Here is a 72,089-nt window from a genome sequence, read left to right as displayed (position 1 = left end):
GCTAAGGAGGTTGAGATAGAGAAGGGACTTGGAGATTATCTGAAAAGAACACCAAATCTTCCAGGTGGAAAAAAGTATAAAGTAAGTTCAAATATCATTGCTGAAATGCCAAATTCATTTATTTAATTCATGTAGGCCTAAAACAATGTCTAGGGATTATAATATAAGCACTCATTCTAGACACCACCTTGTCCTCTATTTGTAAACACGTTTAAATGCTAAACATGTTTGGGAATTAATATGTCTTAATGTGTTTAGATATTAAACATATGATGTTTTGAAATTTGACATTGGTGTTTAGGTTTTAAACGTATTTACAAATTGAGGACAAAAAAAAAGTGTTCAATCTCTAGACACTGTTTTTGCAGTGTATTACTATGTTTCTGTATCTGAATATCAAAAGTGCATAAATATTGTTCGTTGAATGTAAAATGAAAAAAATATCGCATATCGCACAGCTCATTTTCTTTTAAAAATAATGTTTAAAAAAATAATAAAGCATAGCACAAAGCTATTTTACCAAATGTATCTGAGACATACTTTTTTGTCCTTACATTTCACACACCTACGTGATGTTTCTTTCTCTATGGAGCATTTTTGTTTATTTTCACTTCTCTTAGGTTCAGTAGGGGCACCATGCCCCCTCCCCACACACACACCCACGCGCGCATTATGATTTCGTTATGGTTTATACAGACCTTGAAAATTACTCAGAATTAATGATACTGATAATATAAATAAGTTGTCTGGATATCTAAGGGTGACCATAACCTGATAGTATTTTTTTATTCATAGAATTTCTTATGCCTATTTATATATATTTTGTCATGGCTGCTATTTTAGTGAGCTGATAGATTTAAGGGGAATCGGGTTTCAGTTCAATTTAAAAATGATGTTTCCCAAAATGATGATCATGCTTATAAATAGATTGTTTTCCATTTTATTATCTATAGAAAGCTGGGAATGTGGATGCAGCGGTACCTGTAGGGGAATTGGAGGATGATGAGCGCGGCGAAAATGAACGTGGCTCCCAACAGGAAGAGGAAGAACAAGACTAGGGGACACATTGAAACTGAAGACCACAGGCACTGTACTGGTAAACATGCTAGTTTTACAACATTGTCGGACAAGGTGCTCACTGTCTATTCGATAAATATAAGGTTTAAGTTTAAAATAGCTGTGATTATATATCAGACTTTTATTTTAAAACATTTCTCATAAGCATGTTAAGATGTTTTTGTTTCTGGCGAAGTGACGTCCTAATCGGATTAACTACCATAGCAATAGATTAATACAATTTTTGAATAGATCGCTCTGCACTACAGCAGGTTACACTCATCACCTGTCTTCAATCATATAATAGATTGAATACAATACCGCTCTTTTCAAACAGGCTAATCTTACAGGTGCAAGTGATTAGCATTTCTTTGACATAAAATATATGGTTCAATGCATCGGTACCGCATGGACGTTGTAGGCATACGGGGGATACAGTCAAAATTTTATTCATCTATTGCTATGGTAGTTAATCCGACTAACTACGTCACTTCACCAGTGTATTTAATAGCTCCATGATAATCACACTAGTATTCGCTGAGTGCGTTTCCACAATCGCTGATTTATATTAAGCCTTTTTGAAGTATGGCGGGCACAAAGAGGAGTACTTTGATTTGGGTAATCTTTTGTATGCTGAAAGAAAGCATACACAAGATTACCCAAATAAAAGTACACCATCTCCATTTGTGCCCGTCATACTTCAAAAAGCCTTATTGTTGCAGCGTCGAGGTCCGTTCAAACTACGCCGCAATGCAGTGCGATGCGGTACCGATAAATCGATTACTTTTTGCCTCAACTCAACGCTACTCGTCGCATTTCCAAGTTAAAATGTATTGAACTTCATTTATTCTGCAGTGCGGCACCGCACCGCACCGCAATTGTGGCGTAATATGAACGGCCCTTTGGTCAAAGTTGCATTAAAGGCCATGTATGGCTTGCGACTTGACGCTCGAGGGCATGCTATAATCTGAGCCCGAATTAAAAAGACTAATTTGCGTCTGACATCCTGCCAACCAGACCGAAAATGTACTCGGACTTTTAAATTCTGCCTCAGATTATAGCGACTTATCGATTATAGTAACTATACCGTGATTTTAATATGCTGTAAAACGAGAGCATACTTCCGCGATGTTCACAATGCGCCTCCGATCCGAAGCGTAGGCCTACTATGTGTGCTTTACACGCCGTACGTGTTGTTATTTCTGTCGCCATACTCGCAAGTTGCGCCTTGTCAATCGCGCAAGTACGCTCTTGTCAACGGTTTACAGTTAATCGCTCTGCCCATCAGCAACGGAAGTGATGATATTATCTGTATGTTGTGTAAACAATGTAAATTAGTGGTTTTTACGTTGTATTTGGGGACACTAGTAAAGAGGTAATAATTCAATTTGAGGAGTTTTCACACAACACTTCAATTGAACTTATTTTATCGTTGAGACTAGACTATGCGTATTCAAATTATTTGACGTGTTTAATGACATTAAGGGATCTGGAATGAGCGTTTCGACAGTATTTTTTGTGGGACATGAGAGCACATCAGACATATCGATTTGCATTCTGAATACGAAGAATGTCTTTCTGATATCAAATAATTTTTTTTTTAAATTAACGGTATAATACAAATTTTATGACAAATTATTAAAATTTGATATTGTTCACATTTTTGATATTAACAGTCCTCTAAGTAAATGTTATAAATCTAATGATATATTCTTAAAGTGTATGTAGCTGGGAGGAAAAGCCGACGATCAATTGAATATTTTGACTTTCCATATTGAAGATATGGAATTTTTCCCCAAAAGACCTATTTTTTTTGTGTTTTGGGAGAAAAAATCCATGATACGAAAGGTCAAAATTTTCTAAATTGATCGTCGGCTTTTTATCCTAAATAAATACACTTTAAGTATAAAACATCAAATTTATAAAGTTAACTGCAAGTACTGTTAATTTCAAAAATATCAATTTTTAATCATTTCACATAAAATGTGTATTACATTGCGAATTTTAAAAAAAAATCAAAATTATTTGAGAACAGAAGGACATTCTTCGTATTCAGAATGCCATTCGATATGTCTGATGTGCTCTCATGTCCCACAATAAATTTTGTCCAAACGTTCATACCCCATCCCTTAAAGGAACAACCAAAAAGATCGAGGTTTTTGGGAGTGGGTTTCAAATCTCAATGACGTTTGTAAAAATATTTCTTTTAAGAAGATAATTTTCAACATTTGTGGATTTACGTTTCTGGCAGGGAGGAGATGATGGCCGAAAACGAAAGTAGTTTCGTTTATAGGACTAATTTGCTCGTTAATGCTTTGGGTACCGGTAGTTCCTAGCACTCTGTACTCTGATACCTGTATGATGATTTTCCACTGCGCTCGCTGCTTGCTCCGCTCGCTGTTCGAGAGGCGTCGCGGTTTGAGAACGGGGCTAGTTCCATAAGGGAAATGCAGACTTATCATCTTTATAGGCCTACATTTAATCAATTTAGGTAATGAGCCGTGAAAAGGCTCATGAACTGTCAATATTATGCCTAAAATAAATGCATAAATGTTCATGGTACTTTTATTTTACAGAATTCTGCCTTAAAACTTGGTCAATCAAAATACGTGTTGTTAATTCCGTCGCCATATATTCGTTGTGAGTTGCGACTTGTCAACATCGCGCAAATACGTTCTTGTCAAAGTGTCAAACCGGACCACGTTACTTTGCATAAATGCTAATTAAATTTGAGAGGGGCTAGACATTACGAACATAGTAGGCCTATGGCAAAATTCTACAAAATTAAAGTAAACCATGAACAATAATTATGACTTAATTTTAGCAAAGTGTTGGCAAAAGTTACGAGCACTTTCAAGTCTAGTCATCATCAACTCTCTAAGAAATAATTGTCCTCTCAGGAGAACCTGCCCTCTTAGATCTTGAACCTCTAAAAGGTTCTTTAGTTTGGGGTCATTTTCGATGGTCTTGGAACCATATTTGGTTCTTTAGAAAACCTCTAAGGGTTCTCCTGTGAGGACAACTTTAGAATCTTTTTAGAACCTTTATTTCTTAGAGTGTTAACTGCGCTTTGTACGTGAGAGTAATCAATTAAGTTTGTCGAATTTAACTGAAGACCGAATTGAAAACATTAGTTTGCGTATGACGTCAGGGCAAAGGCGCGGTGTGATTGGTTGCTGACCTGCGCAGAACGGCATTTTTGGTCTGGTTGACAGGACATTATACGCAAACTAGTCTTTTGAATATTATTCTGTCTTCAATTATAAATAGTAACTTATATTTGAGAGTTTTCATGTATATAAATCATGTTTTAAAACTTTTTATCCTATAAATGTACAATAATCGGGTTTCATGAGTATTCCATCCATGCATATGTATTAAACAATAATTATTATAAATCGAGTAATAGAGTGTATAAACAGTCATCAATGGTCATGACAATAGTTGACTCGATACATGGTAACACAAGTTCCACATGTTCCATGGGGTGATTTTGCATAGCATGTTTGTATAAAATTAATTTATGTTTCAGCAGTATTTTCAACGAAAATGAATGAAGAATAGTATTCATACACAGGAATAAAGTTTAATGAATCACACATCAAATCAACATTAATTGTCTGGTGTGATTTATTATGTGTCGTGTAAGTCGTAAGTATCACTAATTTGCCAAACTAACTTGTTTCATGAATTTTGTATTGGCCTAATTTAATAATATTTGATATTTGTTTTGGACTTTTATTAAATTACATTTTCGCTTTATTTTCATTGTCTTAAACTAATAAAACATAGCACGTTTTCTAAACGTCACTAAAACGTCAAGAAAACGTTCTAAAAACGTAGTAGAAACGTAACATACGTTTTCTGGTGGTCGAGTAATGCATCCTCCAATACGTTTTTTACGTTGCTATAACGTTTTCAGGACGTTTTGGACGTTTCTGCAACGTTCTTAGTACGTTAGTTGCGTGCTAGAACGTCCAATACGTTTTCTGTAGGTCCTGGATACGTCTTGGGTAACGGAAAGATAGGTCTTAAAAACGTCTTTTACGTTGCGAAAACGTTTTTAGAACGTCTTTTAATAACGTTTTTAAAACGTCAAAAACCCTCCACAAAATTACGTTTTAAAAACGTTTTATCAGAACGTCTAGAAAACGTCAACGGTACGTTCTCACAACGTTCAGAAAACGTTTTTTGGTTAGCTGGGTAACCTCAGACGAATGGTTGGTTGAAATTTTTCCAGCTTTAGCGACCTTTAGGAGGCTTTTTGACGTAAAAAAGCACCCAGCTCAGATGAATGTCAGAGTTTGTCTTCAAATATAGCGTTCATCAATGCTATATTGATGCACTGGGCTAATGCAGCTAACCATTAAACCAAGGGAATTTCTTGTTTCGGTGCTCCTACATAAAGGAGGAACTTCCATTCAGAAGAAGAAAAAAAAAATGGCAGCTTGTGGTGGTGGATTTGAATTTTAACGGTTCAATTTTCGTTTTAAAAGCTTAAAGCCAGTCTGTCATGCCAACGGAGGAATGCATCAATATCATCTAGTCATGAACATTATATCCCAGCAAACATTATAATATTGGCCCAGTAATTGCTTAAACCGGTCTACTTCTGGCAATACCGGACACGGCTGACGATATAACGCCAGTACAAATCCGATACTGGTCAATGTTTGGCCGCCGTATTCTTACCAGGATAAGCTGTGCCGTACTTGGTCCATTATTGGGCCAATTGAAGACTACCCTAAAGCTCCCTAATATGGCATCGAGCCGGCACATACATACTGGTCCAGTTGCGGCAGACACTTGTAGGCCGGGCTTGTAGGCCCCGAGTGCCGGCCCTGTATTGGCCCAATGTTGCATTAATGTGGGCGTGGTTTTGAAACCCTGACATTTTCTACTATCAAAATACAATATTTGATCAGTATCATCTTCATTTTGAAGGGCCACCTGTTATTATTATTATAAAGAAGAGGCAGTGAGTTTGCGCTTCTTCCGAATATTTCATTTACTGCCTTGTAAAAAATCTACGTGAGCAAGGCATAATTTTTATCTGATGACACCATAGAATATATATTTCATTTATCAATGGCTCAGATTTGTGAGCTTGGTTTGTTATCGACCTTTAATACTTTGCACATCAGTTAACACAAATTCAATTGTGCTGAGTGCAAGTAACCTGTAGGTCTCCTTTGTAAAGAAGGAGATCTGGTTCAACAGGTGAAACTGACCAATAATGCCTGAACCAACCGGATAATCGAGGAATGAATAGAAGAATATTCCACAGCTAGACGTGGACCAAAATGAAATAAAATAAAAAGGACCAACATTGGACCATTACCGTTTGCTTACGGTTGCATAATGGGAATATATTGGCAATATTATGTTGGCCCAGTACAGTATTGAATAAATTGGACCTCTACTGGGCCAATTTCAACCCATTTTGGCCCAGTGCTGGCAATATCTATTGGGCCAGTCGAATGCCCGTGTGCACGACCGTGTCGGACCAATACAGGCTGCCATTCTTGGTCCTTTTATAGCAGCTTTTATAGAGCCAGTATCGGGCCGATTGTATAATGTTTGCTGGGATACAATGTGTGATTCGGTGGACAGGCTTGAGCTATTATATAGTAAACGAATCTTATGACTGCACTGAGTGTGACGTGAATCATGAATGCATGCAGCATGGTGGGACAATGGAGTAAGATTTTAGTTTTGGCTGTTCATGCTGCTACTGAGTACCAATCAATTTAAGACTAAACTGCATCATCGGATGCTGTATGTACTGGATAAAGCACATGGTAAGTATACAGTCAACATTTTTGAAAATTAAAAAATGTATTTTAAGCTTACCTATACTTCTACTTTATATACACATGACTACAGTACATCACTACATGTATCACTGTAGTCTGTACCAGGGTGCATCAAGTGCCCCTCATTTCAACCATATTTTTTGCTCCTAGTGTCAAACTGTACCATTTAACTAGAAAATCATCCCTCCAAATTTAAATTCAATCGGAGGTCGGGAAGGGGGTCCACGTGAGCTTAAAGTTCGGACAGAGGCAACCGGCAGCTAAAGTCCGGCTGGCAGCTATTGTATTATGTATACAGTTATACACACACATTAATAGCTGCCTTTAGTGAAAGTTTTTATAGTACTTCAAATCTCAGACAATACTCAATAAAATACAAATCCATTTGAACTAATCACAAAGGCAGCTGTTTTCAGACATATTTGACGTTATAATAATAGCTGCCATGTGCATGTTTCTCTATTTACAGCCGTTTCTGCATGGAAAATGGGTCCATCGCGCACTACAAGCTTGAAGTTTGTGCATGGTAGGTGTTTTTAACTTAATGACAAATAAATCAGGCAGCTATTTAGTTTTCATTATGTTATACTGCACATCACTGTGGCTGCCTTATGAATAACAATGTAATAAATGTACTTTTACCATTGCTTTTTATTTATCAGTCCATATATGATACAAGTTTGGTAAATTAGGTAGTATCATTCAGTTTACGCTTTCTCATGTTAGGGGTGGTGCAATAATTATGTGTACCGGGGGGTGAATTCTCAAAATGGTCTGCCAAAATCGCTTGCCCCCCCTTTGGCCGTGCCAAAAAATCTTTGCCCCCCCCTTTCGACGTGCCAAAAAAACTTTGCCCCCCTTTTGACGTGCCAAAAATCTTTGCCCCCCTTACACATACAAGATTTTGGGGACCCCGAATTTAAAACCTTAAATTGTCTTAACATATAATGCGAGCGCAGCGAGCTGGAAATTTTGCATATTTGAACGTGTTCTTAATGTTTTCCTACGCCTTTTTAGGGCGTAATATAGAAACGGTGCCCAAAATATCTGTGCCAAAAATTGCTTGCCCCCCTTTCGACCTGCCAAAAAATGCTTGCCCCCCCCTTTTGGCCTGCCAAAAATCTTTGCCCCCCTATAATTCATTTATATCAAAATGTCTTGCAAGTGATGGAGCAAGATAGAAAATGGACACCTAATCTGAGAAAGCGTAAACTGAATGACACTATCTAATTTACCAAACTTGTTTCATATGGACTGATAAATATTAATTAGCAATGGTAAGATAAGTACATTTATTGCATTGTTATTCATTGAAGTATTACGGTACGGTAACGTACGCACCGTACATATTTATGCAGGTTTCCTTGAAAAATCTTTTCTTTTAATTTTCTATGTAAACCCGTGCTGTATGTAAAATTTGTATTGTATTTTTGGACCAATTTGGCTGCATGAGTATAGCAAATGTGTTAACTAAGGTTTGCCTATCATACCTTTAATAGAAATAGTTACGGTACTTGAGAACTAGGCATGCTTGAGAGCTTCGAAAATGTATTTTGGGTCAATCTGGGAGAAAAAAATCCCAGGTAATGGATTCTTCCCTGATGGATTCTAATTTCTAAAAAAGTAATGTGGAAATACCTGCCCAACCATATACTCTTGATGATCCTGAATTTCTTGTTGATGACACCAAATATTTTTTTCAGTTGTTTCAGAAAACTACCAAATGTGTAAGCTTATTTAATTTGTAACTTTATGTTCAATTTGCTTTCAGATGCTATTGAAAAGGGATCCGAATGCGGCAGGAATAGCAACTCATCAATGGCGACTCATCAAGAAGAAAATGCTGTACATATCAGTTATGCAAAATGAGGAGTTCAGAATTCAGATTTTACGCAAAGAAGAATGTGAAAAAAGAACCTTGCTAATTTTGACTCGGACTGTTAAAGATCATGCAGATCTGGATCATGCACATAAAACTTAACTTTAAAGACCATTTTTCTGATTCATGATTTCAAATGGATCCGTCAAAACTTCGCACTAATTATGTGTCGTACTAATTATTGTTTAGAATACATGAGTGGCAAACTTAAGACTATTTTTCTCACTATTTGGCCCACAAAAAAGTCAGATTGCTCTTTCCGACCGATCAACAACTTTATGTGAAATAATCTGTATTAAGGGCTGGGGTATGAACGTTTGGACAGTATTTATTTTGGGACATTAGAGCACATCAGACATATCGAATTGCATTCTGAATACGAAGAATGTCCTTCTGATATCAAATAATTTTGATTTTTTGACATTCGCAATTTAATACACATTTAATGGCAAATCATTAAAAATTGATATTTTTGATATTTAACAGTACTCGAAGTTAACTTTACAAATCTGATGATTTATACTTAAAGTGTATGTAGGTGGGATGAAAAGCCGACGATCAATTGAAAATTTCGACCTTTCGTATTGGAGATATGGATTTTTTTCCTCAAAACACCAAAAAAAAAAGGTCTTTTTGGGAAAAAAATCCATATTTTCAATATGAAAGGTCAAAATTTTCAATTGACCGTCGGCTTTTCCTCCCAGCTACATACACTTTAAGAATATATCATTAGATTTATATAATTTACTTCGAGGACTGTTATATATCAAAAATTTGAAAATATTAAATTTTTATAATTTGTCATAAAATTTGTATTATATTGTGATTTTCAAAAAATGAAAATTATTTGATATCAGAAAGACATGCTTCGTATTCAGAATGCAATTCGATAGGTCTGAGGTGCTCTCATGTCCCTCAAAAAATACTGTCGAAACGCAATAAACGCTCATTCTAGATCCCTTAAGATCACAACAACTTTATGTGAAATAATCTGTATTAAGGTCACATGTGTTTGTTTTTGCATACCGTATTTGAATTTTAATTTGGTATTAAATTACTCGCAAAATATTTTACAGGTCAAGCTACAAGTTTAAAAATATCGGTTGAGAGGTAGTCGGGTAAATAGTATATCAATAAATATTGGGCGTAAAGCATCCAATTTTGTCATTAATATGTTTTCATCAATATTTTCAGTGATTTTTGGTTTTCATTGGGCAAAACTTAAGCTTAATGGAAAATTAAGCCCCTCCGTGCCCCTCACCTTTGTGGTGCAGCCATGTGATCACATTCTGGCATACTTTTGACATAACCAAGAACTACATGTCAAATATGTATCAAATTTATTTTGACACAAATTTGACATATCAAAAGTACCGGGGTATGTCAAATATGATCCTGTTTGACACAATTTTGCACAAATCTGAATATTTGGTGGCATTTTTTGCCCTCAAGTGGGATTTCCAATAACTTGGCACTGACTGGAAGCTGTGCATGCACCTGGGCAACAGGGTAGAAAAGGATTCCTGTGCTGGCTCACCTCGACGGCAGCTCCACCCCTGCATTCACATCAGTGTGTCAAATATGATCACGATTTGATACAATTTTAACATAACCAAGTACTATGTCAAATATGTATCAAATATATTTTGACACATATTTGACATATCAAAAGTATGTCAAATATGATCCTGTTTGACATAATTTTGACACAAAATAATATTTGACATGATTTTGACACAAATGTGATTTGACACACTTTTGACATAGAACTATGTCAAAAATATGTCAAATTTTTTATACAAATTTGACATATGTCAAATTTATGTCAAATTTGTGTCAAATAAATGTCCCAATTCTTATCGTTTTTGTTTGACATAATTTTGACATATGTCAAAATTGTGTCAAATTTCGGTCAGGGTGCCCTATGGAGATGGGATAAAAAGCAAATTAAAACATATATATAGTTAGGCTATAGAATGAGAAGCTAGAATGAACTAAAAACTTTTCATTGTCCTAAAAAGCCAAAAAAAAAATTATTTTTGCCACCTGTGGACCAATGAACCACCCTCAAATGGGTTTCTATGGGACTATAAATGGAAAGTTTTTAGTTCATTCTATTTTATTGCTATTTTTTCTTCCATTTCTTGTGTTTTTCAAAGCTATTTGGGCCAGCATGCATCTTTATAGGCCAACTGGCTAACCAGGCTTGTGCACATGATACAGTCATTGTCCATGGCAAAGGCGATTCGACCTTTGTGGCATTAAACCCAGTTAACAGGAAATTAATCCAGTAAATCGATTCAGTAAAGCAAATAAGCTCATGCATTCGATCACTAACGGCAACCAGCTTCGGTCGATTACCCCAGCTGCAGCGTGTGTAAACTCTAATTTGCATAGAGGCTGTACGTGAAATTATTGATTGGCTCCAAACAAAGGATTTGAACCGGTGCACGTAATCATGGCGCAGTGCAGTCCATTCAATCAAATGTTGTCATCAACCTATTTGATCGCAGTGCATTAATGCATGGAAGAAAGAGATGAGAAGGAACCACAACGACTTCGATCGGCCAAGTTTTAATCCGCTTATCTATTGACGCATGAAAAGAAAAGCTATCAATGGTACTTACTTTCATGTATGATCCATTTACCGCGATCGATGCTTGGCAAAATCATTACTGGAAGAAATTTATAACAAACCCATCCACGAACAAACAAACGCTACCCAGAAGTAAGATTATGGAATTTCACTGATGCTCTGAACATGTATAGTAGCTTTGTTTTGGGATCTACAGTCAAACTGTTTTCTTGATCGTGTTGTGTAGAAAATGTCCTATAAAACACCAAAAAGGTAATCAAAATCGGCCGTTTTTTTGCTGAGTTTCATCTTTAGCAAATAAGGTAAGATTTTGGTGACTTTTTCGATGAAAAATAGATGTAAAATGTTCTTAAATAATGCACAATGTTCCGGTTGAGTCCGGTACATAAAACCTGTTTAATTTAATAGTTTATATGTGTATACTCGTAACTAGCTAACTCGTTTCAGTGCCAAAGACTGCCAACTCTGAGAAAAAAAGTCATCAAAGTTCGGAAAAATTGGGCAAAATGGAAGAAAAAGATGTAGGCCATCAATGACCGATGATCACGTCACCAGAGAAAAGCGTATAGGGTGCTTGCACGGAAGGTCATTAGTTCAAATCATCCTTCACACACGCTCCAGAAGACATGCAAATACATGGAATACAATACCAATCACCTATTTAACGCGGGGTATTGATCAAAGTAAATCCTCATGAATAACAATGTCAACTAAATGTCGGTAAAGGGAGTGGACAAAGTGAATGCGTTCGTTGTGGTTCCTTCTTATCTCTTTCTTCCATGATTAATGTGTGTGAGACGAACTGTCGCGGTTGATTGCAATCAAACAAACGATGTCTTATGTATTACTTTGTTCCGTGATGAAAATCGTGATGTTTTATTTAATCACTCTCGAAAAATGTATTTCTTTTGTAGGCCTATTACTTTGTTTTGTGATGAAAATCGTGATGTTTTATTTCATCACGCTTTAAAACAAACGATTTCTTATGTATTACTTTGTTTCGGGATGAAAATCGTGATGTTTTATTTCATCATCACGCTCTAAAACAAACGATTTCTTATGCATTATATTTGTTTTGTGATGAAAATCGTGATGTTTTATTTCATTAAAACGGTAGGCCCTATGTTGTTTAGAAAAAATGTAGAAAGTGATGATGATGATGATGTCGATGATGATGATGATGATGATGATGATGATGATGATGATGTCTCCAAAAGTGTCCCGCTTTGTTTTTCTTGCCCTAAATCGTGCGTATCTATTAATAAGGCACTTCAATAATCAATAATCAGTCCCGTGACGGCCTCCACTAACTAGCTACTACTAACTTGGGTTTATGGGCGCTGATATTTCATGTTCACTGTCACTTATTTATCAGAAAAGTGCGACCCTTTGTCAATCACCTACAGTACCCAATTTCGGCATACTATATAAGAAACTCATCATGAAGGTTTGCCAGAGAATAATTAAAATGTAGCTTTTACCGTTTTTGTGTGGCATCCTTCAGAAGTGAGCGGTCCGATACCAATATTTTCGGTCAAATCTCCATTCAATTAACACGGGGAGTTGGCTAGCTATGCCTTGCCCTCACTCATATTTTACAAAAGTGCGACCATTTCTGAACATCTAACCTAGCTGTAATTTTAGGTCATGTTAGAGAAATATATTTGCTAGAAGTTTTGGAGAATAAATTAAATATTGGCTGGTTATTTTTCACACAGTGATGTTAAAGGCCCTTTCAGTGATTTCACAGGAAAATTAAAAAAAAATGGAAATTTGTCAGAGAGAAATAAAGAATAAGTCTACAGAATTTCATTAAACCACTTTTCCCCTGAATACATCGACAAATTAGTCAAAAACAGAAGTTTTAGAAAGGTTTTCTACTTCAACTCAGATCGACTCGAGAAAATCGAGATTGTCGTACAGTGCGCCACCAATCGACTGGAAAACTTCCTAGTCCAGTGTTTCTAACACGGGGAAGTAGAGTCTAAATTGATTTAAAACAGACGCTTAATTTTTGTAGTAGAAAACAAAATAAGCAATTAAAGGTCACCGAGGCAAACTAACGGTCAATTCAAATATGAAAAACAGTTAAAAGTGTGTATTTTGTTTAAAATAGTAGCTACTGATGTAATAAGTAGTAGAAACAATACGCAACGCGTGTTGGTACGGTGGAGAGTGAGCTTCTCGATCTCGAGTCGGACTTTTGTACTGTCAGTATCAAAAGTCCAGAATCATGCAAATGCTTTATTTTGTCTAAAATACACGGCTTTCGACCGAACCACTAGCAGGCTATGTTAGCACATCTATGCCAATTACAAAGGTACCAAAATCTGAATTTTGATGATTTTTACGATCGTCCGGATGAGCAAATCACTGAATGGGCCTTTAACTAGTCAAGTGCCCATTCTTCCAACATACATCATTTGTAGGGGTCACGCGTCAATGGTGAGAGCACTGTGTATTGTGTATAGGAAAACGGACAGTAACTGCAGTATGGTTTTATGAGCTTGGAACGGGGTCTCCATGGTTTTCCCATGGATTAGCATGTGTCCCTCACGGACCAACCTGGTTAAACAACGAAGAAGCGTCACGCCGCTCAGCGGCAAGCGGCAGAAAGTATGAAACGAGCATAACTTCCCCGCCATAAAGGCGCAATATCTGGTATTGCCCATTCCTAAAATGATTGATTGGATCACGAGCTCTGAATAGACTCGTAAATCGAATGAGCGATTCTGTTCTCCGAGGTATTAAAAGCTTAAGATTTTGTTTGTTTTAAATTGTGATTGTCACGTTAATTGTTGTAATGATTTGGAATTTTCGTACACCCATTGAAGTAAGAAAGTATGCCTCTTCTTCTTCTTTGTTGATACTGTGCAGCACCCCTAGGAGTATAAACCGGACGCATGGATGATGGACTGGCTTGGACAGTCATGACAGTCACATCAAACTGCATCATTTTACATATGAAATTAGCGGTGGTTCAATAATTATGTGTACCCCCGGGGTGGTGAATTATAGGGGGCAAAGATTTTTTGGCAGGTCAAAAGGGGGTCAAGCGATTTTGGCAGGTCGAAAGGGGGGCAAGCAATTTTTGGCACAGATATTTTTGGGTACCATTTTATATTATGCCCTGAAAAGGCGTGGGAAAACGTTAGGAACACGTTCAAATATGCAAAATTTGAAAGATTGACTTTCATCAAAAAGATTCTGCTATACTAAAATGCAGCAAACCTTTGACGAGCGCGACTACCGTGATGTTGCAAATTCGGCGCTAACAACGCGTACGGCGCACAGTTCATTCATAAATTTCCACTCGGCCAATCGCCTCAGCAGCCAATCGGAGACAAGTGCGTGCAACGCAGTAAATACGCGATGTATGTTTACTGCATTTTAGTACAGCAAAATTTCCCAAAACGGCATTTAGGGGTGTTTCTATAGATCTTAAGTAGTCTCATGGCGATAACAGCGTTTTTTAATGGAACTGCTATCAAAATCCCTCTAAAATTCCATGTGCGACTGGCTCATCACCATAAAAAATCATATATTTGGGTCAAGTGAAGTACCGGTATAGAAAACATATGTAGGTTTCCTTCACCGACCTGTTCTCGAAAAAAATTCAAATTTCTATGTAATATGCATTGTGTTTGGGCCCCGGTCTAGCAAATGTGTCAACTAAGGTTTGCCTGGGTAGTCAGGCTCAAATCACACACTATAGGTGGCGCTATTCGTCCATAGGGAACAGCGTTCGAATTAAGAAAAAAAAAGTGGTTGTCCACCGGACAACCAGGTAACAGTTTTTGGTTGTCCGCCAAATATTTCAGTTGTCCGTGATTTTTCAAACAAATTACGCTACAAAGTCAGACATTTCTTTCGATCTGCTCCTGAAATCATCACTCGTCATGTTTTTGTTTTCGCAAAATGAACGTATAGTAAATGCTAAAAATGTGCTAATTATAGCGGATGCAAAAAAAAAAAAACATTTGAATGGTTTGATTTTGTTTTTAAAAATTGGTTTTATTCATCGTAAAATTAATATAATTAAGGAATCGTATATTATTTTAAAGAAAATTTACTTGAAATGTAAATAAAAAATAATATTTTCAGCTTGTGATAATAATACAACATCAACCGCACGCGCACGCCAGGACAGTACATCATTAAAATTACAGAGTTCCATGACTTCCACATATCGCTATTTACAAAAGAACTTGAAACTTTGTATTCTGTCATTTTTGTGAATGCGACTGCTGAAGGAAATTTCCACTCCACGTGTTCTGGTTAGCCTCTTCCCAATGACGCAGTTAATCTGTCCTGTACGTGCATGTATGCATACACACTACTGACACTAGGTATGCGATAAATTTGCGTGGCGACCAATTTTGTTTACATCAAGAGTTGTGGAATCATCAGCTGGGTTTTCCCCATCATGTCGCAATGCATACTGAAACTACAAGTTTTCGGGCTGTGATTGCTTGCATAAAACAACAATATAAATGAGAAATTGATCATCATATAGCCACCATCTTTTGTCACCTGTGTAAAGATTATGTAATGTATATTAAAATATAGAAATTGTGTGTAGATTTTTGGTTGTCAACCGGACAACCGGGGACCTCATTTAAGTTGTCCGACGCTTGTTTTGGTTAATTTGGACAACCGGATAACCACTATTTCGAACGCTGATAGGGAAGTGGAATGTGCCTGTACGGTCCAAAAATGGCTTTACTGTGGGGCTCAATGGAAAAAATTACTAAAAATTAATTTTGACAACCAAAACCTAAGTGATGTTGACTTATGTTGGTACTGGCATAATAATGGATTCATAAGCTATCACATAGTGCAATCTATGTTCCACCAAGTGGACGCTTTCGTTAAAGCGCAAAAGCAATTTGTGTGCAAATCAAGACCATCCAAAACAGCTTTCTTACAGTAAAGAATAGGAGGTCATCTGGGGTCACATACAGTAGTGTACATTGTACATGTGCCTGCTGTCACAATTTCACACACAAAATTTTGGACAATTTGGTGACACTATTTTTGTCTGTAACTTCAAAAGTGGGGGAGATTGGGGTTAGTTGAAACATTTTTCACAAAATCGTCTTTTTAAGAAACACTAACCATATCAGTATAAACATATACATACATGCTACAAATACAGCCTTAAACTTTAGTGGACCTGCTTATGATTATTCATATAATTCAATTTGAAAATTTGAAAAAAAGTGTTTCAACTAACCCCACCCCTGGGGTAAGTTGAAACACAGGGTGGGGTTAGTTGAAACACGGCTTGTAAAAATTTCAAAATAATTATTATTGTGTTGTTAGGGTTATACTTCCCTTGAAGGCACCCTTTAACATAGAATCAGTGTGAAAAAATGAAGAAATATATATACATGTGGGAGTGCAGGTCAATACTTTGGACACAAGGTGACGAGTGTCACCATGGACCAAAATATGAGAAGCCTAAAATATTATAAAATGTACTTTCTGTGTGCACTTTTTGCTTGTATTATTGCTTTTTAACCATATTAAAGCAATATTGAAGAAATGGTAAACATGTTACAAATTTTTAAAAAGTCAAATTTTTAACCATATTTTTCTATGCGATTTTCACGTTTCAACTAACCCCACCTCAAAAGTTTCAACTAACCCCGATGCCTATTTTTACATTTCAAAGTTCATTAGGCCGTGTAAAATTAATATTTTGGTTCTCGTCCCCTCCCTCCTCAATTTCTGGGATTTGTCAGATTTTTTTATTTTTAGATTTTTCAATTTTTTAGACTTTGGAATGATTTATGAAATCTTCATACATATAAATAAGTTTATTAGAGAACAAGCATCACTTCCAAGTCTTTTTGTGGTACTCTAGGGGTTTATCCTCAGAATCTCACATTTGAAAAAAAAAAAAAAAAAAAAAGGGCCTCATCGTTTCCTCGAGCACTGTTGGAGAAGACCGAAAACTACTGACAATGCTAATTTTACATTGGAAAAAAAAAAACAAAAAAAAAAACACCTCCCTCCCTCATCAATTCATGAAAATCCTCTGGACGAGAACCAAAACATTAATTTTATACGGCCTTACACAAAAGAAGAAATACAATAAAACTTTTATTTAACATTATTCTGGGACTTACTACTAGTGCTTATGATACTCAAAAAATAATCCCCTGAATCTTCAAACAACATGGAGATAACGCATCTTTTCTGAGGGGTATAAAAATTAGTCAGTAAGTCAAAAACAGATATTCCTTTCCCAAGCCAACACTGGTGGGGCATCAGTGCTGTTGCTAATTTGGTGGATGACCCTTACTAATACCTATTACTAGGTGCCAGTATTTTACCAAATTAATTTTTTGTGTCAGAAAAAAATACAATGTTTCAACTTACCCCGCGTTCCAACTAACCCCAATCTCCCCTACCGTAACCACTCGGGTATAAGCCCACCCCCCTAGATGGCAGATTTCACTTCCAAAATGGGGGTGGGCTTATAACCGGGGAGGGGCTAGTGCTTGAATTTAAAAATAAGAACAATCACCCTCATTTGTATGTATGCCCAATGTACCAGTAATTTCTATCTTCTATGTCAATTTCTTAAAATTATAAGTGTGGAATGTTAATTATCAACTGATATTTTTTTTATATTTGTTCTTAAATGTGAGAGCAAAGCATTGATTTGATTTAAGAACTTGGCCAAAATTTAGTACTGGGCTTATACCTGAGTGCACCCTTGTTTCCAGAATATTTTGAAAAATAGGGGGTGGGCTTATAGCCGAAGGTGGGCTTATACCCGGGTGGTTACGGTATATGCACTAGAAACATGATTGACCCCTTATTGTTTAGGTAATTTGATTCTCTTTCAAATGAAAGAACTTTCAGCTAAAAATATTGAACTTCAAAATTTTATGAACGTACCTAGCCTGGGATACCAGTCAGGATCGAGTAAGGAGTAGTACAGGGAACCCATATACAGGGAACCCATATACCGTAGTAGCTCTGCACAATAGGGCAACACCAATACAAAAATATCATACCGATACGGCGATAAAAAGTGTCTGTTTTGCCCGGTTTTCAAAAACTTTGCTGCACACTGATGTCAGATTAACAGATCGACCGATAATTTGAAGGTTTAGATTTAGCCCTTTTTACTTCCACGGTCCAAAGTCATGAAGTATAGTGAAGAAAAGACATACATTTGGATTGTTTTCTGCATTGGATTGATTTGAGAGCTTTAGCCTTAGATCATCATGTATCATTGCCAGAGTAGTTTGGCCCAATACACGTGGCACAGTGTCAACACGCTATATTATAAATATTTTTTTCATAAAGCTTCATACTCCGTTGGTGATTAATATTCTATTGTTGACACAGATAAAGAAAGTTATGCATTGTGATATACATGTGTGATCGAATTTTCTATTATACACGCACCTGGATCATAAATGTGTTCCTTTATATAATTATCAAAATTAAATATATCACAATTTTAACTTTCGATTTAAAAATGCAGTAAAAATTAATGTATCCAGAGCAAACAGTGATGGCCGCTAATTAGTGTATTTAATTTCAAGTTAGTGTATTTAAAAACAAAACCTTGGTTTTACCTCAAAACAATCAAATTTCCTTGTAATGGCAACACCATATGGGATACTAGAGCATGCGCAAATCGTAATAATGTGTAGAATAGAACTTGATGGTATCTCATATGATAGTCGTACTATGCTTAGCCTGAGTCGCTCGGCCTATCTCGAACAAAATCGCCATGCGTAGCTATTGAGGATTCGCCGTACTATCATGGCAATTTTTGACACAAAGGTATAGGGATGATGACGGTGTTTGTGGTATGCACAAATTTGGTCACTTCTCACTCACTATTCAAAACGTGACATGTACACCGATTACAGCCCTCAAATATAGTCTACATTTTAGACAACCGCAACTCTAAATTATTTAGTGATACTTAAAAATGTGATCCCCAACCAACCCTTTTGTTACCTTTGGTATGAATTTGTAGAAGTCTCCACCCCAGACAAAAAGGCCACTTTTCAGGGTAAAAATAATGTCCAAAGAGGTCCAAATTTAATGGAAGAATTAGGGACAGATTTTTAATGTTTTTCATTTTAAAACTACAGCAGGTTAAAACAGCTCCACATTTTGGAGATTCCATGTACCCCCCAATATCCTTGCTATTTAAAGGCCTGATTATAATTTCCTGGTATATGATTACATATTTTTTAAATTTTTCCTTCAAATTTGATGCAGAATTCCTCTGATAGATGTTGTGAACATGAATTGGCAGTTGCAGTCACATGCTGTGAATGTGTCTACACCATACACCCCAGGGGTCAGATGGACACCTGCAGCATGGGTCAGAGATGCAGAAACACAAACCGCATCACTTCATGATCTTGTCAAGGAGGTATGTATAATGGGTGCAGTACAGGATGGTGCAGAGATACTGAGACACAATTATTATTACCCTGTGATTTTGTCTCACTTTCAATGTATTCATTGTATTGGTATATAATATATAAATAAATTTTGGATTTATAAAGCGCCTTTCTCCAGATCTTAGAGGACTCAAAGCGCTGTAATTTCGCTGCAATGGTGAATCATCACAATCAAATCGCATCAACTAGGTTGCTGCCGAACGGCGCACACCTATCCGCATTTGGATTGTAACATCCACCAATTATCTGTGCAGCTCCCCAAATTCCATTGGGTGAAGGAAGTTTTTGATAACCAAACAACTAATCACTGATTTTTGCGATACAGGAGGAAACCGGAGATCCCGGAGAAAACCTGCGAGAGCGAGCATGGAATATAAACCAAGTGCACATGAGTCCTTGGGCCGCGCCGGGGCTTGAACCCGGGACCTCAGTGGTGCAAAGCGAGGGAATTACCGCTGCGCTATCTCGCCCTCCCATGGTAGACCCAAGTATTTGTCGTCTTGTCTTGTGTCTTAGTAAAATTACGCTAAGGTGAATATTCTATAAATTTGGTAAACAGGGCAAGTAAAATATCTGGTTGGGCAAGCTGATATCTACGTATTTTGACTTGACTGAAGTGACATTGAGGCCTGATGAGGAAATTAATAGTTGTCATCTTTGAACAAATAAAAAAGGTCCAAAATCCGGCCAAACAAATGCTGAATGTATGAAACTGTATTGCCATATGCTCCAATTAAATACTGTAATAATAGTGATATTGATTGAATTTCCAAATTTACAATAAAATACCGGTGCAAGTTAGCAAATGATAATTCAGGAAAGAAAAATGGACTTGAAAGTTCGAGCACAGAGTGCTTTAATTCCTTTAATAACAAAATTGTTACACCATCTAAACATCTCAAAAAAAGTAACTAACCCCCCTTAAATAATGACCATTATTCAAAAACGGGCGATGGTATTACACATCTGTGAAATGTGTTGGTAGCAGAATTTATTTTTGCACATTTTGACCCCTCATTTGTAGCAATTGACTAAATATTGACGTCACAGTGTACATTTAAATCAATGTAACCCAAGATTTGAAAGTTGCAGTAAACTCTATTGATTTGTTTTCAGTATAATGAAAGGAAATCTGTATAATGATCTGAGTGTTTTTGTATTGTTGTAAGTGCAACTTTCAAATTTGGACCTCACTACATTAAATTGACTGGTGTTTTATTGTTTTCTGTGCTATCATATCAAATGAGGTGTCAAAATGAGCAGATATAAATTCTGCTTCCAACACATTTTACAGATTTGTAATACAATAGCCCGTTTTTGAATAATGGCCATTATTTATTGGGGGTTAGTTACTTTTTTTGACATGTTTATTTAGGTAACTGACTTGTGTGAATGGTTGAATGTTTGTGGATGGGGATACTCAACAAAAGCAACCAAATGTGAGCAAGAACAAGAAACAACAGCTGAAAGTATGCGATAAAATTTATATCATGCAAAGACAAGCTCAAGCTGAAGCCTCCCTGAACACAGTCAAATTCAAGTGATAAAATAATATTTTGTTTAAATTCTAATATACATTTTTGTACAATAAGTTTATTTCAGATTCATAATCATAGCACAGCAATATTTATAAGAACCTAGATCACATTGACAAAGTGAAAAGTGTTACAAAATATCAATCCTGCTTTGATATATGATAATGTTGTATTTTGTTCTGTTTCTCTAAAAATCATATTTTCCAGGTAGTTAACACCATGGTAACAGAGCATCTGAGGAGTAAAGGACTCCCGTTGATAGCCTGCCCTCACACAAGAGGTCTTCAACTTGAGAACATCATCAATGGTATAGTTGACAGTCATAGGGTAACATGCACAGAATCCAATGAATCGCAACACCATGATTGGACAAAGGGGATCACTCTACAAGACTTGAATGCATATGATGTTGAGGTTCAACAAGCATCTCGGTTAGTAGAGCAAATGAATGGTTGTCACTCAACTGTTAGCACTGAGATGGGAGGAAGAAAACTGACAGAACATGCTGGTATTGGAAAAGTAGAACAATTGATGGGAATTGTAGACCAACTAGGCTGTGGTGAATCAATCGCAACTGTTACCACTGAGATGCGAGCAGGAAAGTATACACAAAATGCAAATATTGGAAAGGATTCAGGGCTAACATTAACATTGCCAAATGAGGTGGGTCAAATGGCGGATGAAATATTAAAGCAACAAAAAACAACCTCGGGAGCTGTGCACAGGTGTGAAAAGTGCAATAAAAGCTTTACTTGTCGTAAAGATTTGGGTCGACATTTTGCATCTCATTCTCTTGAAAGACCTTTCAAATGCGAGAAATGTGATTATCGTGCCAAAACAAAACATGATTGGCACAAACACACACAAACGACGCATAACAAGAGGTATCCGCATCACTGCGGAACTTGCGGAAAAGGTTGTTCAACTTTAAAAGGGAAAGTTGAACACGAATATTGTCATCTTGCCAATGAAGATAAACCTTTCAAATGCAAATATTGCAACAAAGGTTTTCCTCTCGAGAGGAGGATGGACATTCATCTTAGGAAACATGAAAAAGACAAACAAATCAAATGTGATTTGTGTGAATGTACATTTGTGACTAGTAATGGTTATAATAATCATCTAAAGTTTGTTCATAAAGCCTTATTTAGTGCGAAGAGCAACAGATGTCTAGTGTGCGATGTAGAGATGATAGAGCGCCACCTATTGATGACGCATATGAAGGAAAATCATACTGATATTGGCTACAAATGTGATCAGTGTGCGATGAAATTTAGTTGCAATCTGAAATTAGAAGCTCATTTAAATCGACAGCACCGGCAGATACCACTTTTAGGGCAGTCATGTGAGGAAAAAGGACAATCACCCGAGGCCAAAACTGCACCAAAAACAAAACTGGGAAGGCCACCAAATTCCACCAAACTGCAGATAAACTATGAAAACAATAGTAATTCTGAAAAAGGTGGTCAGTTAAACATTAACCCCAATATGTCTTGCCATTCAAATGATGGCGTGAATGCAGGCAAAACAGGCGAGCTATTGATGAGTGGAAGAAATCCACTTGGGAATCAGTCAGTGCAAGGTTTAACTGTTGAAGGACATACATGTAAGGAGCAGGATGGCAAGTCATTGTCAAAAGATGATAAGGGTGTGTTTGTAATCAACACTGAGACTCCAAATAACATGGTTGATATGTTACTTCAAGGAAAGATGAAAGTGTCTTTGAAAATACCAGTTTCGGGATCAGTGACATCAGCAATATCATCCAATAATCTTTAGTAATTGTGAGCCAGACAGAACCGAGTGCAGAAAGTTTGCCTAGTGTAATGTCTTGATGTCAAGTCTCACTAGGATCACTTTTTGGTCTGTAACTGAGTCTGTCCAGACAGCTAATTAAGGGGCTACTCTACGGGTGAAATTTATACATCCCCTATTGAAGACATCATCTTAAGGGTTGACTAAGTATTGTTTGGTGAAGCAGCAAAAAAACCCAACAAAACAACAACTCAATTTTCCTTATGGCCACATGTCTTGAGCTGGGACACTGAAAAAGTGGGAGGTGTGACATTTTGACTGAAAATTTCAACTTTTCTCTTTAATTAAACTATGAAGACAGCATCATAATCCTTCAAGTTTACATTCATTTGAAAGCTTATTTATTCTGCTTGAACATTAGGCCTATTGAACATGGTACCAAAAGATAAGAAATACGACATTGCTAATTAATTTTACGAACCAATAAGTCAACGAAGTGCAAATTGGGAGGATCACGGACACGGATCTTCGGACACGGTACAATGTAATCTCTATGGGGAAAATGAATTTTAAGAGGTACCAACTATGATTCACTTGAAATTTTTAGTAATTTAATATTGTATGGTCAATAGATGTATTTGAATGGACATATTAATAGTTCTGCTGTAATATTTTATAAACTTTACTTTAATTATACAGATTAATGACACTTAACGAGCTGCTAAGTAAGAGTAAAACCATGATGCGACAAAAGCTCTGACATTCAGAAATTGTGTTGGGAGTTTTGAACCACTGTGATAGAGGTCCAATATCCACCCCCTCATAAATGCTGTATTTTAAGTAATTAATAAAGAATTAAACAAATAGTAGGCCTGTAATAATTAAATTATTAGATTTAAATGACATTTAACGAGTTGTTAATTAGCAAGGCTAAAATAATTTTGCCATTAATGAGTCTGATCATCAGAAATTTTGTGAACTATTTGGAAGGAAAAAAACCTAAATTGTCCTACAGGTCAAAACATTATACCCCCTCTCATTATTGCTGTTTTAAGTATTTTACTAATATTAAAATAAAATGCAACATTGTCTAATGTACGGTAACTGATAATTTAATTATCACGGAGCAAAGTTGACACAGTGTCAAAAAACAGAAGTAATGGCCTGGAAGCTCCACTCTGTAGCATCTGTTAACTGTGATGGAAAACTGAATGTCAGAGAGCTGTCATGTTATTGTATGGCATGTTTACAAACTGACTTTGATGCTTTTGAAAACAAAAAATATGTAAAGCCTTTTCAGCTTGTAAGGCCTGGTAAGGTTTGCAGAATAACCCACCAGCAAAGATCAAAACTACATCTAGTAAAGCACCAACAAAAAAAGTGTCATTGAAACTGAAGAAATGGCAAACTTGTATGGCCTTGTTTGCCAAGGATTCAGTAATTCCCATTAAACCATCAAGTGATTCAATATGATTACCACTTGTTTAAAAGTTGAATCAGAAGACATTATTACAGTAAATGAAGTACTAGCTTCTGTTCATTCTGACTATTGGAGATGAGGTGATTGTTGGAAAGTATTATAATTCTCAAGTGATGACAAGAGAATGGTGTTTAAAAGTAGATGAGAGACAAGCCATTATACCAAAGCAAAATACATTTGTATTGTACATTTGTATATGTTGGTATCAATTGACCTTTCACAGAGCAAGAAAAAAGCAAATTATTGTGTTCTTCAAAATGCAGACCATGAAGACATTTTGTGCTCATTATCGTGGCTGCGCTTTGATTCAGCCAGGATAACCAAGATGGGTAAAAACTGAGGATTAAAGTGTTAGACAGGCTCATAGTTATATAACTTGTATTTTTGATGTTTTAAAGAGCATGTGTGTATAACCAGAAAGCACTCTGGACATGATCTTCCTACACATTATGCTGAAAGAACAATGTGACAATTTTCACAGCAAATTTTATGAAGGTCATTTTCATCCTCATGTATCACGATTACCTTTATAGGGATACCTCTAAAACTATACATATTTAGAAAGCTCTTGCCTTGAATAATTCAATTCTGGCATTGATTTTACTCTAGGATGTATCTCATCAGTGGACCAAATTTTTTCAGTGGTACACTTTTTTATGGAAAAATCACTGATATCTGTACTTGTAACTACTTCACACTTACCCCTATCAAGAAAATAATGGTATTTTTGAATTCCTTGGAGTAACAGCTTCAAAAATATGTATACTTTTAATAGGGTGAGATGTTTAGTTTGTGCAAGGCAAACGTTTGAATCAAAAAAGGCGTAAATTTCTTGAATTTTGACGGTGTCACGCAAAAGGTTCCCAACTTAAGACACACACAGCCTTATCTAAATCAATATATTATTGAAAAATAACACATGATATTTTGCAAAAGTTCACTCTACAAATCATATGCTTTGAAAACTTGCTTTATTAATTTTTGTTATGTACGTTTTACAAGTGTTGTTGTACATCAGCCCTCGTTACAACATAACTCAAGAACCACAGGACCTACAAAAGTATATCTGGCTTGTTTTACAATCAGGGTACACAGATTGTCTCACTGGAGGTGAAAAATGAAGTATCTAGTTTTTCCCCAATTTATTTTTTTTTTGTATTGTAGATTGGTCAAATAGGAAATCTGTAAAATTTCGGGCGTCAAGTGTTCAGATTTTCAAGTTATCCCAGAAATGTGTCTATGATGTACATGTTTCTGTATGTCCAATTTTTTGGAGAGGACACATTTTGACGGAACCCTGACTTCCAACTTTCAAACATGTGATACATGGAAAATAAGTGTGAGTGGACTTAGTGTTTTATGAGTTTGTAGGATATATTTAAAATATATTAGCGTTTAAATTCAAGAAAATATAATTTTAGTCTTGAGTCAATTTTAACTATGGATTAAGAGCCTGAATTCGGAGAGGACATTTTTTGACAGAATTTTCAACATAAATTTGAAGAAATGGTACAACTAATGAAACAGTCGCAATCTTACATGGTTCTCAATTTTGAACAATCATGTTTCAAACATTACTTCTGAACTGTCAAATTCAAAATATGTTTTTATGTTACTGGTGGTAGTGGTATATCATTTGCAAAGTTCACAAAGGTATAATGAGACAGCTATTTTGTTTCAAAATCATACAGAAATGTATATTTTCATCATTTGCTAAGCATTTCAAACAGTTTCTTTGTGGCTCTAGGTGGAACTAATTGGGCCAATAATTAGGCATGCCAACTTTTAATCATAACTTTATCTAATATTTTAAAGAGGGCACAATATGGTGCTTAGCCCAAATGTACCCTGATTGTAAAACAACCCATCTGTGATTAGAATTCTTCTACACACTCGCTATGAAATGATCAATGCAATTTTTGCCAAACCTCACTACCATTGGCAACATGCTGTGAACTACCTAATCGCAACAGTTTAAAATAGTTGCTACATTTAGTATGAATTTCAAATGGGTGACTCCATTTGAAATCAATGTTATTCCCAGCAAACACAAAACGTTTGACCAAAAAAACCTTTAAATGTGATATACAGTGGCAACTCACTAACACGAACTCCCGGCTCCCAATTTGGTCTGTGTTAACAGAAATTCATGTGCAATATCAGTTTACATTATAACGTAGAATTTAAGCTTGGGACTTGAAAAACACTTCATGTTATCAAAAATTTCATGTTAATGGAGTTTGTGTTAATGAGTTGCCACTGTATATAAAGGATATAAAGAGTATAAAATGGTTTAATAGCATTCAAATACAGTTTTGAAAAATTTGCTGCAAAACATTCTAACATATGTAATGTATTTGTTGACACAATATTCTGCATAAAATGTTTGCCAAAACATTACATTTATTTTATACATTATGACAACATTTTTAAAATGCTGTACATGTAGTGTTTTCTATATAAAACGTTTTAAAAATGTTGTCATGATTTCTATATAACCCAACATTTAAATGTTATTGAAACGTTTAAATACCTAAACCAAAACATATTTATAACATGTTTGTAATGTTTTAAAAACATTTTATCTGCAAAGTCCACAGGGGGTTCATAGAATACTTTTAGTACCTCATTCTGTCCTTAAAGTGTCTTGATCTGTCTATAAATTGTCTTGAACTGTGTGCATGCCATTCTATTTATCAATAGATGTTTTCTTTGAACAAGTTCATTTGGAATGTTGGATTGAACTGTAAACATGGTTCGTTTTGAACAACTGCAGTGCAAAATGATGTTGATCTACTCACATTTTAGTGACGTTTCACTACTACACTCCTGTTGACTATAAAAGGAAGCAGTCAAGATGTGATGAGTTGCAGTCTGAAGAAACCACTAGTGTAGTGTTGAAACGTCACTAAAAATGTGAGTAGATCAACATCATTTTGCACTGGAATTGTTCAAAACGAACTATGTTTGCAGATCAATAGATGTTATGTGAGTCTTTACAGGAAGGAAAAAATGTTTTTGACATTATTTGCAAAAGGTTAGAATTTGGTTCCCAGAAAACGTTCAAATGGCTGGTTATATAAAGGGTATAACACATTTTCATAACATTCAAAACATTTTTTGATATTACTTACAAATGTACTGTAAATATTCTAATAATGTTATTTAAAGGTTTTTTTGTACATGTATTGTGTTTTGTACCTCACATTGAGGCCTGTGCCAAAATAATCCAATCCCCAAGTTTCTATGTAAATTGCACTAGCCATTTTGATATTGGAAGTAAAAATGTGTTTCACAACGGCCCACAGATTGGTATGTGTGGTATACCACAATTGACGATGAGGCTATCCCCTTTCGTTCATTAACATCTAAATGGAATATATTTTAGGCCTTAAATTTCACAAGGATTATGAAAAAAATATGAGCTTTCTTCTGTTGCCAAAATCTCCATTTTGATATCTAGGAAAAAGTAGAGGGATGAGGCTGTCGATTAGGTCACCCATGTTTGCAAAAACCATTTTACAATAACATTTAGACATTTAAAAAATTTAAGTATGTTTTCATACAGAAAGTTCTAAAAACGTTTTTATGACCTTTATACAACCTGACATACATGTATAAACGTTTTTACCAAAACCCAAAATCTAACCTCGTTAAAACGTTTTAAAAACGTTTTGTGTTTGTGGGGTTGTCATACAAATTGAATGAAGTATTTTTGTAACAGAACTACATAGTAGAAACTCCTGATGAGAGAGTACTGTATTACCGCACGTTATCACTAAACATATTCCATGTGTCAATCTCATCCACAGAGTGCACTTTCCATTTTTGCAATCTTCAGCACAGGAAGGAAAGCCACATAGAAATTTCTTGTGAGACAACCCCATTTGCAGGGTGCACATTATATCCAGTGTGATGACCTATGGTCATATCCCATGTGTCTATAATAGTGACAAAATTTAAGGATGATAATTCCTGTCGCATTACTTGATCTAATTCCCAAGCATACCAGTTGCTAAGGTCAAACTTTGGTTCTCTTGTGTTAGCACTCTTGACAAATATTTTAGTTCTTGGATATCTCGTCACAAATTTCAAAAGTGATAATTTGATGGCTTGCCATCTGTGTCTGTAAAAGTCTATTGTTGAGCTAGTGAAATGAGCCCAAAGTGAGAGAACAACGACAACATTTGGGCCACCACGCATATTGTCAATAATATTTGGAATGTATTGTAAGTCTGTCATATTGACCAACATGGGAACTCGAACTGGCAACCCATGAAATCTGTATAATAAGGTGATATTGTGTTTTTTATCAACACCAAAATGGGGCCCAATGTATTTATTTCCAGTAGATTTTTTGATGGTGTTGTTTAAAATGTTATCAGTAAGGTAGATCATCCACTGTCGTAATGTAGAATCTCCTAAAAAATACATATTACGGTTGGAGAGACAACTCCGTATTCTTGGTTTCCTTAGTTTATTGTGGTTTTTACAAGTCGCTGAGTACCATAAGTTACGATAGTAGAAACCGGCAGCCATGTTTGGTAATTTTGGTGGTGTAGTAACAGAACATGACATAGAGCCAAGAGATGTGCACCTTGAGATATCTTCTGGATCTGTTTGGAGTAAAGGGTAAACAAAAGTGAATGAAACCACAAATTTGATGATACTAACAAGTTCATAGTCGGTGCCCCAGAATGGCCTGTCCGTATCTCTGTAATTTTAATTGTTAAAATGTTAAAACTTTATTCCGTGCAACTAAAAATATAGACTTGATTTCGTTATGACAATATGATTAAAATTAATTATGCACTTTCAAAACTTCAATATTATAAAGCAGGCAGGCATGAGATTTTTCAAATGATCAACTGAATTCTTTTTTTGACTTTTCAAATTCACACATTTTTACTTATCTTCAGCCAAATTTTGGGTATTTTTTGGCAATTTCACACTGTTTTTCAGTTTATTTTGTTCTACTTGAGCTTTTTTCAAGCAAAGTCACTCTCATGCCTGATAAAGGCAACCTAGTCACCTCACTAAAGTAGATCATATGAATCATTTTACAACTGGTTTTAAAATGATCATATCAATCATTTTAGTGCAGTGATAGCACCATTTGTTAAATATATGCAGTAAATAAAATGTTTTGCAGCTATATTTAACACCATCTAGAAGAATGTAAAAACATAATTTGATAAGTAAGGTTGTTAATAACTCCAGGTTACGCAGGTTTTTTTAAAATTATAACCCAATGTTTGCAAGGTTGTGTAAATTAAAAAAAATAATTACATGTATTCACTTACTTGATGAATCCACGTATATCTGCGCACTTGTAAAACTTTTGATATAACCAGGTCTACAGAAAGCAGAAAAAAGTAAACAAAATGAATGAAATAAGACTACAAAATGCAACAATTATCTTTTCTGTCAAACTACATGATATGTTAATCCTAAAAGTGCTTAAAAAGATAACAAATTAAAAAAAAAAAGTATTTAGGGAAAAATGTTACGTTGTTAAAAGTGTTAATGTTGGGCACATTTTAACCATTACATTTCCGTCAATTATATAAATTGCTGATATTTGAACTAACGTTTGTAGAGTTAATTTGCAGTGTATGTTAGTATACTATGTTATCAAAGTACTCTCCACCAAGATGGATTCCAGACTGCAGAGAAAATGATATCAGACATGATGATGCAATTTTTATTCTGAACAAGGATCCGACATGGCTGTCAGTGTAACTGTTGCTACCGATCCAGTGTTCTATAAACTAAGAGGCCGGTCGAGTGCAGATCCGCCGGAACACGCTTTTCAATACGGAATAAATGCTAACCTCATCGTGACATCATCCAAGCAGCAAAGTTCATTTCCCATTGAAAAAGCGTTATCCGACGGATCTGCAGTCGACTTTTCTGCTAAGGATCGTTTACACAGCCATACTTACTTTCTTTTGTAAATTCGCCTTTCATTTTCTGATTTCAAGAGTTTGAAATGGCGATTAGCTCTCTCCAGATCTGCTCCGTGAAGATGCAAATCATCACATGAAAAATCTTTTGGTTTCAGACAAAACCATGGAAATTTGGTTTTACTGTCGGTATAGTCGCAAAAATTATTGGTATGACCAGTTTCATTTGGTAACAAATACATATCAGTTGAGAAATGACACGGGGTTATGACCTCCTTTGTTCCATGTCTATACACCCCTTTGTAAGTAAACCTCGCAGGATAAAGCTCACGGACTCTTTTCAAAGTGGAAATTGTCTCACTTGCATGGATCAGTAGAACGGATACTTTTGATGCACCACTCCAGGGTAAAGTAAACCTCGCCGTGTAATTACCATTTTGATGATCCGTAATAACATCAGCAGCTACGCTGGCGGCTCGTTCTTCATCTTCTAACCAAGCGAATATGAAGTCGCCACCACGTGTTTTAATTTGGTTCAAAGAATCCCGCGCTTCTATTAGTATTTCTAGATTATCACAAAGTTGGTAACGGTGTTTTTTATTTATTATTCTAAAAGAGGAGAAGTTGGCACTTGTAGCCTGAAGCAGTTGTGCGTTAGGTTCTTTGTTGTTTTTAGCCGCCTTGATAGTGTAGTGATGTTGGACACTGGCAAAGTTGTCGGCTAATACGCTGCGTAACCAATTCCTGTGTTTGTGCCGGTTTACACCCTGTATGAGGAAAAGAATATTAAATTAGGCCTAAGTACACGAAATAAGAGTTGTGTTTATATAACGTGATTACTGATTAAAGAATCAGATAACAAAGATTGCACAGTATTTTTTGTGGGACATGAAACCACATCAGACATATCGAATTTAAATCTGAACAGTCCTCGAAGTATAATCTTCAATACGAATGATCAAAATTTTCATATGATGGATGGCTTTTCATCCCAGCTAGCTTCATGTACTAGTACATACACATTAAGTACATATCATTACATTGATACAATTGACTTCGCGTACTAACATCACGACTGTGTAATAATTTAAGTTTCTTTTTGTACCTGTACTTCATAAATTCCAATGTAAAGTTGAAAAACTGTGATGAGTAGAAGTGCAGACATAAGAATAGATACACAGTAGAATCCCCTAACAACACGGCGTAAACTCAGGTGCCTACGTAGTCCCGTCTTGTGTGGGTTGGTGTCCACCATTATGAGATCTTGAAGATAACCTGTCCCTGGATATTAAAAGAGTGTAAAACTTTATAAAAATGAGTACTGAAAACAGCCTAATAACACTTCCCATACAACTTTCAGGCGAGTTGCAGGGTATAATTACGATAACTAGCGTTGTTGCAATTAGATATTGAGACAAATAACGCCGACACACTTGAAGAATTGTATGGGTTCTATGAGGTAGAGCCGGGAGGAGAGCCCAATATCAGTCGGAAATCGGAAATTTTAAATTTTCAGTTTCTTATAGGATAGTAAAAAGCATTTACAAAGCTAGATTTTTCAGGAAACCCCATTGAAATTTAACACAACCAGTTCCAAAGATATGAGCAATTAAAGGGTTTCCAAAACAAGAGGAAACAAAAAGAAATATATCCTTTGTTTGGCTATATCTCATAATCAATATTTGCGAGTTACGACTGATTTTGCTTGATCGCATCACATATAAGGGGTGTCCGATTTCCACCCCACATGCATGATGTCTCTTTAGAGTGGAAAAGGTTCTTTTGATATTATGAATCAGTAGGAAATATAAATGCGGCTTATGATATGCATTAATGTTGAAGTATCCTGGAGGTTTTTTTTAGTTAAATGGATAAAACTGAAAAATAAAATGTTTCCTGCCGTCCAAGTCGCCTTAAAATTCCAAATTATATGTTGACCGTTCCCACAGACCTGGACGGAACATGGCGGTAAACTTAGGCGTAAGCAAAAAACAACAACAACAAATTACAACAGCAAAAAATCGGAAGTAAAATCAATGTTCAATTTCAATTACGTTTCTGATAGCACCGCAACTTATTATTATTAAGCGCTCCACAGACTCCGAGTATTGTACGTACAATATTGTATGTATATGTAGGCCTACAATATGTACGTTATTAAATCTATTGCCATTCCATTTCCAGTAATGTTTAAGTTCTAACGAATGTTTGATGACGAAAAATCGATAATATGTTACATGTAATATCTAGTAGAAATATACGTCGATTTTATGTCATCAAACATTCGTTAGAACTTAAACATTACTGGAAATAGAATGGCAATAGATTAAATAACGTACATATTGTACATACAATATTTTACGTACAATAAAAAGTCTGTATACTAGCTGCTTTAATGTGATATCTTTTGGCGTTGTTCAATTTATAAAAAAAATAAATTTTTATTTGCTTTTATATTGAGAGATATAAATTATAATATATACATGCCTGTAGAAAATGGGTGCTCGTACCATATGCATAAAGTATTGGTACATTTTTGAAGTTTACTTTTTACATGGTTTAAGAGTCATTTATTGTCCAGGTTGGTATAATTAGTGTGCCCGTGGGGGCACTCACTAAAAATGGGTAACGGGGATGTGCGGCCACATTGACCTCTATTTTTGCCTCTCACCCAATGACCTCCTTTTTTATTTCACTGGACTCCCTCTCACCCAATGACCCATGCTTGTTTTTCTGTCACCAAAAAATTTTGGGAAAATTTCTGATAATCTCTCATTGAATAACCCCGTGTTTTTCATTATTTTTCCTCAATTTTTTTTTCACATTTTACATCTTGACCCAAAAGTTTTCCCAGTCTCACTGAATGCCCCCCTGTTGTGGTAAGATTTTCCCCAGTCTCACGGAAAGACCCCCTTTTTTTTTTTTTTGGGGGGCTTATCACTAAAAGATCCCCCTTTTACCGTGTTTAGGCTCTCACCGGAACACCCCTAGTTTCGAACTGCTGTCCGCACATTACTTCCAAATTCGAGTGCCCCACCCCGGGGGTTAGTAATACCTAAAGTATAAGCAAAGCACAAATTATTGTAGAAATAGATGATTATTTACCGTCACTGTTGACTTTTGATATTTTTTATTTCATCAGTTGAAATCTATACACCCATGCGCGTATTTTTTTTTGGGGGGGGGGCCTTTGGGGGCGGCCAAAACGAAGGGGCGGCGGAAGAAGAAGGGGCGGCGGAAGAAGAAGGGGCGGCAAAAAAGAATTAGTAAGGAAAAAAGGGGAAAATTCGAAAAAGTATAAAACATTTTGAAAAAATTGTACTATACAGCAAAATGTGTTGCGCTAGCCTATAATCCTTTTCTTTTTTTTTTTGCTCTTTACTTTTTCAAACCACGGGAAAAAATTGGTCAACCTTTTCGGGCTGTTGAGGAAGGGGCGGCAAAATTGAATTTTCTTCAGCCCCCGGGGTAGGAGCGGCCACGGTACGCCACTGACACCTCCTATATACTATACTGAAGACATGACTTTACAGCATACAAGGAGTATGAATTTGAAATGGTGTTACCAGAATGGGTGACTCCATTTGAAATCTACGTCCCCTGTGTGGGAGATTCAGATCATGTGTTCCACAGGGGGTGTATGGATTTCAACTGGAATACTGGCCCATGCCCATTCAGTACAAAATACTGCTGTATTATTTTCTCATGTTTTAAATCTTTCATGAATGAATGAGTGATCTATATTATGCGGTGCAAATGCAAATTTGATATTAGTGTCATTGATTAATTACTTCCGATAATCTGAATGACTTCCCAAAAAGGGCTTGCTAATTACAATGCTAAATCTCAATCCTTTTGTTAGTTCTAAATGGCAATAAGAGTCCAATTTTAGTATTGTCAAATTGTTACACATGTAACGTAAACAAGGGCCAAAAACATGCGTTTTTACTATTTCATAGTGTTTTCATATGCTGTGATAATCAAGCCCAAATAAGACTAATATCAGGTTATGATGTCTAATTTTTGGAAAACACATTTTCTAATATCCTTTGTAACCAATTATCGAAATTAACATAAAAACTAAAATTTATGAGCAAACTCATAGCCTATACTCCAAAATTGAAATGATTAGACTGGTGCCAAGTCTTTAAATTTGTGACAACAATAATGTATATAAGAAATCATACAAAATTGCTTGTTTTTGGCCGTTCCATCGAATTGAATAACTATTAAAATTTGATTTTTATTGCCAGTTAGAACTAATAAAAGGATTACGATTTAGCTATTATGTTTCATTTGGCAAAAGAGGATAAAATGTTTTTAGTAATAATAATAATAATAATAAAAAAAAAAAAAAAAATAGCGCGCGCTGTATTTTTTTAATATTTGGAAACAAGGAGTAGGGTCTGTGGTCTCTGGTGTGTGGGATCATCAAATTATTCTACATAGTAATTAGTACAGGAAAGTCATTCAGTCATTCGAAGTAGAGCCCGCGCAGTAGACCTATCAGGTTCAACCCCGTTGCTCGTGAAGTATTAGGCTATATACTGAAGACCCGTTTTATATATAAGCCATGCATGTCGTATTGCAATTATAATGGTCCAAAACGTAAATAACTGACATTATTTGTGCCCATGAAAGAAAGGACCTTCATTTTCGAAATTTTCAGGGGAATGTTTTAGGAACCCAATTTTCAAATGTAAGTTGTATTCCTAAGCCCAGCCCATAATTGTGTGCCAAAAAAAATTGAATATTTTAGATTCGGACAAATAGACGAATCCAACGAGCCAAGTCATGGTCAGGATTTGGTCGGCCATATTTGGGTACCCGCATGCACCAAACAGGTGTTGTGAGTACCCAATTGGGTGGATTAAACCCGTTTAAAATTCGATGCCGTTTAGATTCTTTTGTGTTGTAAACTGTCATCATTTTTGTCTACGTGTTACACGGGTGATAGAATGCAGTTTATAATACCCTTCAAGGACGCATCATCCCACATTTTAGGTGGGATAATTGGGTACCCGTCGCGGCTAATGGCTGCCATTGAGGAGCAGGAATGCGTGAAATTGGATTCGTCTATATATAAAAATAAGAAGACAAAAGTTTTTAACTTACCTGAACCATTGACCTTAGAATACGATATGTATGCGACTGCTTAAAATTAACGTTTGTACCCGTATCCAACAATGTATTTTGCTTTTTATTAACGCAAAACAATCTTCAAATATAATATGAAGTGAAAAGAAAGAAAATTTGCCATAATTATACCAACAGAGTATACAGTAGTCGGGTAATTTTTCCAGTAGGTTGTATTTTGAGTGAGAGTGTGCAATGAGTGAAGTGAAGGAACCGTTCTGATCGAATTAACCATTCACTTCCGCACAGAACTGAACTGCTTCAATCATAGTCATGAAAGCATGATTCATGCTTCACCATAACAATATGAAAACCCTGTTGAAAATCTAACGTTGTATAATTATGTAGAGCTGTTATTAGTGACTGCTTCCTTTCTTTTTTCTTATTTTTCCTTTTATTGATTTTCTTTCTTTCTTTGTTTCAATCTTCTTTCTTTCCTTTCTCTTTCTTTCTTTCTTTCAATCTTCTTTCTTTCTTTCTTTTCTTATTTTCTTTCTTTCTAATTGTTTCTTTTCTTTCTAATTGTTTCTTTACTTTTATTTCGTTCGTTCTTTTTTTCTTTTTGTGTCGTCCTTTTTTTCTTTAATTCTTTCTTTCGTTCGTTTTGTTTCTTTACTTCGTTCTTTCTTTCGTTCTTTCTTTCTTTCTTAGTTCCTTTCTTTCTAATTCTTTCATTTCTTTCGTTTTGTTTCTTTCCTTTTATTTTTTTCGTTCTTTCCTTTTTCTGTTTGTTTCTTCCTTTCGTTCTTTCTTTTTTTCTTTTCATTTCGTTCGTTCTTTCTGTCTCTTTTTTTCTTTCTTTTTCTTATTTTCTTTCTTTCTAATTGTTTCTTTTATTTCTAATTGTTTCTTTCCTTTTATTTCGTTCGTTCTTTTTTCTTTTTGTGTCGTCCTTTCTTTCGTTCGTTTCTTTCATTCTTTCTTTGGTTTCTTTTTTTATTGCCTTTCTTTCTAATTCTTTCTTTGCTTTCGTTTTGTTTCTATCCTTTTATTTCATGCGTTCTTGCTTTTTTCTTTTTGTTTCTTCCTTTCTTTCTTTCTTTCTTTCTTTCTTCATTCATTTTTTTACCATTCGCCGCTGCAAAAGACCCCCTTTTACTATTACGCCATCAGCTCTCAAAGACCCACCATCTTCAAAGTCGATGGGTAGTGGCCTAGCCAGGGGTGCAAGCTAAGTGCACAGCTGGGGTATGTTGTACTCCCGGGGTTGTACTTGTATTCATACTTCCCGGCATTGACATTTTGATCTAGATGTGAAATTAGACTTGGACCAATTGCAGTGGGCATCTTCTTCGACCAGTTTTACACCAAATTAAACTTATATGGGTCATGCGCCTAGGTGTGTAACATTGAATTTCGTTGTGTGCTTTATTTGTCCGCAATTGTCCCGAGAAGTCATTTTTGGAGCAAGTTAAGGGATCTAAAATGAGCGTTTATTGCGTTTCGACAGTATTTTTTTTGCGACATGAGAGCACCTCAGACCTATCGAATTGCATTCTGAATACGAAGCATGTCTTTCTGATATCAAATAATTTTCATTTTTGAAAATCACAATATAATACAAATTTTATGACAAATTATAAAAATTTGATATTTTTCAAATTTTTGATATATAACAGTCCTCGAAGTGAATTATATAAATCTAATGATATATTCTTAAAGTGTATGTAGCAGGAGGAAAAGCCGACGGTCAATTGAAAATTTTGACCTTTCATGTTGAAGATATGGATTTTTTCCCAAAAGACCTAATTTTTTTTTGGTGTTTTGGGAAAAAAAAATCCATATGTTCAATACGAAAGGTCAAAATTTTCAATTGATCGTCGGCATTTCATCCCACCTACATACACTTTAAGTATGAATCATCAGATTTATAAAGTTCACTTCAAGTACTGTTAAATATCAAAATATCAATTTTAATGATTTGCCATAAAATGTGTATTAAATTGCGAATTTCAAAAAATCAAAATTATTTGATATCAGAATGACATTCTTCGTATTCAGAATGCAATTCGATATGTCTGATGTGCTCTAATGTCCCAAAATAAATACCGTCCAAACGTTCATACCCCAGCCCTTAACTACAATATTTATCCTGTTTCAGGGAGAGGGCGGTATAATGTGATTGTAATGTCTACTTATTACGTGTTTATTAATTAATTCAATATACATCTTTAGTGGAATTTAAATGCACTTTTCTGGTCATTGTACTTTATTTGTACTTTAAAGGTACTTTTTTCTTCGTTTCAAATCTTGCACTTTGGAATGAATGTTGTTTGGAAAGGCACATGATATTTGAAATACAGTACGTTAAACTGTTACTTACAAAACGTTCAAACCTGACTCAACGCCTATTGTTATTATAATGCCATCCTTTCATATGATAATAAAGTAGCCCTACAAGATAATCCCCTCAGCCCGTCACCCACGCACGAGTGCGCTACATTTGTGCACTAAAATGCTCAATATGATCATTTTAAGACCGCTTGTAAAATGGGTTGAGACTGGGTTGTGTTAACGGGTGAATGAGTTATAGTTGACGGAGTTGACCAGGGCTAGGGACAGTACAACTACAAAAAGAGTTAGGTTTGCTCTCACCAGTAGTAGTATTTTATTGATGTCATCTTACTTTGTATAATAACAAATTGAAATACCTTTTAAATTATGATTTATCAAAAATAAATTAAAAGTTTCCAAATAAATCTCCAAATAATCATGATAATAAAATTAGATTGGAAAGGATATCATTATTAGCGATCATCAATTAATTATCCTAAAAGTAAGTAATTTAGTAAATAACCTCTATAATTCGTTCCCGCTACGGTGACACCTCGTCAGGGCCGTTCCGACCATTAGGCCAGGTAAGGCGGTCGCCTAGGGCGCCAAACGCAGAGGGGCGCAAAAAAGGGCGGAAGAAAAAAAGGAATGGAGGAAGAAAAGGGAAGAAAAAATGAGGGCGGATAAAAGGAAAATAAATACGTCAAAACTGATTAGTTTTCAAGGGGGTAACCCACTTTTTTGGTATGCTTTAGTGGGGCGGCAGGGAGAGGCTTTGCCTAGGGCGGCAAAATCCCTAGGAACGGCCATGCACCTCGTGATGTTACGCTGGGCAAATTCCATTCACTGCCAGAGGAGGTTTAATTTGTGGTCTAAATGCATTTGCGAAATAGCACTGATTTGCTATCATAATTGAACAGGGCAATTGTCTCATCAATTCACTCTAATACCTCTTTGTGACAGAGGTGTCATCGAAGTTGGAAATAATCATATAGTTGAATTTCTAAACCATAAAAATTCTGAAATTAATCGTGCATGAAAACACTAAAACCAAAATTATGTTAATTATATAAACTAAGATCTTGATAATTATTATTGAGTGATCAAAAGAATGTGTAAATATAAGTATAATTGAAATAAAAGTAATAAATATCTGAAACTATTTATCAGATCAACATTACTGTTTATATTTCAATATCATATTGTGCTCATAATAATATAATTATAATATATAATAAAATTACAGTAGTAATTTAGGCATATCACCTCAAAAATAATCGCAGCAGAAACACGTTATTTAATGTTCCTACATTATTGAGCTTTATTAAAGCATCAAAAAAAAAAAAACAGAATTGAAATCGGTCAATGCATTGTGACGTAGTGTCAATTTAAAGATGCTCGTAGATGGAATGAAATCCTGCCACAAATGGCTGTAATGACAAAATTGGCACATTTCGAGATTTTGAAGGTATATTTGGACGCTTGCTTGAAAAAGCAGCGTTAATATAAATATCACATGTTAAATGCCTATCTTTCCTGACTTCGTTACAGAAAACAAAATTAAAAATCTATCATTGAATATTCATAATAAATTAAACAAATATACTATTTTAGCAATTTCGGCCAATCTGCAGACAAATTATATCTCAAAAAATGACTAAGTTCAGCTAATTAATATGCAAAATTGATGCCAATAGAAAACCGTACATGATATAAAGGTGCGGGTTTTTTTGCACACATATGTATGCAAAGTTCTTTCAATTGATAACAAAAATACACAAAAAGTAATTAATTATGCAAATTAGGTAATTACAGCTAATTATGTATTTATGATTTTATTATGCAAATTAGGCATGAGTAATTTTAGGTTTTTTTTTTCAATATTTAATGAACGTCTGTTCATTCATCATAAATTTAAGTATGATCCTGTTATGAGGTTGAATAAATGAACTGCAGTTAATTATTTAAAAACAATACAAAAAAATAAAAAGTTTGACATTTTGACGGTGTCTAGAATATCATTTTAATTTTTACTGTAAACATGGTATGTGTTACCATTACTCAAAGCCAAGTCCGAAAAGTAAAAATTAAAATTCAGTTGCAATGAGACTTTAAATTAACATTTTGTCATCTGGATTAACAAGGGAGGACAATCAGTAAAAGCAATAGCTATTTTACTGTACCGCGTATACAAACATAGTATGGCCTTGGACACACACAATGGCTTAGTGCTATTGTGGTTTGGAAAATTACTCCCTAAAAATATCATTGATTAATGTTTTGCTTCAACTAGTTTTAGGGAAGTGTTTCATTCGTTGTCGACGGAATTAATTTACATGCTAAGAAAGATTAGTATTTCAGCTAAATGGTGGTAGTTCCTTTACTTCAATAGGCCTATATTTACTGATTTATGAGCGATCTTCAAAAATCCATAAAAACAGTCAGTAACTCTTAAACAAAACAATTTTTAATTTTAAGGACCCGATGTTAGCCTCGGAAAGGCTTCACACACCATATATTAAAATTTTAAACAATTTGGATAAATGAAGCATATGGAGAAATTCATTTAATGACATGTATGTTTTCTAAAATTGGCCAAATTTGAAGCGCGCCCTTTTCAATTCACTGTTATGCTTGCATGCACAGTGTAGCAGAATTATTGTGCAGCCACTGTGACATACCTACTAGTAGTATAGTATCCCAGCAAACACTAAACGTTTTGGGTTTCGATTTTGGTCAAAACGTTTTAATATCAGGTTAAGATCATGAAAACGATTTAAAAACATTTTGTATGAAAACACACTATAACAACATCTGTTAAAATGTTGTCAACATGTTATTGTAAAATATGTTTGCAAAGTTTTTTTGCCAAATATTTTGTAAACACTTAAATAGCATTATGTTAGAATATTTTGCATTGAGTTTTCCAAAAAATGTTATGAAAACAACTTTTTATGGCAACATTTTCTAACCTTTTGCGAATAATGTCGAAAACGTTTTGTGTTTGCTGGGATAGTATAGTATATAGTATAATATAATATACTTTTGTTTGCCCTGTTTCTTTGTCTGATAAAAATTAATTAAAACGTTGTCAATGATTGGCTTTTCGATCATCCTCTCCTTACGCGGAAGGTTTATTTTCTCATCTCCCTTTGTTTATACAGTTATGAATGATTAAGGTTTTTGTAATTTACCCATGTTTGTGGGTTATTAATTACAGAAATAAAGGTGCGAAATTGAAAATGATTGAATTTATAGCCTACACCCCTTTTAGCCTTAAGTGAAATTGATAATATTATTTTATAATATACATTATTTTGTTGTTATTTTCAAGATTTATGCTAATAACATTTCATGATGACACACTAGTTCATCTTCCTGTTATACTCAACTAGATTCGTTCATAGTAGCAAAAATGCAGTTTTATGTCATCATTATCATCCTCCACGCCCTTGTAAGGGTGGGATCCAGTGTCATAATCTTCGTTGTTACGGTCCTCTGTATCCCATCTGAACCATTCACTTGTGGCTCTCATGCCATCAACCTATAGAGAAAACGAAAAACAAAAATAAAGTTTTGAGATCAATGTTGAAAAAGAAACAGAAAACAAACACACAAGCAAAATGTTTTTGCGCGTACGTACATGTCCACCTAAAGAAAATGTTATCAAAAGTCAACTATTCTTGTAGAGGGCACTCAAATATGGAAGTAACGGGATGTGCGGGCACGACCCCAAAAGTAGGGGTCTTTCGGTGACAGAGTAAGAAAAGAATAGGTCTTTCAGTGAGAACCAAAAAATAGGGGGTGTCATTTGGTGAGGATGATAAAATAGGGGCGGGAATAGGAGGTCATTCAGTAAGAGCATTCATTTTGAACATTTAGGCATTCAGTGAGATTGTTTATTCTTAAAAATGGGGATCTTTCAGTGAAAACATATATTTCTGAAAATGGGGTCATTAAGTGAGAGCATTTTTTTTCTGAAAATGGGGTTTATTTAGGGCTCGAGCATTGATTTTAGAACCTGGTTGTCGTTCAGTGAGAGCATTTATTTCTAGATATGGGGGTCATTCAGTGTAATCTAAAAATTGGGGTCAGGTCATTAGGTGAGAGCAAAATAAGCAAAATAAAAGGGGGTTATTCAGTGACTGGCGGTTTGAAAATGGGGGTCAAATGTGGCCGCACATCCCCTTCACTTATTTTTAGGGAGTGCACCCCGGGCCGCAACCATTTGATTATGGGTCAGACCCCGTACTAGTACCTTAACTTAAGTACTAAGCCACAGTACTAGTGCCTTCAGCATAGCTATGTATTTAAGGGTAGACGAGGTATTGTTGGTCGAAGCAACCTAAACATCGATTTTTATTATCTAGATCAATATATTATTGAAAATTAATACCTTGATGTTTTGCAAAAGTTCATTCTACAAATCGTATACTTTGCAAACTTGCTTAATTTATTGTTGTTAATGAGTTATGTACGTTTTACAAAAGTGTTGTTGTTTCAGCCCTCTTTACAACGTAACTCAAGAACCGCAGTACCTATTAAAGTATATCTGTGATATTTTAATTCTTCTACACGCTCGCTATGAATTGAGCAATGCAGTTTTTGCCAAAGTTCACTACCATTCATAAGATGTTGTGCACTTCCAAATCACAACAGTTTAAAATAATTAATAACCTTAATGATAACACATGTGAAAATATATACCTCTTGACATTGATACTGATTGTATTGGAAAAGCATGAAGTTGTCATTCGTTGGTAGGTTAATACTCGCGGAAGCAGACCCACTGGTTTGACAGCAAAAGTCGATGTGAGTATTGCTGTCGTAGACGCCATCAGGAAGTGTACCACCGTGACTGTTTTCATTATCACTGTCTTCGTCATCCCAACCAACCCGGCCTTCTGACATGCCTAAAGAATAAAATATGGAACGCTGTTTTAGAGTGTGGTAAAGAAGGTTTAGCTGGAATGTATCATAACCACAACAGCATGGGGCACATGGTGAAAACAATTTCATACACTCCTATATCAAAGCAGCCATTCAGAAAAGCTGTTAGAAAGTACGAAACATGCATTGATTGTGTATATTGTGCACTCCGCGTACTACGCGCAGTGTTTCGCGTCGCGTAGGATTGATTCATTTTTCGGGCGGGTTGATGCATTTATATTTGGTTCTGTTTTCCAACATTTTTAGAGATAATTTGTTATATTAAAAAAAGCAAAAAGCACGTGTTTTTTTCTTCTCGTATATGAAATAGATTAATAAACTTGAACTTGTATTACTTATTGCTCGAGAAATTAGACGAAATAATGCACTTGCGCTGATGTTGATGTTGATGTCTAATGCACTCCCCCCTTCGGGGCTCGTGCATTAGACGCATCAACATCAGCGCGCGTGCATTATTTTGTCTAATTTCTCTCCCATTAACGTGTAATTACCCTATAAATAACCCCGCAAACACAAAAACGTTTTTAAAACGTTTTAAATAAGTTTTATTTTGGCTTTTGGTTTAGGTAAAAACGTTTTAATAACATTAAAATGTCGGGTTATATAAAGGTCATAAAAACGTTTTAAAACGTTTTGTATGATAACACAATACAACAATATTTCTAAAATGTTTTCAAAAATGTTATTGTAAACTATTTTTGCAAACATTTTTGCCAAATATTTTGTCAACACTTAAATAACATTATGTTAAAATATTTGCCCCAGCAAACACAGAAATGTTCTTAAAATGTTTCTTCAAAACGTTTTAATAACATTTAAATGTCGGGTTATATAAAGGTCATAAAAACGTATTTAAAACGTTATTGCAAATATTTTGGGCAAACATTTTTCGCAAAATATTTTTTTAACCCAAAAATAACATTCTGTTTAGAATGTTTTGTATCAGGTTGTCAAAAATGTTTTTCGAATGTTATTAAAACGTTTTTATACCCTTTATATAACCCGACATTTAAACGTTTTCTGTAAAACATTTTGTGTTTGCTGGGAGTAGATTATCAAAATATGTTTTTCAATGTTATGAAAATGTTTTATACCCTTAATATACCCTTTATATAACCCGACATTTAAACGTTTTCTGACAACATATTATAACCTTTTGCGAATGATGTCGAAAACGTTTTGTGTTTGCTGGGAATGGTCAACATTGTGCGGTCAAAAAGAACAAACTATGGCTTCATCTTCCAATTTATCCGTTTTAAGTACAGGTAGTTTAATTATATCTCATATCGTATTTTGTTGTTTATTCACCCACAGGGTAGGTAAAAGGTGGTATTTTTAATAACCCCAACACCCAATCCTGCTTTTTATCTTACGTCAAAGAAGTAAGATCATAGGAACAGCCTCGTCTGTCGTTCCGACAGTCCGTCCTTCCTTCAGTGTAAAAAATATCGCATTCTCAAATTGTGTTTGCAGTCACTATTAATTATAGGTTAGTTACGCGTATTACTTGTTGCTCGAGAAATTAGACAAAATAATGCACGCGCGCTGATGTTGATGCGTCTAATGCACGAGCCCCGAAGGGGGGGAGTGCATTAGACGCATCAACATCAGCGCAAGTGCATTATTTTGTCTAATTTCTCGAGCAACAAGTAATACAAGTTCATTAACCTATTTCATACACGAGAAGCAGAAAAAACACATTATTTTTCTGTTTTATAACGTACAGGGTGTCCCAGAAAAAATTACCGGGAGAATGAATTTGGACGTAAGTCGAGAAATAGACGTCAAAATCCAAAAATCTAAACATCAGCGTGTAGCCCGTCTTATCCTGCATCTTATACGCTAACTTTACTGGAATCGGTTCACTGATTGTGAAGAAATGAGCGATTACATAACGCATGCTTCAATTCAGTTCATTCCAAGTTTGAAAGAAAGGTCATTCTACACAATGCGCACCATTGGTTAATAACTGTCAATGGGCTTCATATTTTGTTCGGTGAAATCCTTTTCGTTCTTTATAAACAATCTGTTTCTTGCATAACATTTAATTAGGTTTTGTTCAAATTTGAAAACCTGCACGATATTGAAAATGAAAGCTTGTATGTAAGATGATGTTCGGTACTTGTAAATATCTTTTTCGTTAATGTTGATATGAATGTTGCATAAAGAATGATTGCATAAAGAATTCCAGCTGGCTTAAAAAAATAAAAATAAAAATGTTTTTATTTCCAAGAAATTGTATTAAATGCAAAGTTTAAATCTTTTAAAACTTCAACATTAATTTTGCATGGTATCAAATAACATAAAGCTGTAAGCACTTGAACCATATGCTTGAACATTGTCATTCTTGGCTCAAATGTTCTTTGGAAAGTTAAAATATAACATATTTGCACAACCTAAAGAGAAAAGAAAAGAAGTTGGAAAGCTTCCAATTGTATAAATCATCTTCAGTGAAAGCATAAATAACATAACAACGTCGAATTATAAAATAGATATTAATGTTGACTAAATTTAATGAGATGCACAAACTTTAGGAAGCGGTGAGCGAGTATGAAAAATGCGCCTGTTGATCAAACTTGGAATGAACTGCATTGATGCACGCATTATATAATCGTTGATTTCTTCGCAACCAGTCAACCGAATCAAATTAAATTTTCGTATGTGATGCGCAATAAAATAGGCTATGCGCTACATTTTAAATAGTTTGATTCTAATGTCTATTTCTTGACTTACGTTCAATTTTATTCACTCGGAAATTTTTTCTGGGACACCCTGTATTATCACTCAAAATGTTGGAAAATAGTAACAAATATATATGCATCAATCCAACGCGACGCGATCGCGCGCGAAACACTGCGCGTACAATGTAGTACGCGGAGTGCACAATATACACAGTCAATGCATGTTTCGTATTTTTCTAACCGCTTTTCTGATTGGCTGCTTTGATATACGAGTGTATGAAACTAGAATAAATGTTATTAACAGTTTATCAGCGGGAGCTGGTAGCCTAATATGGATAAGGCGTCCGTCTAGAGATCGGAAGGTCGTGGGTTCGCTTTCCATGCCGGCACATTCCCTTGCTTTTTTTTCAAGATGGGTTGTGTGCCGGTCGGGATTTGTGTTTATTTGTTGTCATGTTTAATTGTAACACTTTGGGTTGGTAAACTGTTCATTCTTTGTTATTAAGTTGATCATTGTGTGACGTTGTTGTTAAATTGATTGTTTTATTTTTGATGTTATAATTGTTTTTTGTTAATTATTTTAATGATTTTTCGTGGTTAAGAAACACTGTATTTATAATTGTCGCATAAATTTGTGAATATTCTCAGGCATCCAGGTAGATAAACATAATAAAATGAATATTAAATCTGTTCATCTGGACTTACTATTTTTGATAGCAACAGTATCGCGTCTCATCCAAGACGCATCATCAGGCTGACTGATCAGATTGTTGACTAGTGACACACTTAATGGTATGACGTCACAGGAGAGTCGCCGAGGTAGTTTCCGGATTGCTGCGTCGTAGGTCCTTGACAGGTTGTGGCGAAGTCCCTCTCCTCTGTTGAGCGAAGGTTCCTCCCGCCGGGCATGTATTGCCTCCTTGACTCCTTTTTCCAAACCACTTATGTTCTCTGTCGAGCACTAGCACATCCTTATCCTCAAATGAATGATTGGAACATTTGAGGTGCGTGAAAACTGCAGAATCGTTCAAACCTGTAGAACTGGGTCTACGGGGCTGATACATACGTTTGTGCAAGTGTTGTTTAGTCTCCCCTATATATGAGTCCTCACAGTCAGAGTCTTTGCACTGGATGGCATAAACTATATTACTTTGTTTATTACGGGGGGGTGTCCTTGGGATGCACCAGTTTCTGTCTCAAAATTTTGCCAGGTTTCAAGGAGACGGGGCTGTTGTGTTTCCCGAATTTTCGCTTAAGCTTCTCCGAAACGCCAGCAATATATGTGATGGTAATGTTCCTTGGACGAGTGCTCCTTGTGGCAGAGGAATCAGACGAGATGGATTTTGATTTCTCGCGAGGTTTGAGAGCTTTCTCAAATGTCCAGTTCTGGTACCCACAAGTACCTAGCGCAGATTTGAGATGATTGCGTTCTTCCAACTTAGCCTCCTTGGTAGATGGGATTTTATCTGCACGATCAAATAGGGTTTTAATTACCCCGAGTTTCTCAATTGTGACCAAACAATCCAGGAATGGGAGTTTGTTGTCATATAAACCTTCCTGCGTGAAACTGATGTTCTCGTCAACGCGTTGATATGTTCAAAGAAGGGGCCTTGTTCGCTTTTCTTCAATTTCACGAGAGTATCGTCCACATAACGAAACCAATGCGTTGGCGGTGTGCCGGGGGCTAACCGCTCAAAACGTTCCATGTATAAATTAGGGGAAACCGGCGGAGTTCAAACAAAGTTCCAAAAGGGAGCAAATTTGCTCAATGGTAAGCTTAGTGCGTTGACTCAGTGAAGTATCAGCTAGTAGAAACTCTCTGACTACTTCAACCGCACCGTCAGGGGGGGACGCACCTACGATTTAATTTGAGATGCCTCCACTCGGATACTGTACCGCGAAGTTTGTGGATTAAGCAACGAGTAAAAGGACATAGGGCTGATGAAATCATCGCCAAGAAAGATTTGATAAATGAGCGTGTAAGACAGACAAATTTTACGATTGATGTTCTGAAAAGGGACATTTCGGCAATTTCCGAGTCGCTAAGCAAGCGGTTGCCGAGTGACGTATGGGGTCAAGTGTCAGAGTTCGCGACTCGCGGTCAACTTGATCCAATCAGGAAGTCGAAAACAAGACAACAACAAAAGTACGAACGTTTTCTGTCGAGCGGATAGACATAAAAATAGGCGTGATAATGATGGATTAATTAGACCAGGATTCGCTAGCAGCTAAGGAACGCTGGGTGAAAAACCTCTCCAGTCGGACTCTTTCTGTCGCGGAAAAGGATGTCTTATCGCGAGGATTAAACCTCTGTCACGCCGGATAGGATCCCACATGTGGAGCTTATTACAGCAACAGAATTACAGCAACAGCGATAAAGCATAATCAATTGGACGTCGCGAAGGCGGACGAATTACGTGCTCAAGTGACCGCTTGTCTTGTTAATGCTAAACTACCACCATTAAATATCAGCAAGGAACAACGCACTGCCATTTCGACGCTAGGTAAAGACAACAACATACTTGTGTTACCAGCAGATAAAGATAGATGTACTGTTGTTTTAGACAAATCTGACTATGAAGAGAAAGCCAATGCTTTGTTGAATAATGTTAAAGTTTATGAGCCGTTGAAAAGAGATCCCACGGCTGGTTACAAAAAGAAAGTAATCGAGTCTCTTTAACAATGAGAGAAGGCTGAGGCCATAGATCGTATCGAAGTTGTACCCTGGTGAAACGCTACCGGATTTTTACGGTCTCCCAAAGATTCATAAACCTGACATTCCTTTGCGACCTATAGTCAGTAGGAAGGAAGGTTTATATGACAACAAACGCCCATTCCGGGATTGTTTGGTCACAATTGAGAACAATGGCTCGCTAAATACCACAGTGTACAGGAAATCCACTCTTACGGACCAATACATGTTGTTCGATTCGCACCATCCGCTCATTCACAAACTCGGGGTAATTTCATCGTGCGGATATAATCCCATCTACCAAGGAGGCTAAGTTGGAAGAACGCAATCATCTCAAATCTGCGCTAGGTACTTGTGGGTACCAGAACTGGACATTTGAGAAAGCTCTCAACCTCGCGAGAAATCAAAATCCATCTCGTCTGATTCCTCTGCCACAAGGAGCACTCGTCCAAGGAACATTACCATCCCATATATTGCTGGGTTTCGGAGAAGCTTAAGCGAATATTCGGGAAACACAACATCCCCGTCTCCTTGAAACCTGGCAATACTTTGAGACAGAAACTGGTGCATCCCAAGGACAACCCCCCGTAATAAACAAAGTAATATAGTAGATCCAGTGCAAAGACTCTGACTGTGAGGGCTCATATATAGGGGAGACTAAACAACCGTTGCACAAACGTATGTATCAGCACCGTAGACCCAGTTCTACAGGTTTGAACGATTCTGCAGTTTACACGCACCTCAAATTTGCCAATCATTCATTTGAGGATAAGGATGTGCTAGTGCTCGACAGAGAACATAAGTGGTTTGAAAAGAGGAGTCAGGGAGGCAATACATGTCCAGCGGGAGGAACCTGCGCTCAACAGAGGAGGGGGACTTCGCCACAACCTGTCAAGGACCTACGACGCAGCAATCCGGAAACTACCCCGGCGACTCTCCTGTGACGTCATACCATCAAGTGTGTCACAGGTCCTTTTATTGACCTTTTCTAAAAAACGAACAAAGGACTTCCCATTGTTGAGTGGCCAATAAAGATTCATACCTTGTTTATGGCCATTATGAGTGTGGATCATGAGATAAGCACATGTTATATGAACTTAAAGAATTTGGCAAGAGGCAGCTATTCTTGAAATTGTCACTCATTGCCAAAACAATGATTGCAGGGAATAATTATAAGCTTGTTATTTGATAAAATTGATAGTAACTAGTAACACTTCATTGATGAAATCAATCTGATTCAAAAGATATCATGATCTAGTAAATTTATATATAACTGTAAGAGTAAAAGGTGTAAAGTGTGCTGCCCTATGCACTAGTTATTAATAGATCCATGTACTGTCAGATAAACATCAAACCTACAGTAGGAAGTATCATTCTAGAAACAACAATTTTGCACATTATTTCTTATGAGAATATTAAGATTATGTATGTGAAGCTGAAACATTGTTCATGAAAAAGGTGATAAAACTCGACACTTTATTGCCGAATGTTTCATGTCTTAATGTACTTGGTTGAGCAGCCTCTACTGTACAGTCACACTTCAGATGGAAGAAGTCCTAGATTTCATTAATATGTTTTTACAGCCAAGAGTACAGCGGGTATTATAAGAAAAGGTTACAATCAATTGCAATTTGCAAACTTGATTGAGGACAAATTGCAGTAGGATTGCGATGAGGTAGGGGTGACCCTAAATAGACATATGGTCAATTCCAAGCAACCTCGCCCAAATTGTCAAAATTTAAAAATCAAGTCAGGTATGTGATTTTGATCTCATATGTGACACGATCTGGTCTATGGGGGCCAAAGGCGGCAAATTTGAAATTGAGATAAAGGCAAAAATATGGAGTAAAAATACAATAAAATACATAAGAAAACAGACATCATGAAACTTCATAACTTTAGAACTAAGTATGCTTGACCTTCAGTGTTTTCAGTATTATGATAGCCTAATGTTTATAAGGTAATAGTTATAGTAACTCAATTTTCAAAAATGCCTCCTTTGGCCCGCATGGACAAGATCGTGTCACATATTGTAGTTAAAAAGCTATATTTTCTGAAAGCGTACTTTTTGAGGAGGAAATGGTGTTCATTGTTAGAAAAACATCCTAATTTGCATAAATTTGCATATTCTTGACCGGTAAAAGCAGCAAAACTAAAAACACAGCAATTGCTCTGTGCTGTAAAATTTTGGAAACAAATTATGCACGTGAATATAAAGTTTATAAGTAACTCAAAACATAAACACCAGAAATTTTCATATTTTATAACGTGTAGCTTCGTCAGCATTGTTTGAGTACCAATTTTACGATTAAAAGCATCATTCCACAACGCAAAAGTATCATTTATTACCACTGCAATTGTAAAATAAGGTTGATTTTCTTTAAAATTAGAACGCAAAGCAAATTTATTCATCTCTATCCAATGAAACAAAAATAATTTTCAAAAAGTTTAATTTGCGGTGGTAACGACCAATTAAAGTTACATCATTCCGCAACGTTGCGGAATGATGCATACTTCATATGTACCCGTTTGAAAAGAATATTCACAATTTTGGGTTAGAACTTCCTGAAATGCATTGCACAGAACTATCTTTACAGTAATGGATGTTTCAGCATTGCCTGAACCATTACAAGTGACATTTCTCCACAAAACCCCCTGCATCATTCCGCAACGCCATAAGGATCCATGGATTGCAAGGATTTTTTCTTTAAATTTACGATAAAATAAAAACAGTTATGATTATTTCTTGATAGATGGTGATAGTTGTTATGTTACATCCTATGGCTAAATTTCACTTCCAAGAATTTTAGACTAGCAGAATGTTGACATAATTTTAGTTTCAAATGTGATCATGCAACACAAGTTATCGGATTAAAAAAAATCGGTGATAAATATTTTTGGATAAATACTGATATTTGTCAGCTAACATAAGTAGCTAAGTATATAAAACATAATTTACTCAAATTTATTGATATATTTATTTTTATTTTCAAACATGGGCTGCTTTTCATTTTCTATGGGATTTTACACACAGCATCATTCCGCAACGCTCCTAGCATCATTCCGCAACGTGACCTAGTGTCGGCAAATTTGGCATAAAGAGACGATGCCCAAGTTGTTTTTTTAAATCGATACTAACAATAATGTCAGTTTACATCCTAAGCTTTATATTAAATGGCAAATTTAATATCTCAGATTACTAAACTCACAGAGTTTGTCAAAAATGTTTTAGTGCAAAAAATACTGCTCCCGTGCGCATCATTCCGCAACGCGTACTTTGCATATGCAAATTAGGAAATTAGGGTGGTTTGGAAAAGTTTCTCCTACCTTAATCATTTACTTACCAAAAATACTTTAACATTATGCTATTCATCTTATGCTGTTAATACATATTTGGCTGCTGCATCAAGAAATTTGTACGAAGGCAGTTTGCATCATTCCGCAACGCTTGGAATTGCCCATATCAAGCTAGCGGAGGCTTAGGAAAAATACAGGTTTCCAAAATAATACATAGATCATAGTGCAGTTTTGTCCACGGCAAATTCACCGTGACCTTTTCAGCCATAAACCCGCTTAGTGAAGATTAAACCGAAATATGCAGTACTAAACCATTATAGTAATCGATTGTCCAATGCACATTTCTTACCACGTGATAATATTAATGCAATGAGCAATCGAATTGTCCGCTACGGTCGACTAATCCAATCGATAATGACGCTATTGACATATACGGGCGGAGCTCCACTGACTGAGTTTTGGGGATTTTTCACTGGTTTGCTATCATTTACTCATCAAGGCGGTCCACCGTATATATGTAGAAAATAAACCATACTTGATTGACAGAAAGTACCTATTACGGTTTGGTGGCACCCCTCTCCCAAACGCGACCAAGTCAGGGCGGCCCGGTGAAGCAAAATGTGCATTGGATTAACACGGGAGTTTGGATAAGATGGTAGATTTCCTTTCTCATACAAATGCATGGTCCCCCGTTATTAAAGCATGTACCGGATTAATAATTCAGATATTTTAAAAAGAATAAGTAATTGAAACATAGAGCAAGTACTAAAATCAGAGCTTTGATACTTTTTGATATTTGACGCTAACTAGTTCATCTCCTATATTCACAGCACAGCGCTACCAGTACGGGCCAATTACCTACGTGAGTGCCCCTGTGTTGTGTGCATACACATAGTTAACAATAACTGCATGATGTATGATAACTTCCATTACAAAAGATCATCACCCAAGACCACCATCTCATTCCAATACAAACGGCGCAAGCGTCGCTCAAGCTCGTAGCGTAAGACACGTAAGGCGGTCTACTTGGTTGTTTTTACCAGGCAGCCAGCATCAGTCCTGAATTTAGTTTGTAAACACTTTGTGCCAACAATAGTCCTACTCTGGTATCATTTTCGATTTGTGCAAGGAAAGGGGTTATCTGAGGTCAAATTTAGCAAAAACTGTTTTTACAGAGACTAGGGGTAGCACGGTCCTCAAACTTATGGGTGGGTGCATCTTGACCGGAGACAGAAAATGTTTGTCTTGGTTAGTGGGTCAAGGTCACCTGATGTCATCCAGGGGTCAACTAAGGTCAAATTAGTAATAACTGTCATACGGACATGAAACTTGGTCGGTGTGCACCGATGACCCGAGACATAACAAGTTTGTATTGGTTAGCGGTTCAAGGTCACCAGAGTTCATCCAGGGGTCATCTGAGGTCAAATTAGTAAAAACTGTCATATGACCATGAAACTTGGTGGGTACAGTCAACGTTTTTATGTATCACATGCATTTTGATGGTTGATGAAAATAAAATATGAATGAATGAATTTATAGCCAAAATTTTGTAACGGGTCACCAGGGGTTATCTGAGGTCAAATCTGTCATATGGGCATGAAACTTGGTGGGTACAGTCAGTCAACATATTAAAGCCAGGTAAAAAATGTTTGCCCTCCCCTTTGTTGACGTGCCAACAGACCTTTGCCCCCCCCCTTACACAGTAAGATTTTTGGGAATCCGAATTTAAAACCATAAACTGTCTTATCATATAATGCGAGCGCAGCGTGCTGGAAATTTGCATATTTGAACCTGTTTTTAATGTTTTTCTACACTTTTTAGGGCGTTAGGGGTGGTGCAATAATTATGTGTACCACCGGTCTGGTGAATTATAGGGGGGTGGGGCAAAGATTTTATGGCAGGCCAAAAGGGGGGCAAGCATGTTTTGGCATGTCGAAAGGGGGGTCAAGCGATTTTTGGCAGGTCGAAGGGGGGAGGGGCAAGTGATTTTTGGCACAGATATTTTGGGCACCATTTCTATATTACGCCCTAAAAAGGTGTAGGAAAACGTTAGGAACACATTCAAATATGCAACATTTCCTGCTCGCTGCGCTCGCATTATATGATAAGATAATAATAAGGTTTTAAATTCGGGTTCCCCAAAATCTTGCATGTGTAATGGGGGGGCAAAGAATTTTGGCACGTCAAAAAAAAGGTTCACCAACCGGGGGTACACATAATTATTGCACAGCCCCTAATATAGAAACGGGGGCCACGCACGGGGCCCAAATATCTGTGCGAAATATCGCTTGACCCCCTTTCGACCTGCCAAAAATACTATCCCCCTTTGTCCCTCCCCTATAATTCATCACCCCGGGGTACACATAATTATTGCACCACCCCTTACCCAGTGGCGGCGCCAGGAAGTTTTTTTTTTTTTTGGGGGACATTGGGGAAAAGTGAATTTCAGGGGGGCAAAATTGGCAAATTTTGCAAAAAATGCCGCAAAAAGTGGAAATTTACGTGATTTGGGGTTTTTTGCCTCAAAAGTGGGGGGCAAGAAAAATATGGGGGGGGGGGCAAATGCCCCATTGCCCCCACCCGCAGTCGGAGGGTCATCATGCGCGTTTTCCGTTAAAGGTCAAATTATTAAAGTACACGACCTTTGCAAAAATGACTGCCGCACTCTTGGGTATGCTTTTTTACCTTTCCCGCGGAAAATTTCGATTTGAAATGCATCGTATTATGTGTAGCCAATCATCTTACAAATAAATTGGACTGAACATATCTTCAAAATTCTCTACTTGGTTTCCATTTTGTCTACTCTTGTCGTTAAAATTCATGATTCATGCGTTTGCTTTACCTTCAAATTTATTTTCGTTGCTAAGGACTTCTAACCCGGATATTTTCTGTCTTAACGCTTTTTAAAGCAATAATCATTCTAATTTTTAGCCAGACAAGTAATTTCAACCTTTATCTATCGATTAGTCTTTGTCCAAAGTATTGAACTTAAAATTCAAAGCTTTCATAATTGGTTACCCAGATTCGGCCCATCGACGAAAATTAAGTAAACAACTTCATAACAATACCGCGTGACTTGACACTATGAACGAGTACACGCTGGCGACTTTGTTGCGCCAATGCGCGCCATTCATCTGCGTTCAGTGAAATACGCGCGCGAAGTTTAACACTGGGTCGCATGAATCTTCTCAATGTTGTGTCGCAGGGCCTACTGTTTACTGGTATTTTTCCTTCGTGTAAAATACCCTTTTCATCCCGGCAGGTTTTTGTCTTAACCAACCAAAAATCTTGAATTTTTAATATGAGGATAATAGTCATGTTTCTAATCATATGCAAATTCCTGATTTATGAACTCTCACCAGTTTAAAATGCAAAACACAAATTAATATATGCGAGGATCGGAAATTTCCGATCCTCGCATATATTAATTTGTGTTTCGCATTGTCTTACGCCCTGCCAGGGTGAAGCATATAGGCCGCCTCCTTCTTCATTATTTAATATATAATTGGCCGCTGAGACACAATGAGAGAGTTATCATGGGGACTTAAGTTGAGATTGCCCGAGTACCTACTGTGAACTCAGGTTGTACAGTGGTAAAGCTCTGGACCGGTAATCCAGCGACCGGGGTTCAATCCCCGCTGAGTCCTGATTTTTTCTCTCTCAATATTTTCATATGCCAGTTTGCTCGAGCCCCAATCACGTCATTTAAATTATAATTTCTCGAGCTTGCCTCGCATATATTAATTTGTGTTTCGCATTGTCTTACGCCCTGCCAGGGTGAAGCATATAGGCCGCCTCCTTCTTCATTATTTAGTTTTAAAATATAGTAGTTTTTGTTACTCTTTTATCTCAATTCATGACAACAATTTGTGTTTATGTGCCCATATCATTTTCCTTGCAAAGCTACGGTATTTTTTCGTGAACATATATGGAATGTCGAAAGCCTTTCTTGTAGTTATTTATAAAAAATATATAGCTATTAGGAGTTGTAGAGAGAAATTTGGAAGCTTTTAAAACTACAACCCAAACCAAGCAAATTTGAAATTTCGTTGTGTGCGTATTCATAGCGTACAGTTTAATAATAGCGCGTCAAAGTTGAATGGCCCTCCAACTGGCCCGTAGCGCCGCCACTGCCCTTACCCCAGGAGGAGTGTGAGTTTTGACCAGAGCCGTTTGACAAAAAATCGATGTAAATATTGAACGGCCGCACATCGTCATCATCCCTATATCTTCGTGTTAAAAATTGCCGTGATAGTACAGCGAATCCTCTCGTTTTTTAACAGCTACGCATCGCGATTTTGTTCGAGATAGGCCGAGCGACTCAGGCTAAGCATACCATGACTATCATATGAGATACCACAGTGTTTCTATATTCTACACATTATTACGATTTGTGCATGCTCTAGTACCCCATATGATGTTTCTATTACAAGAAAAAAGTTTGTTTTCAGGTAAAACCATGGTTTTGTTTCCAGTACACTCACTCGAAAAGCAGTACACTAATTAGCGGGGCCTTGCAGCTTGCTGTGAATATCTTTTACTGCATTTTTAAAGTAAAAAATTTGAAATCCAAAGTAAAAATTGAGATATATTTAATTTTGAGAATGACAATTATACTCTATAGGTATAAAGGAACGCGTTTAGGCCATTCAGTTAATTCCAGGTGCACGTCCTATAACACAATGCATATGTAAACTTTCTTTATCTGTGTCAATAATAGAATATTGATTTCAACTGAGTATTGAGCTGTATGGAAACAAGATATTCCTGAAAAAAATTGGTGTCAGTTCCAATTTACAATGTAATTATTATTTGAATGTAATGTTAAAGATGGTTCCGAAAAATGGCCAAAAGCAATTCGACAAATAAAAAAATAGGCAAATGTGGTGACAACTTTGCATATCTTGCGACAAAAATTGCTTCGGATCTTACGACTGCCGCTTACCACAACCTCATCAAGTTACATCCCTATACGCCTCACCAGTTCTTCGAAATGGCAAAAAACCACCCAAAAACAATTTTAAAGTTAAATATGCAAATTAGCTACCTAATTTGCGCCAAACATTGCATCAAGTCTTAGGGCAGCCACTTACCACCACCCTACCAAGTTATACCCCAATACACCTCACCAGCTCCGAGAAACTGCCGCTTACCACAACCTCATCAAGTTATATCCCTATACGCCTCACCAGTTCTTCGAAATGGCAAAAAAACCACAAAAAAAACAAACCAATTTTTAAGTTAAATATGCAAATTAGCTACTTAATTTGCATATTTTGCGCCAAAAATGCATCAAGTCTTAGGGCAGCCACTTACCACCACCCTACCAAGTTAAACCCAGATACACCTCACCAGCTCCGAGAAACTAACCTGGAAGCCAAAGGCATTTATACAAATGTATAAGACCCCATTATAGCATAAGGCAATTTATAAGTCATTTTAAATGATTTTAAATGTGACGTATAAAATTTGTCTATAACACAGGGAGATATAAAATGTAGGGATTTGGGTACTTTTTGTTCAATTTTCACAGAAATTGAAGGATTTTGACCTATGTTTTTGTTTGTCTGTTTACCCCTGGATCGCTGAAACAAAGAATTATATTAATTAAATCACCTAATTTATAATTAATAAAGGACAAAGAAAGATAAAAGCAAAAGTATGCTTCATTTAGTTAAAACAATAGTAACATCCCTGTTGTGTACAAAAATATAACTCTATACGACAATGCAAATCAGGATCAATTCATGGACTAAGTGCACAGGGAAATGTTGAGTATGTAAATTAAATGGAACAGCCAAAATGCCAATGTGTATGTAATTTAACTAGAACAGCCTTAAATTGATATCGATATTAATATTGACGTCACAGATTCGATTTGTCACGTGATCGTCAAACCTGTACTAGAAGGTGTCAGTTCTGCAGAGTGTTGACACTGTGGGCCGCTTACCGTAAGGACAACTGCCTCCAAATCGAAAGATACAATACTCTCCAGCAGGCCAGGCATTCTCATTTACATCCAATACTGTTTTTATACAGAACTGCAATTCCATGTTATTCTTTCCGTACCAGCCACCCAGATGGCACGGAGAAGACCAGTTATTGTTTGGGTCACTGTCTTCGGTGTCAAATTTCCGTTGTCCTGTGTAAAAATATATAGAAGTGCTCGGGCATCCATCAGTTGGCATGAGTAGACCATATGTTCCCACTGGCCACGGACTTGGAGCCGCCACGATTGGATCTGTAGATCATGTGATAATTATTCAAACAGTCAAAACATATTAACAATAATAATGAACTCATGTAAATCACAATACCTTCATTTTTTTCTCCCAGTTCTCAAACCACAAATGTGTGTTATTGTGTATAAAAGTTTTAATATTGTTGTTGTTCAGGTTGTTATTCGTTGTTTCCCGCTCCCACACTTTTCTTAAAACTTAAATAAACAAATAAATAAATAAATAAATAAATAAATGAGATTTTTATACCACTAAAACCTCTAGCTACATAATGTTTATGTACACAAACGTTCTTGCAGATTAATTCGTTTTGCAAAAATATCGTGAAATTTGAATTACGTTCTGGTACACTAGAACGAAAGTCTATAGAGCAGTGTAATACACCTAATCATGCATGAATGTACATGTAAAACCTCAGAATCAACTGAAATTTTTTTCGTGGATATCTACTGACAAATGTCATAAAAAGAGGATGTTAGGATCACGAAATACTCCTTTAAGGTATCGGATAGCTATAGGCTAAGTGGCTAAGTGTTTAATTTATATTTTAAATATTTTTTATAAACTTCAAACTTAGTACAAACGGTAAGGGGTTCGATTTGCACTGTGGATGTTTCAGATTCAAAAAGAGTATATCCACAAACGCTTATAAGGGCAATAATCGTATCATGCAATGACGTTACTTTTCTAACCTGCACACATTGGCGAGATTGACCGCTTGACCAACGCGACACACATTTTCGTTAAGCAAATGAGAAAATTAGTGTTGATCTGATTTATTAAGAAGCTTTCTCTTGCCTTGTTTAGTCTTTCAATTGAAACCCGGGGGGGCACTCAGCTATATTGGTGTACACATGCGTGAACAACGGTTTTAAAGACACCCCCTAAGCAGGTTCTACCCTGTTTTTCAAAATCACCCCCTTAACAGATTTTTAGCGCGCTTTCCCCCCAAAAAGTAGGCTTAGCCCCTAAACAGGTTCTGGTCAAAATTGGACCCCTTAGCAGGTTTTTTTTTATTAATATCAACAATACACTTTAATGGAGAGGGTGACAATGGCTAAAAAAGGAATTACAATGTACACATTCTTTTAAAATTCACCAGGTAAGAATTTATTTCAAATTTCATGCAGAAATGAACGCTATAGCTAGTATGGGAGACGTTATCAATACACTGTATTGGGTATAGCATACATGGAGGGCCGGGATGCTTAATTTCTTTCTGCAACCATAATGGGCCGCAATATATCACTAACCGCATAGTCCGAGGCAAGGTTCATTATTGTCGGGGTTAGGGTCTTAGGGTTAGGGTCTTATGGTTAGGGTTAGGGTTAGGGTTAGGGTTAGGGGTTAGGGGTTAGCGTTAGGGTTAGGGTTAGGGTTAGGGTTAGGGTTAGGGTTAGGGTTAGGGTTAGGGTTATGGTTATGGTTATGGTTAGGGTTTAGGGGTTAGGGTTAGGGTTAGGGTTAGGGTAAGGGTTAGGGATTAGGGATTAGGGTTAGGGTTAGGGTTAGGGTTAGGATTATATTCGTATTTATTAGTACTAATATACTAGTAATAGTATATTGTGTGTATGCACTTTATTCCGTAATCAATAAGTATCATAAACAAACACCTTTCTGGCACAACGAATCATAGCACAGTCGTGTAGGCATTAGACTATGGATACATAGATTGTGGGTTCGAACCCCAGGTAAACCCTTGTAGAATTTTAATTCTATCGATTTCTTTTATTTTATTAAGTAAGAGGAAATAATAATGGTAATAAACTCGTGTTCTATCTAGCCTCATAGGCCTATAATTTCATGTATGTACTATGTGTTATCGCATTGCGGCCCATTATGGTTGCAGAAAGAAATTACGCGGCCGGGATGGGGTGCTGTATTATCATAACGATTGGTACGATGCTAATTCTTAATTGGGAAAATTTGCGAGGGGATCGACAAGTGTTCAAATTTACCCCCTTAACGCGTTTTGCTTGTTACCAAAAAAACACCCCTTTTTGTTGAAAAACGGCGTTTTTAGACCCCTAAACACGGAACGCGCGTTACGCGTTCGTCGAATGTAGCTGAGTGGCCCCGGGGAATTGAAATTAATACAGTTACATAATTAACATGATTAATGAATAAATCTATCACAAAACGTACGAAAATATTATTCTCACCTGAGTCGATATAATCATTCTCTCTACTGTCTATGCCGTGTGGAACGGCAATGACGTATACAAGGATGGTTAGAATTCGAATTGAAGCCATTTTATCCTGGTGTTCTAAAGAATAAGAAAAGAAAACCGGATTTAGTTACTTAGAACAAAATCCAACTCAGTTATCTATAGTGCGCTATATACAGTATAAACCATCGAGACTAGTTAGCACACTTTACAGAGTCAGCATGTTCATGTAAAGGGTTGGGGTTGTTGATTCCCACACTCTTAGACTTGTTCGCCTTGTTGGCGCAATTCAAAAGGAGTAACTCAAAAATAGTGTAAAAGTTGCCAAAACAAAATTCATTTTAGTTATCCGAACTTATAAAATGCTGAAAAAGCTCAAAAAGTTCCGTCAACTAAATCACCTTTGTTGGCATTACTTAAAAAGTTGATGTAAGTCGTTGCGTCAACTTTTTAAGTAATGCCAACTTCTGAATTCAAGTTCAGGGAACTTAGACAAATAAACAAGGTTCAAAGAACCAATTAGTTGAGTTATTGTAACTCAACATGTAAGTTGATATACTCGTTCATATTAAGTTACTGGTACTTATTGTTTTGAGTTATTCCAATTTGGTACTTTGTTACTTAATTCACGTAATTGGATCATTTTCTGCACAATTAGCAGTATTCAAATATTTATTTTTGTAATCAATGCAAAATTTTGTATACTATAGCACACCTCTAGAAAATTATGCTAACCTAGGCTAGTTTCATTTTCTGAGGGGTAACAACTCAATAAAGTAAGTGCAAATGAGTGCGACCAACATAATGATATCGAGTCAGCGTTACTCAAAATTGTACGCGTTGGCATTACTCGGAAAGTTGACGCAACGACTTACACGAACAATTTCTATGAGTGCAGCAATCATCTCATCATCATTATGCAATGGCCAGAGGCGGATCTAAGGAAAGGGGTGAAATCAGGAAAGAGTTGAAATCAGAAGGGTTCCTGAACTTTTTGTCTGGAGGAGGGCAAGAACAAAATTGACCAGTGAGCATTAGTTCAGCCCAATATTAGGATATATCTGCGCGCAGTGTGCGAATATTCATTCCATTTCATACTATTTGAAGTAAAAAATGATGTACATTGGGTTAATTTCGGAATATTTCCTTTTCTGTTTTTGCTTGATATCAAGAAACAAATACCTTGCATTGTTTGTGATTAAGGTCCAGAATCAGTTTCAATATCATAATCTGACCTCAAGGAATATGAAAAATTTTGGTGGCATAAATGCACCTTGCTCAGAAAAAAAGTATTGCTCTGATCATAACGATTCAGACAAAGTATGGTTTGACTTATCTGGAGTGCACGGTTCTCCAGTTATAAGCAAAAGGGTTAAAGGTCGCATTTAGGGCACCACAGGGGTAAAAACCTTAAAAACTCTCCGATTTTCATTTAAAAAAATGGTCGCTAATTGTATGGTATTTGATAACAATTCAAATAAAAAATAGTTTGCACCATTTAGGGGCTGTGCAATAATTATGAGCCCTGATTTCAACTCTTTACTATTGGGCCCCCAAGATAGCTCAAGATATTTTGCTGACAGGGCCCTTTTCCTTAGACCCGCCTGTGATAAGCCATGTAGTATTTGGTCTATTACATCGAACTTTGACTATGGGGATGAGGATACCATGTAGATAGGGAAAACCATAGCACGAGAAAAGAGGCATTGTCGTTTGTGCTTAACCAATAAAGTGGAATGATTTGCTCATGTATATTTATGAGGTGTAATCAATTACGATGCGTTGCCACAGCAAATTATAGTGCATAGTGGCGTATCACCAGTGGCGTAGCCAGGGGGGAGGCAGGGGCCCGGTGCCCCCGCTCGTCATGGCCGTCGGTTCATGTAAGGCCGTTGGTAGACGGAAGGGGTGGGTGAAAAAGAATTGGGTTAAAAATAGACTATTGTAGACTATTTTTCACGCAGGGTGACGGGAAAAAGTCGAGAATTGTAAAGAAAATGATAAAATATGATGATGAATTACACATAAAAATGATGTGTTTTTATGTTAGTACCGCCTATTATACTTCTTTTTTTTTTTTTTTTCTTTTTTTTTTTTTTTTTGCTCTTCACTTTTTCAAACCATGCAAAAAATTTTTGGGTCAACAAATCACAACTTCCGTCGGTAAAAAATATTTCCGTCGGTACATTTACAAGTTGTGCCCCCTCGGTTCCAAAATCCTGGCTACGCCACTGCGTATCACTGTATTATGCTTCATTTCAAGTTCTGCGTTTTAGTTTCTCTTTTGTTCAGAAACCAACAATCAAGGGATTAAAAGCTTGTCTGCAATCAAAACACCTAAATCTGAATTTATACTTCATCGCTGAGCGATAACGATTGCTTTTTACCCAATGAGGTAGAGCGCTTTTTGTTGCGCTCTCACACCTTAGTGGTCAAATACCAAACACTTTTCGCTCAGCAATGGAGTAATAAATTCAACTCTGTCCAATGAGTGCACCAAATCCGCGTAACTTACTAGTTTAGTACGTTACTTCTTTTTGTTAGTAGTTAATCCACAGCTACCGAGTATCTTACACTAGTATTTTTGGGACTTGCTCTGAAGTGTTACTGGCTGATAACTACTACTTTGGTATTTTCGTCAATGGAGCAGTTAATCCGAATTAGCACCTTTAATATCATTGACATTGACATTCTAAAATTTATAATATCAAATAGGTAAAAAGAAGTATCATCAACACAGAAGCATCACTTACCTGGGATTGAATGCCACTCCTCTGTCGGTACTAGTCGAATGATGCTGTCTGTTTCATCGTCTGCCCCTTTTATTCATATATTTGGCACGTTCGGTGAGAAACTACCACTTGTTTCACAAAATGACGCATGTAAATAAATAAGTAAGTGCTTTAGCTGATAAGTGTACGTGCCGTCTGGCATGGTCAAGCTCGCCTAGCTATAGGGCCATTTTAGACCAGTGCTGCATCAGATTCTTGGAATTGTCGAAATTCTGGAATTTTGACAATTCCAAGATCCTTGGAATTCCAGAATTTCAACAGTTCAGTTTTCTGACGCAGCCTGTCAAAAATTTGGAATTGTCAGAATTCTAGAATTGCGACAGCGCCCACTGTCGTAATTCTGGAATTAAGACAATGCCAAGTTTTTGACAGGCTGCGTCAGAAACCTGGACCTGTTGGAATTCTGGAATTTCGACAGAGGGCGCTGTCAAAATCTTGGAATTTGACACGAAACAGGAACGCAATGACCTCCGTGCTGTTTGTGTAGAAGGACGCTGATTGGCCCATGTTGTCAGACCGTGCTTGTCAATATATAAAAATGATGTAGAATAAGTTCTTCTAATTATAAAAAGTACGCAAATAAAACCTCATTCCTGCTATTTCTTCCTACCGATTCCTAAAATTTGACAGATGTTCTGAAATTTTGAAAATTGGTCAAACATTGGAAACAATTCCTATATAGGAACTAGGCCTACTATTAAAATAATTGACATAACAATGGATCCTACTAATACTTACAATATTCTCACTGTCAAATATTAGGAATTTTGAAAATTTCAAAATTCTGACAATATTCTCTGTGATATGTCAAATATAAGGAATTTTAAAAATTCAGGAATTGTGACAATGATCTCACTGTCAAGTATTTGGAATTCAACATTTTTTTTTTAATTGAGACGATATTCTCACTGTCAAATATTAGGAATTTAAAGGAAATCTGTACCATAAACTAATCAATGGCTATATAGTTGCAGTAATAATAAAAACGACAAACAGTAAAAGTCCTACGCTTATATACGTCCAAATAAAAGAGAAATTCTTAATTCCTTACGACGATCAGCCGTCAGTTTGAAATCCATGGTGGCTGCCATATTGCTACCCGATGTATTTTTATCACGCTGTAACGGTAAGGGGAGGCACTGTCCCAGTGTCGAGGAGCTGAAAATAACCCTTTGCCAGCACCTGCACCAGTAGGTGCAGAAGCTGGATTTTGCCCTCATGGATTTATCTATGGGGGGTGCTCCCAACCTACTCATCTCTATGTTTCACCTTTCACTCTTTCTATAATCTTTTCTTGCTATAATTTTTCATTTCGCAATCCAGTTAGCAAGGATAGGTGAGTCAAACTAGTTGGCTTGGTAGGATGGTTAACATCAGGTTTTGGCTAGGACAATGGGTTTTGTCCTTAGTATAGGGTTTAGCGCCTGATCCCAGGGGCGATTACCGACTGTAATATCATTCTGGGGTACAGGATACAGATCCCCAGTTTGATGGTGAAGGCGAGCGCCACATGAGCACCTTCTTGTGTGCCATCCCCTGTACACCGTGTTCAGTTATACTGTTTACAGGAGCAGGCAGTGTGGACGCTAACTGGTATTGTGTCTATCTCTTTCATCTTTTCTTTCTTTCTCTCTTTCTCCCCAATCATAGAGTAAAAGTAGGTTGTTTTTAACATCTTGGGATGTGAATGTCTGGCCAGGGAGTTCTTTGGTCATGGAGATCAAGGTTCTTGCTGCTACTGTGGGGCGACACCAGGCCTAATTGCCATAATGGTGAGTCAGTATTGCCAGTTAGCACCACCGCCGACCACCGGGCGGCGGTAAATAAAATAACCCGACCGACTCAGATTTTTCTGAGTGGGTTTTTCGTCAACACCCTGATAGAAGAAATGCTATCTAAAGGTAGACACATGTCGCAGGGCGACCATCAATGGGCAGCAGCATTGATGTACTCATTCTTGGTGGAAGAGCTATCAGCCAACAGCAGAATGATGGAAGCTGGCAGTCGGATGATTTGATCTTTCTTATGACTGGCAGCAATGGTCGAGTTAGAGGACTACTGTTGGTGAAGAAGGAAACGGGAACCCACTTCACTATTTTTCCCAAGACAACCTAAATGATGAAGTCTTCTAAGAGTGGGGCAGTCACCAGCCCGGCAAACCAAGGTGATACCTCTGGCTCCGGAGGGGAAAGGAACGGGCAACAAACGTGTACCTTTGGAAGGTCCTGTAATGACGCTTCACAGGCTGATGAAAGGGCTGGAACAAAGGACAAAATCTTAAACTTAAGGCATAATAATCGTTTTGGCACATGGAATGTGAGAAGTATGACAGATGATAGCAAACTGCACATTATAGAAAGAGAAATGGGGAGATGTAATATTCCGATCTGTGGATTAGCAGAAGTCAGGTGGACTGGCAAAGGTCATTTCTCTCTTGATGATGGACATACTGTATATTATTCTGGCACTGATAGACTAAAGAGGAATGGAGTAGGTTTCATTCTATCAAGAGAAACAGCAAAATGTGTCCTCGGCTACAATCCAATCAGTGACAGACTGATAACCATCCGTCTCCAAGCAAGACCTGTCAACATCTCAGTAGTTCAGGCATATGCTCCAACATCGACAGCAGATGATGAGACAATTGATTCCTTCTTCCATGAACTCCAAGAAACCATCAACAAAATTCCTAATAGAGATATTACCATCATCATGGGGATTTCAATGCCAAAGTTGGAAATGACCTGGTTAACAATGATGCCGTTGGAAAGTTTGGACTGGGCAAAGCTAATGAGAGAGGGGAAAGACTAGCTGATTTCTGCAACGAAAATGAGCTGATCGTAACAAACACGCTATTCCAACAGCATCCTAGACGGCTTTACACCTGGATATCTCCAGATGGGAGGACCAGAAATCAGATAGATTACATCTTAATCAAACGAAGATGGAGGTCGAGTGTGAATGTAGCAAAAACATACCCAGGAGAATTCAACCGTCCAATCTACATGTGCTTCATCGACTATTCAAAAGCATTTGATACTGTTCAACATCAAAAACTGTGGGACACCTTAGTATCAATGGGCTTCCCAAAACATGTGGTAGAACTGCTTAGGACACTCTATGACGATCAGGAATCAATTGTTAGAACAACATGTGGTGACAGTACCTGGTTCAAAATCGAGCAAGGGGTGAGACAAGGATGCATTTTGTCTCCTCATCTGTTTAATGCATATGCAGAGTATATTATGCGAATGGCCCTTGAGAGTTGCAGCATTGGAATATCTGTCGGAGGCAGAACCATCAACAACTTACGGTATGCAGACGACACTACCCTACTAGCAGACAGTGCTTGTGAACTTGAGGACCTGATTGAAAGAGTGAGAATGGAGAGTGAAAACTTTGGGCTTTTTCTAAATGTAAGCAAAACCAAGGTGATGGTCATCAACCAACAAGAAGAGAACACCACTATTCATGCAGGAAACCAAGCAATTGAGGTTATCAAACAGTTCAACTTCCTTGGATCCATGATTTCAAACCAAGGCGGATGCTCTACTGAGATCAGACGTCGCATAGCAATGGCAAAAACATCAATGTGCACCATGCACAAGTTATGGAAGGACAGAAGCATCAGCAAGTCAACAAAGATTAGACTTGTCTCCTCTTTGATTTTCCCGATCGCAACATATGCGTGTGAAACGTGGGTGATCAATGCGGCAGATCAAAGAAGGATTGAAGCGTTTGAGATGTGGTGCTGGAGAAAACTTCTATGCATCCCATGGACCGCCAAAAGGACAAATGAGAGTGTTCGGCATGAAATAGGAGAGAAAGTCTCACTCATCAACTCAGTGAGGAAACAGAAGTTACAGTATTTTGGACATGTCGTCGGCTGTATTCCATAGTGGCGTATAGTGACCTTTGGTTATTTTTTGAAAATTGGCACATATGTTTTTAATGATGTTCTCTTTCATTTTTTCTAAGTCTCATCAGTCATAATTAGCTAATTAATTAGTAATTAATTAATTAAATGTGGCGTATAGTTACAAAGTGACATTTTTGTATTCCATAGTGGCGTATCGACCATACGCCACTTTTTATACGCATTTTATAATTATGAAATATCGGCAAAAATGAAAAACATCGTATGTCATAGTGGCGTACGCGTATCGGACCTATACGCCACTATGGAATACGAACGACGAAAAGTAACGCCATAGGGATTACACGGCGAGCGAGGTGGCGTACGGTTAACGTAAGGTTAGGGTATTGCGTTTTGTTCGTTTTCCATAGTGACGTATAGTTTTATTGTCAGTTTGCCAGCAATAGTATGTATTTATTTCTTTTGAAAAATATATTACAATAAAATCTATTTAGTTTACTACAGAAATTTCACATCATTTACAAAATATAATGAATGTCTGATTTACACAACTCGATTTTAAATTGGCATTTCTTCAAACCCGATTTTCTCGAAAAGTTGTTTATTCGCGGCGCCCCACTATACGCCACTATGGAATACGGACGACGATGTTGCCAGGCGAGAAGGAGTCAATCTAGAGAAAGTGATAATGTTCGGAAAAGTTGAGGGGAAGAGAAGCAGAGGAAGACAGAGACTCAGGTGGACAGATGGAATTGTTTCGTTAACCAAAATGTCAATTTACAGCTGTTACACCAAAGCACAAGATCGACATGAGTGGAGAAACTTCATCAGAAAGGTCACGAATACTCAGATATGAGTAGATCGACGACGACGAACGGTACCCCGATTTTGAAACCAGCGAAATCCGTGCCACAAGCCTCGTACCTCGTGAACTTTGGTGACACGAAGCGAATACTGCCAAAGTTCAGATTCAACATTCGTTCAAAAGAAAACGCGACAATTTTTACCCATAAAACTTACAGAAGAACAAAAAAAAATGTATTTTAAGTAATATTTATGATCAACAATGTCTTTTGAGAACGAAAAGTGTAAAAACAGCACTAAAAACAAAATTCGCTGTGGGGGTCGCGAATGCCATAAAGCAACACACGCTCGCCGAAGGTAGCCGAGGGTCTGTGTGAAAGGTTACACTACCGCTTGTGGCAGAAAGGATTCGCAAGCAGCTATCATGGCGGCTTCCATGAATCGCAGAAACGAAGGATTAAAAGTGCTTTTTCTTTGTAAGGAATATTCCGAAATTCATATAGACCGTCTGGTATGTTTAATTTAGAGGTATATAACTATATTAGCAATTGATTAGTTTATGGTACAGATTTCCTTTAAAAACATTCCAGAATTCTGACAATACAATCACTGTCAAAAATTAGGAATTAAAAATTGAGAACACTGAAACTGTGTTATCTCTTTGTTGCGCCTGTTGGAATCTTTTTGCACCTTGTATAGGACAGTTTGTCACTTTTGTCATACCATGCATAACATACGTGATTGTACGTCAAATTGTCATATAACGTATGAGCGTGATGTATAGTATACGAGTCTTCCTCAACATCTTCCAGCCGGGATAAATAGATCATGTACAGTCATCTATGTATTAAAACACATTTTGAATTAGTTTTTTTTGTGTCCATTTTGATACTTAATTGAAGTGAGCGAGCGAATGAGTAAGTTGGGGTTGAGGAGGTCGGGCGGGGGCATCTAGCCTATTAAGTTCGAGAGGGTCATTATTCCGAAAAGGGCTAAAGCTATAGTTTCGTCAATTTACGTTAAAATTAAAGTTGATTTCAAGGCGTAAGTGCTTCTAAGATAGTGCTTTTTACACAGATACTACTCTGAGATCTTTTGTCATTATGCCACAGTTAATCCATGGACTACCAGTGTTTTCATGGTTTTTATAATATTAAAAATAATATAGCCACAAGTCATCTATGGTCAACCACTATGACCATATGTCCAGATATGTCAACTGTCACTCTTTCCTTCGGACAACAGCAAGAACACCCTGAAGGCCTGTCACTATATTAAACAGCTAGAGGGGAGGGAGAACATATCACACCTATTAATCTTCAGCACTTAAAAAGAGATTAGGGCAATTAGCAAAGATAACTAAAGATTATTGGCACACGACAAGTATTATAGTATAACCAGCATGATCAGGGACTGAGGCACCTGGCTGGGTATAGGCCTACATGCACCAATGGATAGAAGTAATTTGGTATGTAAAAAGGCTATTCTATAGGCCTATTTTAAACATGTTTAAGAACTGTGGCTTGGTGATGGAGTGACCAGGGCCATATAAACGAAAAAAAAGAACAAGATATCATATCACAGACCTCAGGTCCGAAAGGACTTGAGCAAGTCTAGGTTATGTTCAGTGGCGCCACTAGGGGGTAGGGTGGTGGTGTTAGTGGAAATACTGATCTTGACTCCCAAATAAATAAATTCATGACCCATTCCTCCCGAAGAAAATGACAGCCCATAAGTTCCCTATCATCACGTGCAAAAATTATCAAATAACATCATCGGCAGCTACTCAGTTCTGACCTTAATGCCAGTAAGAATCACATATCGTCATCAATATGGCCAATTGCCACGCCCATTTAGCACGGAAATACTGAAATACAAGTTTTTAAATCAGCTATATCTAGATTTTCCGTCATTAATGTTTTTGTCCGTAATGGAAAATCTAAATAAAGAGTGAATGTTTCGCTCAAATTATTTTGCCCTTTGCAATCAATGCCACTATTTTGCAAAAACAATTTTTCTTGTAACCTGTCTTTTTCGCCTATACTTTTGCGTGTGGAATTTGTGTACATCCGGGTACCCTACATCGTTGAACACGGTATGGCGACTTGTAGGTGTCACGTGCGCATTTATAAAAGCGCATTTATATATATATACCCGAAGTCCACTGTTAACTCACACGCTCTCTGACTACCCAAAGCGCTTTTGGTCTTTTTATCGATCCAAAACGAGAACTAAATCCTTGTCTCGTTACCTTCCAGTGAGAAAGCCACAGTTTTCAATAAGTACTTCTTTTCTGTTTTCTGTTTTAGTTCGTGCTAATCTTCCTACAGTTTGTCCACTCTGAAAGTGACAACGCGCGCGTATACAGCGCGTAAACAGTTCGCAGTGCTGCGTCTCTGCTGCAGGAATGCGTGTCTTCAAAGTCGGCACAATGTGTGCGTCCGCGTCGGTACTTTGTACTTCAGAGTAGACTGACTGTATAGTTTCTATCCATCATCATGATCGTTTGGGTACTACAGTAATTCAGGTAGATGAGCTGCTTCAAATCCTTAAAAAGCTTGATGTATCAAAGGCAATAGGTCCGGATGGATTGTCACCTAGAGTGCTTAAAGAATGTTGCCATCAAATCGCATCTCCTTTATGTTATATCGTTTAAGTATCTCTAGCTGAGGGCAAACTCCCCAGCCAGTGACTTGATGCTAACGTTGTCCCTGTTTTTTAAAAATCTGACAAACAGCAAGCCAGTAACTTCAGACCTGTCTCACTACTCTGTACACTGCATTTGCTCTATCCTCAACAAGCAAGATAAAGTAAAAATCGTGTCATTTATTATCTTTTTTCCATACAGGGTGTCCCAAAAAAAGAGGCCCCTCGTTGTGCTCTCTTTTTCTCCTATTTTAGAAAAGGTGATCAAGTTTATGTTGGAATGTAAAGAAGCCTTTACCCGTTACCTTTAATAAACCGAAACAATTATTTCAATCGGCTCGTAACTTTTGAAGATATGCCCTTTTAAAGAAATGTATCCGTTTTTCACTCTGTCCACGGAGGAGGTTTGGCATATACCATGCATGAATATAAAACATTCCTCGATGATAACTTTATAAAATAACAATTACTTTATCTTAGGGAATGGGCTTTACCGGTGGGCTTATGGGTTATGGATTTTGTCAAGTGTCATTAATTTGGGCGAAATTGACTTCTTTTGCTATACTTGCAATTACTAATGTTTTTCTCGGTTATTTTATGCATTTTTGTTTTATTATGTTTCTTACTTTCTTACTTTATTGTTTCCTACTTTCTTTTTATTGACAACATAAGTCATTTCTCTTTTTCGAATAAAAGTTAGCCCTGAAAAGGGCTGTTTAGTTTGTCTTTGGTTCTTTTGAAGTAAGTTTACTGTGCTGCTCTGCCCCTACCTTGTTGCTTCCTTGACGAATACAGGTTCCAGCCCTAGTCCTCAAGCTTCCTCATTGCATCAATTGCATTGAGTACCAACCTTGTGCGCCGGATACTTGCGAATATAGCAGTAATACGTTTGCAATGATCTTGGATTTTGCCACAAATGAAGAAATCAAGTGGTGTCAGGTCTGGTGATCTTGCAGGCCACTCCACAGCATGACCCATCCCAACCACTCTGTTTGCTATCCGTGGACAGAGTGAAAAATGGGCACTTGTATTTAAAAGGGCATGTCTTCAAAGGTTGTGAGCCGATTGAAATAATTGTTTTGGTTAATTAAAGCTAACAATTGAAGGTTTCTTTACATACAAAAATATATTTGATCAACTTTTCAGAAATAGGCGAAAAAGAGGGCGCAATGAGGGGCCTCTTTTTTGGGACACCGTGTATAAAACCAGATTTTGCACTTTGACCACCTTTTATAACACCCGAGTCGTATTTATCTTTAACTCCTTGAATAAAATGGTTAGTTAAACTTTCATTACGTGTAACATTTGGGCATTACATAGCTAATATTAAGGGAACACCCTAAAGGTGCGACGCCCTATTTAGTCCTTTTGTGGGGGTTGGGTAAGAAAGTCCGCTTACGTTGGTAAAAAACCTAGTATAAATATCAGTCAAAGTGAATCTTTCGGGTTGGAATGTTCAATAATTACTGATTTATGTTTTTTGTATCTAAAAGTTTTAAAAAGTTGTTTGCACGTTAACACCCGCATCAGAAAAAAGTGTTTACTTATCGTAAAGGTTTATAACAAATGTTCACACTTAAAGGCTTATTCAGTGAGCCCAGCAAAAGTGATTCTAATGATTTTGATGATTTTTCGATCCTGGGATGAGCAAAATCACTGAATAGGCCTTTGACTTCTACAGAAGTAAAACATCCCAATTCGCACCAACATTTGGCATTGTTTTTGGTAATTGTTTTGTAAATCCCACCCTACAGTCTTGGAGAGGTGTGGACTTTTTCGATTGGCTATACGATTTGAAGAACTAGTGCGGACAATCCGGGGGGCAAACAAACAGATTTTCTTGCCTAGTAGTGTGGACTAACAAAATAATATTTTTTCTTGGGCTACATCATGAAGAGGTAGTGTTTGGCAAACTAACATTGTTTCCTCGATTCCTGACTACGTGTATAATATTAGTTTTTAAATCAAACTGTAGTTTTAATCTAAGATTTGACTGTAAATTGTAGGTTTAAGTATTCTGGTATTTTTATGCTGTACTTTGGTTTTTAGTTTGTTAGGTTATT

At 36.7% G+C, this 72,089-nt stretch overlaps 3 protein-coding genes and 1 long non-coding RNA gene across 4 annotated transcripts in view; 2 read left to right on the top strand and 2 right to left on the bottom strand.

Annotated features, from left to right (window-relative positions):
• The window catches only part of LOC140169930 (uncharacterized), a 6,574-nt gene extending 4,926 nt beyond the window's left edge, over nucleotides 1-1,648 (top strand). Inside the window, exons 3-4 of the long non-coding RNA XR_011861434.1 lie at nucleotides 1-81; nucleotides 954-1,648. The exon at nucleotides 1-81 is cut by the window's left edge and continues 26 nt beyond it. This is a non-coding gene — a long non-coding RNA (uncharacterized lncRNA). The remainder of the gene's footprint in view (nucleotides 82-953) is intronic.
• A 12,360-nt stretch (nucleotides 1,649-14,008) lies between these two features.
• LOC140169929 (uncharacterized) lies at nucleotides 14,009-25,125 on the top strand. The gene is made up of 3 exons (XM_072193247.1): nucleotides 14,009-14,091; nucleotides 19,607-19,763; nucleotides 21,537-25,125. Exons 2-3 carry the CDS (start codon nucleotides 19,632-19,634, stop codon nucleotides 23,106-23,108), a joined length of 1,704 nt encoding a protein of 567 aa, XP_072049348.1. The 5' UTR covers nucleotides 14,009-14,091; nucleotides 19,607-19,631; the 3' UTR covers nucleotides 23,109-25,125.
• A 2,623-nt stretch (nucleotides 25,126-27,748) lies between these two features.
• LOC140169928 (NXPE family member 3-like) lies at nucleotides 27,749-35,823 on the bottom strand. Its single transcript, XM_072193246.1, has 5 exons — nucleotides 35,586-35,823; nucleotides 31,576-31,751; nucleotides 30,510-31,237; nucleotides 29,868-29,920; nucleotides 27,749-29,180 (listed from the first exon to the last, which is right to left on the bottom strand). The coding sequence occupies exons 2-5, from the start codon at nucleotides 31,723-31,725 to the stop codon at nucleotides 28,402-28,404; spliced, it is 1,710 nt and encodes a 569-aa protein (XP_072049347.1). The 5' UTR covers nucleotides 31,726-31,751; nucleotides 35,586-35,823; the 3' UTR covers nucleotides 27,749-28,401.
• Nucleotides 35,824-40,753: 4,930 nt separating this feature from the next.
• On the bottom strand, nucleotides 40,754-62,748 carry LOC140169001 (uncharacterized). Its single transcript, XM_072192297.1, has 5 exons — nucleotides 62,661-62,748; nucleotides 59,902-60,006; nucleotides 57,451-57,741; nucleotides 42,588-42,793; nucleotides 40,754-41,424 (listed from the first exon to the last, which is right to left on the bottom strand). Exons 2-5 carry the CDS (start codon nucleotides 59,990-59,992, stop codon nucleotides 41,272-41,274), a joined length of 741 nt encoding a protein of 246 aa, XP_072048398.1. The 5' UTR covers nucleotides 59,993-60,006; nucleotides 62,661-62,748; the 3' UTR covers nucleotides 40,754-41,271.
• Between the last annotated feature and the right edge of the window lie 9,341 nt (nucleotides 62,749-72,089).

The sequence above is a fragment of the Amphiura filiformis genome, chromosome 14 (genome assembly GCF_039555335.1).
Source record: "Amphiura filiformis chromosome 14, Afil_fr2py, whole genome shotgun sequence".
Taxonomy (NCBI): Eukaryota; Metazoa; Echinodermata; class Ophiuroidea; order Amphilepidida; family Amphiuridae; genus Amphiura; species Amphiura filiformis.
Note: the sequence above shows the minus strand (reverse complement) of the source record. Positions and strands in the feature narration are given on the sequence as shown.

Bases quoted from the DNA above. Each gene is read 5' to 3' on its own strand.
- LOC140169929 (XM_072193247.1), top strand. From the start codon at position 19,632: ATGAATTGGCAGTTGCAGTCACATGCTGTGAATGTGTCTACACCATAC. The intron at 19,764-21,536 runs GTATGTATAATG...CATATTTTCCAG, and splicing joins TTCATGATCTTGTCAAGGAG to GTAGTTAACACCATGGTAAC.
- LOC140169001 (XM_072192297.1), bottom strand. From the start codon at position 59,992: ATGGCTTCAATTCGAATTCTAACCATCCTTGTATACGTCATTGCCGTT. The intron at 57,742-59,901 runs GTGAGAATAATA...CATGATCTACAG, and splicing joins GAATGATTATATCGACTCAG to ATCCAATCGTGGCGGCTCCA. The intron at 42,794-57,450 runs GTAAGCGGCCCA...TTTATTCTTTAG, and splicing joins TGGAGGCAGTTGTCCTTACG to GCATGTCAGAAGGCCGGGTT.
- LOC140169928 (XM_072193246.1), bottom strand. From the start codon at position 31,725: ATGGTGGACACCAACCCACACAAGACGGGACTACGTAGGCACCTGAGT. The intron at 29,921-30,509 runs GTAAGTATGGCT...TGCTTTCTGTAG, and splicing joins AGGCGAATTTACAAAAGAAA to ACCTGGTTATATCAAAAGTT. The intron at 29,181-29,867 runs GTAAGTGAATAC...TACTCCAAACAG, and splicing joins GATATACGTGGATTCATCAA to ATCCAGAAGATATCTCAAGG.